At 42.0% G+C, this 72,089-nt stretch overlaps 1 protein-coding gene across 1 annotated transcript; it reads left to right on the top strand.

The window, feature by feature from the left end:
* The first annotated feature begins 11,633 nt into the window (after positions 1 to 11,633).
* Positions 11,634 to 37,124, top strand: LOC138353662 (golgin subfamily A member 1-like). Its single transcript, XM_069306846.1, has 4 exons — positions 11,634 to 12,319; positions 17,109 to 17,346; positions 31,173 to 31,200; positions 36,925 to 37,124. The coding sequence occupies exons 1-4, from the start codon at positions 11,634 to 11,636 to the stop codon at positions 37,122 to 37,124; spliced, it is 1,152 nt and encodes a 383-aa protein (XP_069162947.1).
* The last annotated feature ends 34,965 nt before the right edge of the window (positions 37,125 to 72,089 follow it).

The following is a 72,089-nucleotide window of genomic DNA, read 5'->3' as shown; positions in this document are numbered from 1 at the left end:
TCTTGTTTGCTAGTAAGAAAACCAGGGGGAAACTGGTGTGGGAAAATCTGACTCCAATAATTTGAAACTAAAAAAGTATAATTCGATAGCTGTGAAGGACCACCACTTTTTGAGAAAAAGTGGAAAATAAAGTGAGACAATGGATTAAACTAATACCAAGAACTAGTGTCCTATGGATCTTAGTGAAACAGTATTTCTTATGTAAAGGGAGTCAAATTAACTTGCACAAAATTGGGGCATGCTAAAAGATTAATGCATCCCTAGCATTAATCTGGTGCTGGTTCCTCACCAGAGTAAAGAAATTATGAAAGTAAATAAGGTTGATTATATAATAATAATTAGATGTAAATGCACCTCAACATACTACTGGATAGAATAGTACAGTATATGGTAAATCAATGGGTAGGTGTAATTGATCTCTTTGGGAGATCACTACTATAACTACAGAGTTATTACTACGGATAAACATGAAGAGCTTAGCTGTAAAACTAGAGAGGTGTAATCAGTTGCCACGCTCCACCGACGACGTGTTGCATAGGGCAAATTGTTGCACGTGAAGGTGGGGAAGCCTAGCACCTCGGTTGACGTCGACTCGGAGCTGGAAGGCAATTACATTGTAGAATTCCACTAATGGTAACTACAAGTACATCCAGAATTACGAAATATATTCCTACAGAATGTTATTATTATTGCAGAGATCTTAAGTAAATAATTATGCAATTTATATTCCAATAAAGCGAAATAAATTTAGAGATTAAACGTACGGGCCTTTGATGGTAAGCTCACAGCCTAACGACAATTAATCTAAATATAAAAATGTGCACAATATTATAGTTTAGAAATGGTTAGTTGCCGGGCGGAGTGTCCACTGATGTAGGAACGATTCCAGATCCCTCGTCCTCAGCTGCCGTGATAAGACGTTACTTGTGGGTTGGAGTAATTATTGGTTCCTGGGACACTGCTTAGATGTGCCAAGTGACGTGGCACCGCTCTGTTAGTCGTGGGAGCGAAATACAAACTGTTAGCAAGATCGAAACGTAGATCTCCGTTGCTAATGGCATCCGTGTCGCGTGGTGGCTGGGGACGTTCTGTCTTCCTCCTCTTCCCGATTGCGCATGCGCGGCTCTCGATAGACATCTCGAGCGTAAATGGATTTATATATATCGTAATTAACTAAGGAAGGAAGAGATGGTGACGAGTATTGATGTTACATTTAACTCTTCTGTGTTAAGTATAATTTCTTGCAACATTAATTGGTTTATTAAAGTCATGCAGCTAATTGAGGAAATTAAAGTGAAATCACTTACATTAAAATAATTTCCTCTAGAATATTTAATATCAACTAAATAAAGGCGTTCCAGTAAGCAGTAGTATGCTACAAAATTAAACTTATTAGTAAGTAACTATTTTTAGTAAAAGAAATGATAAACTGGACTCTGTTATAAATCCAACTAAATGTGGAAAGAATTCATGTCTCTGCCTGTCGTTCCTTGCGTCGTCACTCTGACTAGGAAGAATCTGGCAATATGTTTAATATAAATCATGATGATGATTAAATCTACAAGTTAGTAATTTTAGTAACTACTTATGGTTAATACAAAGGTTGTATAAAAACAATGGATGTATGAATCTGTTGGTTATTTCCAACAACTGGCGTTTGTGTATGGACTATCGTAAATTAAATAAGGTAACAATAGTTGATTTGTTCCCATTACCATTGTTGGATGAGTGTATAGACCAGATTGGTAATGCTCAGTTTGTGTCAAAAGTTAATCTTTCTAAGGGATACCACAAAATTCCGTTGATTGATTATGCTAGGGAAGTGACGGCTTTTATTACACCTGATGGAGCATATGAATTTAATGTCATGCCTTTTGGATTAAGAAATGCTCCTGCCACTTTCTAGAAACTAGTGATTTGTTTTGCTTAAGGACGTGCAAAATTGCAGGGATGATATAGTACTGTGTAGTAAAATTTGGACAAATCACATGTCAGGTCTTAAGAAATCATTTGAAGTGTTACAAAGTGCCAATTTAACTATTAATGTAAACAAATGTAGTTGGGCAAAGGGCACTATAATTTATCTAGAACATGAAGGGGAACAAGGTAAGATACTACCTCTGCAAGACAAAATTCAAGCTATAGTGGAATATCCAGTGTTGACAAGTAAAAAGGGGGTTCAAAGGTTCATTGGAATGTGTGCATAATATAGGCGGTATTGTAAAAATTTCTCTGCAGTTGCTGCCCCATTAACCAATTTGTTGCATAAACAAGTAAAATTTAAATGGACACAAGAATGTCAAGATTCCTTTCAGAGCTTAAAAGGAATACTATCTACGTCATCTGTACTAGATAGCCCTCAATATGACAGACCTTTTATCCTGCATATTGAAGCTTCAGACTTAAGAATAGGTGCAGTACTTATTCAAGTGGGACTTGACAATATTGAACACCCAGTGTACTTTTTTTCCAGAATATTTAGTAAAGCACAAAAGAACTATTCTGTAGTGGAAAAGGAAGCACTTGGTCTCATACTAGCTTTTAAGAAATTTGAGACTTACCTGTCAGGTAACAAAGTGGTAGTATTTAAAGATCCTAATCGACTTGTTTTCCTCAACCAGATGAAGTGCAAAAATCAAATAATACTCTAGTGATCATTATTCTTGCAGAAGTTCAATGTAGAAATTAAGCATATTCCTGGTAGGCAAAATGTGATTGCAGATGCTTTATCTAGGAGTTTTATTTTTGATGTGACATAGTGATGAGATATAATTATCATAAATTTTCTTTTACTTGTAATTACATGCTTACTTTCAGAAAAAATGCCATTAATCATCAATTAATTGCATTTTTTTCTTGGATGTGAGGGTGTGTTACGTATCCATGTCAGATATGGATTCTCACATTGAAGTCATATTATATGAAATTAAAATAGATATGTATAAATGTATCCGTATTAGTTCTTAAATATTAAGTAGGACATGGTAACATATTTGGGGAAGGAGCGATCTTGCTGGAGTTCACCTGATTCAGATCTGTCTATTACCAGTCAATTTTTGGACCAGCATAAATGTACGTATCAACTGTGTATGGCCAGTTGTCGTCTCATATTAATAATAAATACTTGAGTTACCCCTTATTAAAGCATATTGTACTTTGTTGATATTGTTTACACTTATCAGTATATATTATGCATTATTTGATGTATATTTGAGAACTATTATTTGTGTCATTAAATAAGTATTATTGTGAATTTACTCGTTTGCCATTCCCTATGGAGAAGGAGGGAGGTCTTTGTGTGAAGAGAGGGAGTGCTTCAGTTAGTAGCGTCTGGGCATCCATTTGGTAAACATCTCAAGTTAAGTACTTGTATCTAACTGTACAGTTAGGGAATGAAAGTTTATTTGTGGAGACTTATTTAATTATAGCCATCTCATGTGTATAACTTTATGTCATTAGTGTTCAGTTAAAGTAGGAGTGATTGTCATATTATATGTATATATATATATATATATATATATATATATATATATATATATATATATATATATATATATATATATATATATATATATATACATATATATATATATATATATATATATATATATATATATATATATATATATATATATATTAGTATATTTTGGTAGCAGTCTTTCCTGTAGACATATATTATTAAATATGACCGAAAAAGTAAGATTAATAATTCTAACACGAATTTTCTCAATCTTTCGTACATTTCTTTTCACAGTTGGTGGTAATTCAAAAATCAATTCTCCAAAATTCATTTTTATTTCTAGTCTGACGCGACACTTGAGCGCGTTTCGTGAAACTTATTACATTTTCAAAGACTTTAGTTTACACATACACAACTGAATAGAACTTACACATCTCCGATTTGTTTATATCTACATTTTAGTGAGGTGGATGGGGTGAGGTGGTTTTAATAGGGTATTAAATTCATCAACACAAGACAGAACACGAAACAATGGGTATTGAATGGAAGTGATTGTAGAAAGCCTATTGGTCCATATTTCTTGATGCTTCTATATTGGAGCGGAGTCTTGAGGTGGGTAGAATATAGTTGTGCATTAATTGGCTGTCGATTGCTGGTGTGGACTTCTTAATGTGTAGTGCCTCGCAAACGTCAAGCTGCCTGCTATCGCTGTATCTATCGATGATTTCTGTGTTGTTTACTAGGATTTCTCTGGCGATGGTTTGGTTGTGGGAAGAGATTATATGTTCCTTAATGGAGCCCTGTTGCTTATGCATCGTTAAACGCCTAGAAAGAGATGTTGTTGTCTTGTCTATATACTGGTTTTTTTGGAGCTTACAGTCCCCAAGAGGGCATTTGAAGGCATAGACGACGTTGGTCTCTTTTAAAGCGTTCTGCTTTGTGTCTGGAGAGTTTCTCATGAGTAGGCTGGCCGTTTTTCTGGTTTTATAGTAAATCGTCAGTTGTATCCTCTGATTTTTGTCTGTAGGGATAACGTTTCTATTAACAATATCTTTCAGGACCCTTTCCTTGTCACCTTGAAGATCACTGAAGTAGGTGACGGAGGGTCTCTGAGGGGGATTGCAGAGGGTCTCTGAGGTAGGTGACAGAGGGATCACTTAAGGAAGGTTGAGGAAAAAAACGTAACTATCATAGGTTTTATTTATATTACTTTAAACCTTACATGCTAGATGGCACCGACAGTTTTCTTAAAATAAATATGGTATTCACAGACTACTAAGCTCCCAGAGGCTGGCGTGGTCACGCGGCAGCGGTCAGGGTCTGGTACAGCAGGGGTCAGGGTCTGGCACGGCAGGGGTCAGGGTCTGGCACGGCAGGGGTCACAATCTGTCATGGAAGGGGTCACAGTCTAGTACGGAAGGAGTCACGGTCTGGCACGAAGACGTTACGCACTGGCATGGCATGATTCATGATCTGGCCTGTCATGGAGAATTTGTATAGGTATACCTGTTATAGATCAGCATAACAGTATACCTGCGAGCATAGAGTTGAGTGTGATGTGAACTTCGTCTGATTAGGTCCTAAACATCAGGAAACCCACTGACTAGCGAAAGTTTCAAAGCATTATGCTATTGATTAATACACTTGACATCTATATCAAACATATCTAGAGAGCTGTTTGATTGCCTCTTGGAAGTATGTCAGGAACATGAAAGCATCCTGAGCCGTTTGACTGGTTTATAAGAATTGCGTCATCAAGATTCATATTCAGAGAGCATGTGATATATGTATATGTTGGCATTGACATTCATATCCAGGAAACAAGTATGTCTAGAGAGCTGTTTGACTGGCTCTTCGAATGACGTCTGGAACAAGTATGTCAAGAGAGCCGTTTGATTGGCTCTGGGAATGATGTCAGGAAGAAGTATGTCAAGAGAGCTGTTTGATTGGCTCTTGGAATGACGTCAGGAACAAGTATGTGAAGAGAGCTGTTTGATTGGCTCTTGGAATGACGTCAGGAACAAGTATGTGAAGAGAGCTGTTTGATTAGCTCTTGGAATGACGTCAGGAACATGTAAGCATACTTAGCCGTTTGACTGTTTTTTAAGAAATGCGTCATCAAGATTCATATTCAGAGAGCATTTGATATATGTGTGTATGTTGCCATTGACATTCATATCCAGGAAATTATCTGAAAGGTCCTCTCATTGCGTCATGAGAGATTCATATAAATACGAGAACCATATTAGAGTATGTTCAGAGAACCCTACGAAAGGGTCTGAAGCATGACGTCATCAAGTCCAGACGATAGAACACTTTGATTGGTTCTTCTTTATGACGTCATAATGAATATTAAAATGTTGTTGATAAACGGAGTTGTGACGTCATTGTGCCAGCCAGACCTGCGAGCCAACGGGCGCTGTTGACTTGACTTCCAAATTACACTATCAGGCTGTACATTGAAGGAATATATATATATATATATATATATATATATATATATATATATATATATATATATATAAACCTAGAATGACCTAGTGCCAGAATGCACCGCTCAGCCTACTATGCAAGGCCCGATTTGCTTAATAAGCCAAGTTTTCCTGAATTAATAGATTTTCTCAAATTTTTTTCTTATGAAATGATAAAGCTACCCATTTCATTATGTATGAGGTCAATGTTTTGTTATTGGAATTAAAATTATCGTAGATATATGACCGAACCTAACCAACCCTACCTAACCTAACCTAACCTATCTCTATAGGCTAGGTTCGGTTAGGTAGCCGAAAAAGTTAGGTTAGGTTAGGTTAGGTAGGTTAGGTAGTCGAAAAACAATTATTTCATGAAAACTTGGCTTATTAGGCAAATCGGGCCTTGCATAGTAGGCTCAGAAGTGTGTTCTGGCTACTAGGTACGACATATATATATATATATATATATATATATATATATATATATATATATATATCTTGTCTTATATATATATATATATATATATATATATATATATATATATATCTTGTCTTGTCCTTACTCTATGAGAGTAAGGACAAGACAAGAACATATCGATGCCAACACAGAAGACAATGTCCAACATAATAGGCCAATTACACTGGATTAATCTTTGTGTTTAGATAGGAGCTGCCTCTTATGGGCCAATAAGCCTTCTGCAGCCTCTATGTTTCACCTCACATTTATCCCTTATGTATCCCCCCATGTTTTCACATTTGTTGTATTATCACCTGACCCAGTGCGGGTATAAAATCAACTAGTATTGTAAAATCTGTTCACTTGAGAATGAACCATGGAGGTTCGAAACGTTGTGCAAATTATATAAATAAGTGTAATACACTCTATAGTAAATCACTTCTTTTCTTCACCTTAAAAGTACGAAAATGAGTTTTGGAGAACTCCTATTTCAATCAAGCCCTGATGCTAAGAAAATAGTTAGAGGGATAGAAGCCCTAAACCAGAAAATAATAAATACAGAATATGCGGTCATATTCAATGAAACATATATATATATATATATATATATATATATATATATATATATATATATATATATATATATATATATATATATATATATAACTGAAAACTCACACCCCAGAAGTGACTCGAACCCATACTCCCAGAAGCAATGCATCTGGTATGTACAAGACGCCTTAATCCACTTGACCATCACGACCGGACATAATGAGGTGATAGCCGAGGCTATTTGAACCACCCCACCGCCGGCACTCGGATAGTTATCTTGGGCATAGCATTTTACCAAATCACCTCATTCTTTGGGGCAACACGTGAGGAACACAAATGCGAACAAGCCTGAATGGTCCCCAGGACATATGCAACTGAAAACTCACACCCCAGAAGTGACTCGAACCCATACTCCCAGAAGCAATGCATCTGGTATGTACAAGACGCCTTAATCCACTTGACCATCACGACCGGACATAATGAGGTGATAGCCGAGGCTATTTGAACCACCCCACCGCCGGCACTCGGATAGTTATCTTGGGCATAGCATTTTACCAAATCACCTCATTCTTTGGGGCAACACGTGAGGAACACAAATGCGAACAAGCCTGAATGGTCCCCAGGACATATGCAACTGAAAACTCACACCCCAGAAGTGACTCGAACCCATACTCCCAGAAGCAATGCATCTGGTATGTACAAGACGTTCAAATAGCCTCGGCTATCACCTCATTATGTCCGGTCGTGATGGTCAAGTGGATTAAGGCGTCTTGTACATACCAGATGCATTGCTTCTGGGAGTATGGGTTCGAGTCACTTCTGGGGTGTGAGTTTTCAGTTGCATATGTCCTGGGGACCATTCAGGCTTGTTCGCATTTGTGTTCCTCACGTGTTGCCCCAAAGAATGAGGTGATTTGGTAAAATGCTATGCCCAAGATAACTATCCGAGTGCCGGCGGTGGGGTGGTTCAAATAGCCTCGGCTATCACCTCATTATGTCCGGTCGTGATGGTCAAGTGGATTAAGGCGTCTTGTACATACCAGATGCATTGCTTCTGGGAGTATGGGTTCGAGTCACTTCTGGGGTGTGAGTTTTCAGTTGCATATGTCCTGGGGACCATTCAGGCTTGTTCGCATATATATATATATATATATATATATATATATATATATATATATATATATATATATATATATATATATATATATATATATATGTCGTACCTAGTAGCCAGAACTCACTTCTCAGCCTACTATTCAAGGCCCGTTTTGCCTAATAAGCCAAGTTTTCCTGAATTAATATATTTACTATAATTTTTTTCTTATGAAATGATAAAGCAACCCTTTTCTCTATGTATGAGGTCAATTTTTTTTATTGGAGTTAAAATTAACGTAGATATATGACCGAACCTAACCAACCCTACCTAACCTAACCTAACCTATATTTATAGGTAAGGTTAGGTTAGGTAGCCAAAAAAAGCTAGGTTCGGTTAGGTTAGGTAGGTTAGGTAGACGAAAAAACATTAATTCATGAAAACTTGGCTTATTAGGCAAATCGGGCCTTGAATAGTAGGCTGAGAAGTGCATTCTGGCTATTAGGTACGACATATATATATATATATATATATATATATATATATATATATATATATATATGTCGTACCTAGTAGCCAGAACTCACTTCTCAGCCTACTATTCAAGGCCCGATTTGCCTAATAAGCCAAGTTTTCCTGAATTAATATATTTACTATAATTTTTTTCTTATGAAATGATAAAGCAACCCTTTTCTCTATGTATGAGGTCAATTTTTTTTTATTGGAGTTAAAACTAACGTAGATATATGACCGAACCTAACCAACCCTACCTAACCTAACCTAACCTATATTTATAGGTAAGGTTAGGTTAGGTAGCCAAAAAAAGCTAGGTTAGGTTAGGTTAGGAAGGTTAGGTAGACGAAAAAACATTAATTCATGAAAACTTGGCTTATTAGGCAAATCGGGCCTTGAATAGTAGGCTGAGAAGTGCGTTCTGGCTATTAGGTACGACATATATATATATATATATATATATATATATATATATATATATATATATATATATATATATATATATATATATATATATATGTCTTACCTAGTAGCCAGAACGCACTTCTCAGCCTACTATGCAAGGCCCACTTTGCCTAATGAGCCAAGTTCTCATGAATTAATTGTTTTTCGACTACCTAACCTACCTAACCTAACCTAACCTAACTTTTTCGGCTACCTAACCTAACCTAACCTAACTTTTTCGGCTACCTAACCTAACCTATAAAGATAGGTTAGGTTAGGTAGGGTTGGTTAGGTTCGGTCATATATATATGTTAATTTTAACTCCAATAAAAAAAAAATGACCTCTTACATAATGAAATGGGTAGCTTTATCATTTCATAAGAAAAAAGTTATAGAAAATATATTAATTCAGGAAATCTTTGCTTATTAGGCAAATCGGGCCTTGTATAGTAGGCTGAGAAGTGCGTTCTGGCTAACTGGAAAGGAAACTGGAGAAGGTTCAGAGGTTTGCGACGAGGCTTGTCCCAGAGTTACGAGGGATGGGATATGAAGAGCGTCTGAGGGAACTGAACCTTACGACACTAGAGAAAAGAAGGGAGATAGGAGATATGATAGGGACATATAAAATACTCAGGGGAATTGACAAAGTGGAAATAGATGAAATGTTCACACGTAATAATAACAGAACGAGGGGACATGGTTGGAAACTGGAAACTCAGATGAGTCACAGAGATGTTAGGAAGTTTTCTTTTAGCTTGAGAGTAGTGGAAAAATGGAATGCGCTTGGGGAACAGGTTGTGGAAGAAAACTCTTTTCATACTTTTTAAATTAGGTATGATAGAGAAATGGGACAGGAGTCATTGCTGTAAACAACCGTTGGCTGGAAAGACGGGATCCAAAAGTTAATGCTCGATCCTGCAAGCACAAATAGGTGATTACAAGCACAAATATGTGAGTACACACACACACACACACACACACACACACACACACACACACACACACACACACACACACACACACACACACACACACACACACACACGCACACACACACAATGTCAATGGCAGGAGCGGAGTGTTGTAGCTTTGCTTTCGCTTGGATACCAGTGAAAACTTTAATAAGTTCTGTAACCATTTTCGTCGTCATTTCATTTCATACAGTGATTGAGGAAATGTTTTGGTTTACAGTGATTGATACAGAACTGGGATATCACAAAGTGTATAACCGCACATAGAAAAAATAAACACAGTGATATCACTAGAACTTTTGTGTTAAACAGAATAATCACAGCTCCAGGCCACGTGGGGAGCATATCGCCACGAGGCCGATGTTTACATATTTGTATCAAGGTGTACTTCGACTATAGTGAACAGTGATACAGTAAATTAGTGAACGGTAACACAACAAGCGAAATGGATACCGCATATTGAAACAACCAGCAGCACCGATCCACTGGCACTCAGTGAGGAGTGGGACTCCACACCACATGGAGAGACGACGAGTCCACCAAGGACCTCGACATAAGGACATCATTATAAACTCACCTGGTTGTGTGAGCGGGACGGTTTTGGCCGGTAAGTACTGCCTGCTTCTGTCTGTTAACTGATGCACAGTGAGGTCAATCATAAGAGAAATCTTGTTCAGTTTATCATATATAATTAGACTTTCAAAGTGGCTTATTCCGGTTAGAAGTGTGACACATTGGGGACCCTCGTGACACGCACACGCACAAGCAAACACATACACAAACAAGCACATACACAAGCAAACACACACACACACAGAAAAGGGATGGAGTAAATCAAAATGCGAAACATTTTTACTTATTTGAAACATCACTTCAGTCACAGGATAACCCCCCCACCCCCCCTCTTTCCCACCCCATCTTTCCCGAAACCCTCCCCCCCCCTCCCCCCCCTCCCCCCCCTCCCCCCCCTCCCCCCTGCATGGGAACCAGCTAGATAGCGGCCTTTGACACTTAGTTGACAACTGTTGGACAACTGACCATACCTCCTATCTATCACCCTCCTCCTCCTCCTCCCCCTCCTTCCCCCTAAGCATACACAAATAGTTCTCTTCTGTGCCTCTCCCCCTTTTCTCCCAATACCTCTCCCCCTAACCTCCCCATACACTTACTCCGCACGCACACGCACACACGCGCACTCACGCACGCACGTACACACGCACGCACGCTCCCAACTCACTCGACTACCAAAATACTCGCCCCCCCCCCCACTCCCACTTCCCCCCTACAACTGACCAGAAATACACACACACATACATCACCCCCCCCCCCTCCCTTTTCACACTGCCTCTGTAGCATGCCAGATCCCCCCCCCCACACCCAAACCCCTCCCACACAGCGCGACTCCCTCCCACTATTTGACCACCTGAACTAAAGTGACATCTCCGCCCCTCCAACCCCCCCCCCCAGTTTCCCAGGCGTCCCCTCCCCTACAAACACACACACACACACACACACACACAAGCGAACACGCACGCACACGCACAAACACACACATACAACAAACACACACTCATAAACACAAACACACGCACAAGAAAAAGCCAGGACGTTTTTTTTCCCTCAGCCAGGGAAAATGATGGAGGGACATCACCAAATACAGGGACAGGGGAGAATGGTGGGTACTACCTTTGAATGGCTTAACCAGACATTAGGGGGATTCGACAGAGACCTGCAGGCAATGCAAATGGGGTTCAACAGAGAACTGGAAGAAATGAAAGCGGGATTCGACAGAGACCTGCAGGACATGAAAGAGAAGTTTGGCAGAGACCTGCAGGAAATGCAAACATTAATACAGAACCAAACGAGTGAGTTAGAGGAAGCCAGAGAGGAGATAAAGAGATTCAGGGAAAATCAGAATTCAAACCAGCACAGGGTATGCAACCCCTTGGAAACAGGGGACGAAGCTGAGGGAAGGCTCCTTCCAGGGGGACTCTCTTTTGCAGAAATACTGCAGAACAGCCCAAATGCCAAGGCCGCTCTAGAGGCAGCAGCTATGAAAGCAGCTACCTCACAGGAAGCTGCAAAATGCACTGAACAAATGCTGGAAAGGAAACGAGCAATTATAGTTGTAGTAGTACAAGAACCAGAGGGATTCAATCGGGAGGAGTGGAGAAGGAGGGACCGAGCAACCATGACAGAGATCTTGGAGGGACTGGATATGGAGGAGGTAGATGGAAACATAGAGAAGGTTTTCAGGCTGGGCATCTACATGAGGGAAAGGAAACGATTGAAAAAGGTAGTGCTCACGAACGAGGCAACACAGGAGAAAATCCTATCCAGGAAGAGAAGACATGTGAAGTTAGGGGGATACCAGGACGTCTTTCTGCAAAGGGACATGACAAGGGAGGAGAGAAGGAAGGCTGCAAAAACAAGGAGGAGACGCAGAGAAAGCGGTGGGGATATGGGAGCCACAAAACTCAGCTCAGTATCTCCAGGAACCTCAGAAGGGAGTGGGAATCCCCCCACCAGCAGACCAGCATCCCCAGGGAGGATTGTAACAGAAGTCTCCCACCGACCAACCAACCCCTCAGCCATCCCCCACCAATCACCTGCACCTCCCCAGACAGTAAAGTCCCCCTTCAGACCATGCCCCCATGTTCCCTGATCCCAGACCCTCCCATGTTCCCTTCATGCCCTTTTTTTCCCCCAGCCCCTACCCAAGACCCTCCCATGTTCCCCCCATACCCTTTTTCTCTCCCAGCCCCCTACCCCAGACCCTCACTGTTCCTGCACCCCATGCCCTTCCCTGTTTCTCCAGCCTGTGCCCTTCCCAGTTTCCCCATTGCAGGTTCTCCTCCTTACCCCATCCCCCTCCCTCCCAGCCCCCCCTCCCGAGGCTCCCCTCCCCTTGCCAACCCCTGAGCTCCCTGTCAACCCATCCCAGTCTACGCTGCATACCCCAACCCGTGACCTCCCACCACATGCCCCTCCCGCTCCCCCATCACATGACCCAACTAATCCCCAACCCCGGACCCCCTCAGCCGCTTCACGACAGCCCCCCTCCCTAGCCACCCCTGTTCCAGACCCTCCCAGCCCCCTCACACCCCAGACCCCACAGGTCCCCCATCCTAGGCTCACCCATCCCAGACATATCTTGCCCTCCAACTCCAGTGGAATCAACAGAAACTGAGAATGGACAGAAAAGAGTCAACTTCAAGGTCATGTACACGAATATAGATGGGATTACAAACAAGGCCAGTGAACTTAGGGAAAGAACACAAGAAGTAAACCCAGATGTAACTGGACTCACAGAAACAAAACTCTCAGGAATCATAACGAATGCGGTGTTTCCCCAGGACTACACTGTAATAAGGAAAGAGAGGGAAGAAAGGGGAGGAGGCGGAGTGGCTCTACTGATGAGAAAGGAATGGAGTTTCAAGGAGATGGTTGTTCCAGACTGTGAAGGGTTCAGAGACTTCATCACAGGCACCATGACAATGGGAGGACCAAGAGTAGTAGTAGCAGTGATATATATAACCCACCACCAAATGAAAGATGACCCAGGCAAGAGTATGACAGAAACAACATGGCAGTTAACACTATCATTGAGAGAGCAGCCGCTGCTGCCTGTAGAAACCGATCCCATCTGCTTATCATGTGGGACTTTAATCATGGAAGGATAGACCAGGAAAACAGAGAACCACATGGAGGTGAGGAAACATGGAGAGCGAAACTGCTAGAGGTGACGACTAGAAACTTTTTAGGTCAGCATGTCAAGGGTCCCACGAGAACGAGAGGTAATGATGAACCAGCAAGACTCGACCTAGTATTCATTCTGAACGATTCAGACATAAGGGAAATCGGTCTTGAAGCCCCCGTGGGTATTAGTGATCACAGTGTACTGTTGTTTGAATATCTGGTCGAAGAAGGGTAATGTACTCAAGGAAGGGACCAGAAAACAAGAGGCCGGCATTCCGGAAGGGAAACTATGAGGAGATGAGAAAATTCCTAACTGAAATAGCTTGGGAAACAGAGCTCAGAGGAAAGACGGTTCAAGACATGATGGACTACATCACACAGAAGTGTAGGGAGGCAGCAGACAAGTACGTCCCAGTCCAAAAGGAAAAAAAATATATGGAAATGAGAAACCCATGGTTTAATCAGAGTTGCAAGCTAGCAAAGCAGCTAAGTAAAAGGACATGGAGAAACTATAGAAACAACAGAAAACTAGAGAGCAGAGAAAGATACCAGAGCGCCAGGAATGAATACGTCAGGGTGAGAAGAGAGGTAGAGAGGCAATATGAAAATGACATAGCGAGGAAGGCAAAGACTCAACCCAAACTGCTGCATAGCCACATCAGGAGGAAAACAACAGTGAAGGAACAGGTAATGAAACTGAGGATAGGGGCAGAAAGATTTACTACAAACGACAACGAAGTGTGCGAGGAACTCAATAAGAAATTCCAGGAAGTCTTCATCTCAGAGCAAGGAGAAGACCCAGAGATAAGGGAGGGAACACCAACCCAGACACCACTAGAGGAGTTTGAGATTACCAGTGGGGAGGTAAGGAAGCATCTGCTAGATTTGGACGTGACAAAGGCTATAGGCCCAGATGGAATCTCACCATGGATCCTTAAGGAAGGAGCAGAGGCTCTGTGCCTACCACTCTCCATAGTGTACAACAACTCACGGGTAACAGGCGAACTGCCAAAAATTTGGAAGACGGCCAATGTAGTCACAATATACAAGAAGGGTGATAGGCAGGAGGCACTGAACTACAGGCCAGTGTCCCTAACTTGCATTCCATGCAAGATGATGGAAAATATTGTTCGAAAAAAGCTAGTGGAACATCTGGAGCAGAAGAACTTTGTAACACAACATCAACATGGGCTCAGAGATGGTAAATCATGCCTAACAGGATTAACTGAGTTCAATGACCAGGCAACAAAAATCAGGCAAGAGAGAGAGGGCTGGGCAGACTGCATATTTCTGGACTGCCAGGAAGCTTTTGACACAGTACCACATAAGAGACTAGTGCACAAACTGGAGATGCAGGCAGGAATGAAAGGGAAGGTACTCCACTGGATAAGAGAGTACCTAAGCAACAGGACACAACGAGACACCGTGAGAGGTGAGGTCTCAGAGTGGCGGGGATTAACCAGTGGAGTCCGACTGGGATCAGTCCTTGGACCTTTACTGTTTCTGATATACGTGAATGATCTTCCAGAAGGAATTGACTCGTTCCTCACGATGTTTGCTGATGACGCGAAAACTATGAGGAGGATCAGGACAGAGGAGGATAGTATGAGGCTACAAAATGACCTAGACAAACTGAAGGAATGGTCCGACAAATGGCTACTAAAGTTCAACCCAAGTAAATGTAAGGTAATGAAACTAGGAGGAGGAACTAGGAGGCCAGTCACTGGATACCGAATGGGAGATGAAGTCCTTCACGAAACGGACAGAGAGAAAGATCTGAGAGTTGATATCATGCCAAACCTGTCTCCTGAAGCCCATATCAAAAGAATAACATCAGCGGCCTATGCGAGGCTGGCTAACATCAGAACTGCTTTCAGAAACCTGTGTAAGGAATCCTTCAGAACCTTGTATACCACATATGTAAGGCCAATCCTGGAGTATGCAGTCAAGCACAAGACGAAGATGGAAAAAGTTCAGAGGTATGCCACTAGGTTAGTCCCAGAACCAAGAGGCATGAGTAGTCTGTCACGTAGGACAGACTACGTGAACTGCACCTCACGTCGCTGGAAGACAGAAGAGCTAGGGGAGACATGATCACCACATACAAAATTCTCAGGGGAATTGACAGGGTGGACAAGGATGGATTATTTAACACGGGTGGCACACGCACAAGGGGACACAGTTGGAAGCTGAGTACCCAAATGAGCCACAGAGACATTAGAAAGAACTTTTTCAGTGTCAGAGTAGTTAGTAAATGGAATGCACTAGGAAGTGATGTGGTGGAGGCTGACTCCATACACAGTTTCATATGTAGATATGACAGAGCCCAGTTGGCTCAGGAATCTGTACATCAGTTGATTGACGGTTGAGAGGCGGGACCAAAGAGCCAGAGCTCAACCCCCGGAAACACAACTAGGTGAGTATAACTAGGTGAGTACACACACACACACAAATTACAAATAAAACAATTGAACTCAGAGAATGGGCACTAGAGGAGGAGGTGGTGTAGCCTTACTGATAAGTAAAGATTGGAGTTTTGAAGAAATGGTCAATCAGAGCTGTGAAGGTTTCAGTGACTACATATCAGGCACCATAGCAGCTGGAGGACAGAAAATTATTGTTGTAGTCAAATATAACCCCCCCCCACCACCACCGAACGACAGAAGACCCAGACAGGAATATGATAGAAACAATGTGGCCACCATCAATATAATAGAGAGAGCAGCTTCTGTGGCTAGCAGGAACGGATCCAGACTACTAATTATGGGAGACTTCCATCATGGGAAGATAGATTGGGGGAACAGAGACCCACATAGTGGACCAGACACATGGAGAGCTAAGCTGTTGGACATGGCAACAAGAAACTTTCTAAGTCAACACGTCAAAGGACCGATAAGAATGAGAGGAGAGGATGAACCAGCTTTGCTTGATCTGATATTTACCCTAAATGAGTTGGAAATAAGGGAAGTTAAGTTGGAAGCCCCCTTTGGAATGACTGATCATAGTGTATTGAGCTTTGAGTACCTGGTTGAGCTCGGAATTATCCCCCCAAAAAAGAACTGGCAATCAAAGGGTTGGCGTACCGAAAGGGAAACTATGAGGAGATGAATAAATTCCTAAGGGATATACGATTGGACACTGAACTCAGAATCAAGTCCGAACAAGACATGATGGACTATGTCACCCAAAAGTGTCAGGAGGCTGTATTCAGGTTTAACCCAGCCCAACAGGAAAAACCGAGAAGCAAAACAAGAATCTGTGGTTTAATAGGGAATGTATGAAAGCAAAGGAGCTGAACAAAAGGGTGTGGAGGAACTTCCGTAATAACAGAACACCAGAAAGTAGAGAGAGATACCAGAGAACCAGGAACGAGTATGTCAGTGTGAGATGAGCAACTGAGAAAAGGTATGAAAATGATATAGCTAATAAACCGATGACCAAACCAAAGCTACCTCACAGTCACATCAGGAGGAAGACAACAGGTGATGAACCTTAGAACGGGTGAGGACAGGTACACAGAGAATGACAAAGAGGTGTGTGAAGAGCTCAACAAAAGGTTCCAGGAGGTCTTCACAATAGAACATGGAGAGATTATGGCGCTAGGAGAGGTGGCAGCAAACCAGGCGACCTTGGAACGGTTCGAAATAACAAGAGATGAAGTCAAGAAGCACCTATTGGAGCTGGACGTAAGAAAGGCTGTTGGGCCGGATGGAATCTCGCCATGGGTATTGAAAGAGTGTGCAGGAGCGCTTTGTTTGCCACTCTCCATAGTGTGAAGTAGGTCACTGGAAACGAGAGACCTACCAGAAATATGGAAGACGGCTAACGTAGTCCCAATATACAAAAAGGGTGACAGACAAGAGGCACTGAACTACAGGCCAGTGTCCTTAACTTGTATACCATGCAAGGTGATGGAGAAGATCGTGAGAAAAAACCTATTAACACATCTGGAGAGAAGGGACTTCGTGACAAACCCATCAACATGGGTTCAGGGAGGGTAAATCTTGCCTTACAGGCTTGATAGAATCCTATGATCAGGTGACAAAGATTAAGCAAGAAAGAGAAGGATGGGCGGGCTGCATTTTTTTGGACTGTCGGAAAGCCTCTGATACAGCACCCCATAAAAGGCAGATGCATAAGCTGGAAAATCAGGCAGGGGTAACTGGTAGGGCACTCCAGTGGATAAGGGAGTACCTAAGCAATAGGAAGCAGAGAGTTACTGTGAGGGATGAGACCTCAGATTGGCATGAAGTCACCAGTGGAGTCCCACACGACTCTGTACTCGGACCTATCTTGTTTCTGATATACGTAAATGATCTCCCGGAGGGTATAGACTCATTCCTCTCAAAGTTTCCTGACGACGCCAAAATTATGAGAAGGATTAAGACAGAGGAGGACAGTTTGAGGCTTCAAGAAGACCTGGGCAAGCTTCAGGAAAGGTCGAACAAATGGTTGTTGGAGTTTAATCCAAGCAAATGTAATGTAATGAAGATAGGTGTAGGGAGCAGGAGACCAAATTCAAGGTATCATTTGGGAGATGAAATACTTCAAGAGTTAGAGAGAGAGAAGGACCTGGGGGTTGATATCACGCCAGACTAGTCCCCTGAAGCTCATATCAAGAGGATAACATCAGCGGCATATGCCAGGTTGGCTAACATAAGAACGGCCTTTAGAAACTTGTGTAAGGAATATTTCAGAACGTCATATACCACGTTTGTCAGACCAATCCTGGAGTATGTGGCTCCAGCAGGAAGTCCATATCTAGTCAAGCATAAGACTAAACTGGAAAAGGTTCAAAGGTTTACCACCAGACTAGTACCCGAGCTGAGAGGTATGAGCTACGAGGAGAGACTACGGGAATTAAACCTCACTTCGTTGGAAGACAGAAAAGTTAGGGGGGACATGATCACAAAATTCAAGATTCTCAAGGGAATCGATAGGGTAGATAAAGACAGGCTATTAAACTCAATGGGACACAAACATTAGGGGACACAGGTGGAAACTGAGTGCCCAAATGAGCCACAGAGATATTATATAAGTAAATAAATAATTTTTTATTCAAGTAAGGTACATACATACAAGGTAAGATACAAAGTTGATGGATTTATAGATAGAGCTAGTACATACAATGCCTAAAGCCACTATTACGCAAAGCGTTTCGGCATTAGAAAGAATTGTTTTAGTGTCAGAGTGGTTGACAAATGGAATGCATTAGGAAGTGATGTGGTGGAGGCTGACTCCATACACAGTTTCAAGTGTAGATATGATAGAGCCCAATAGGCTCAGGAACCTGTAACCCTGTTGATTGTCGGTTGAGATCGAGGAGCAAAGAGCCAGAGCTCAACCCCTGGAAGCACAATTAGGTGAGTAGAATTAGGTGAGTCCACACACATACACACCAACCCACTCTCGCACAAGACAGCACATATATGACTTAATGCTTAAAGTCAATATGTTGAATATGAATTAGTACATATGTGGTATATGCCCAGTTACTTATGTTCCAAGGCCCAAACTCTTCCTCACGTACCAATTTACGTCTCACAGTAGTCGCCCACTGCCGTAGACAGCAGAATAGTCGTGATTGGTTCAATTATAATGAAAATTGTAGTTTTCAGGTCCCACGTGGGTTGTGAAATTTACCTGCTATTGTCCATGCTCTTAGAATATTACAGATCAGCTACATCCTATTGAAGTTTCGTAGTTTTGCTTTGAGAAATATTAGTTGTTCTTAGTAAATTATAATAAGCAATATAAATTATTACATAGAATAATAGTGCTTCAACAATCAACATTATATACACTAGTCTGCTATAAAAATCTTTAAAGAATGTATTGTAGGATCGTCAACAGAAAACGATATTACATTGGAATGTCTATTGGGTAAACTACTGCAAACAGGATGGTATAGTGTCTACTACCTTATGTAAGATGGGTATACGGTCCACTACCACCTGTTAGGTGGGTATAGGGTCCACTACCACCTGTTAGGTGGGTAAGGGGTCCATACCACTTGTAGGATGGATCTATGCCCAATATCTACCTATAGGATAGGTATGGGGTCCACTACCCCTCACGAGATACGTATGGGATCCACAACTGCCCACAGGGTGGGTATGGGGGGCACGTCCATCCACAGGATGGGTATATGCTCCACTACCGCCCACAGAATGAGTATGGGGTCCACTACCGCCCACAGGTTGGGTATGAGGGGGGGGGGGCCACTACTACCTACAGTAAGGGTATGAGGTCACTATAACTCCCACAGGATGGGGATGGGGTCCAGTACCGCCCAAAAGATTGGTATGGGGGTGCACTACCGCCCAAAAGATTGGTATGGGGGTGCACTACCGCCCACAGGATGGGTATGGGGTCAACTACCCACCCACAGGATAAATATGGGGTCCACTACCACCAACAAGATGGGTATGGGGTCCACTACCACCCACAGGATGGGTATGGGGTCCACTAACACCCACAAGATGGGTATGGGGTCCACTACCACCCACAGGATGGGTATAGGGTCCACTACCACCCACTGGATGGGTATGAGGTCCACTACCACCCACTAGATGGGTATGGGGTCTACTAGCACCCACAAGATGGGTATGGGGTCCACTAGCACCCACAAGATGGGCATGGGGTCCACTCCCACCCACAGGACGGGTATGATGTCCAATGCTGCCAACAAGATTGGTATGGAGTCCACTACTGCAAACAGGATGAGCATGGAGTCCACAATCACCAACAGGATGAGTATACTGGGTCCACTCCCTTCCACAGGATGGGTATGGGGTCCATTATCACTCACGGGCTGGGGTATGGGGTCAACTACAGCTCAAGGATAGATATAAATTCCACTAATTCCCACAGGGTGTTGGTGTTGGGAGTGGTTGGGAGTTACAAGTAGAATGATACAAGTAGAATTTCAAGAAAAAACAAGTATATACTATATTGACTATTTTCTACCAAGTTCCCCCCCCCCCTTTTTTTTATCTTTTATTATTTTTTTCCATTCAACACAATTTATACTTTAAGCTCAATTACTATTAAGTTTTAGTCTAAGTGTTTTTTCCCCACCTCACCTTGCCCGAAACACTATGCGTACTAGTGGCTTTAGGTATTGTATGTACTACCTCTATCTTTAAATCAAACAGAATGTTTGTACTGTAACTCTGCAACTATGTATGTACATTTCCTAAATAAATTATTATTATTATTATTATTATTATAATTATTATTATTATTATTATTATTATTATTATTATTATTATTATTATTATTATTATTATTATTATTATTATTATTATTGCTATACTATACCTAAAGCCCTAATACGCACAGCGTTTTTGGCAAGATCTGGAAAAAACTTAAAAACTAAGATTTAAAACTAATTGAGATCAATAACATGAACTGAACTGGCATATGTTGACACTTAGGAGATAAGGTAAGTTACAATTCAATTTCTTTCTTTATTATGCACCCCATACCCATCCCGTGGGTGGTGGTGTAAAGAATTACAGAGGCACATAATCGGTTCAGGAACTGAACCCTCTAGTTCGTTTAGCTAAGCAAAAAACAATCTTTTCACGCTAGTTACACAATTATTAATGTTATATATACATGTACACATACTCATACATTCATGTACATATATATACATATACATATATACACATACATATTCAATCACCTACACAGATACACACATCAATAATCTTTTGTATCACAAGTGATTCAACAAGAGGCTCACTATAGTCACTACACAAGTCACTTTACATCTATGGTGAGTCACACAGTTACTAGTTTCGCTGCACACCCACCCAACTTCTTTTTTTATTATTAATATTATTTTCTACCACAAACGTGGCCACACATTTACAATGCTAACCAGCATATATACATTTTCTTCTGCCCTCCATGGACAAGGTTAGAGATGTGTTAAACATATAGTTCAAGGGTTTATTGAACACTCAACCACAGAAGGTGATTCGGTGCTTTTAAAATGCTAACCTAACCTACATACGTAAATACATAGATACACAGATTTACGTATGCCCTACATAAAGTGTTCGATGTGTCTTTTACATAGTGTCATTAATGTGCATTTACAAAGGTGAAATGTAATTCTGATCAACTTCCATATATACTTTATACACATATATATACATACACACACACACACATATATGTACATATACATATATACATATATGTATACATACATATATACACACACACATGCATTTACATACATTTGTCTCTTTTACTCTGACAGAGTGAGATGGCTGATAGAGAAATTAGTGTGCAATTAAGCACTTAATCACTTAATCACTGAAGGTGATGAAGGTGCCTTTACAAGCTCAGGTTATATAGTTACATCACATACATACATTTTATAATTGATACATTACATGGTTAATCTTGGGTACAAGTCCAATATATCATCAAGTGTTCCAGTACTCATATATTAATTACACAGTTCAGCATACCTTAGCACAGGAGGGCGAAAGTCAGTCAATATGGGACATTTTACAATATAATGTTCAAGAGAGTGCATGCAGCTTTACAGTCATGTGCTCCACACCCACCCAACTGGGCGGCAGCTTTACAGTCGTGTGCTCCACACCCACCCAACTTGGCGGCAGCTCTACAGTCATGTGCTCCACACCCACCCAACTGGGCGGCAGCTTTACAGTCGTGTGCTCCACACCCACCCAACTGGGCGGCAGCTTTACAGTCGTGTGCTCCACACCCACCCAACTGGGCGGCAGCTTTACAGTCGTGTGCTCCACACCCACCCAACTAGGCGGCAGCTTTACAGTCATGTGCTCCACACCCACCCAACTGGGCGGCAGCTTTACAGTCATGTGCTCCACACCCACCCAACTGGGCGGCAGCTTTACAGTCATGTGCTCCACACCCACCCAACTGGGCGGCAGCTTTACAGTCATGTGATCCACACCCACCCAACTGAGCGGCAGCTTTACAGTCATGTGCTCCACACCCACCCAACTTGGCGGCAGCTTTACGGTCATGTGATCCACACCCACCCAACTGGGTGGGAGCTTTACGGTCATGTGCTGCACACCCACTAAACTGGGTGGCAGCTTTACAGTCATGTGCATGCATTACCTACAGTAAGCAAATTTTGGATACTTCGCTAAGATTTCGGCCAGCACATCATTATGAATGAAGTACTTACAAATTTCTTGGACACCATTGATGGTGTTATCTCTGAATTCCGCGATTTTTTCACATTCCATTATATAATGACGCAAAGTATGCGAATAGTTCTGCTGACAGAGATTACATTTAGTCAGATCTACATCAGCAGATGTTACAAACTCCCAGAGGAGTTACCTAGCCGAGCCTAAACCTAGCAGTGGTAAACATCTAGAAGTCTGCTAACCTTATTGGATGACCCATAGACGTGCGGTTCTTCCTGCATAATAGAATGATGATAGATGGAGAAACTGGTGTGAATTTCACTTTGGCTCAAGTCTCCGAAATTCAGTTCATATTCCCGGAATATTACTGCCCTCAGGCTGCTCAGGGGCAGTCCAAGTTGGTAATCAATTCCCTCTTTACGAGCAAAAGTCTTGGCCAACTCATCAGTTCTATCGTACATTCGGAGACCAATATGGGAAGGATTCCACAGAAGACAGACCTTGACTCCATCATTGATTATTTTATTATATATGTGTCTAGCTTCAGAGATAAACACGTCACAGTTATGCCTTGGGGAGCTGAGGGCAGTCAAGGATGACAAGGAGTCACTTACAATTAGCGTGTCATTTTCGGTTTCATATACGCGCTCGAGTGCAAGGATTATGGCAACCAATTCTCTTTGAAGAGTGGAGGCCCAGTTACTTAGTCGCGCTCCACACTCATGGGAGAAGGAACCATCTCTCCCTGTCACAACAACTGCACTTCCAGCTGCACCATGGGACTGATGCAAGGATCCATCAGTGTAAATAATCTGGGAAAGGCAGCGCTCTCTGACTAAAGCATCAATTCGGCTTAAGGCATTATTCTTTGCTTCTTGTCGAAGCAAGGCTTGTTCTTTAATCAGTTTCTTGGGTGGGAAATGGGGGGACAGTAATTTGGAAAGGAGTGATCTACCATGGGGCAGGAAAGTGTTGTTGTTGTCTCTCTTGGTAGAGGTGATGAATATTATACATTCAGAGCATAATGGCAGTTTTGGTAATCCATTTGGAGGGATGCTGATCTTCAAGGAAGAAGGCTTGGAGGGCTTCAGTGCAGGGGTTAGGGTGGGTTAGCCTAAGCATCTTGATATCAATTAAAGCATTAATTTCAATGATACGATCACTTACACATGAAATATTCAGTTCCTTCCTCAAGTTCAGTAATTTAGTTGTACAGGGGCATCCGAGGATAATCCTCATGGCTTCGTTTTGCATCTTTTCCAGCCCTCCAAGCATTCTCTCAGGCACTAGAGCAAGCATGGGTGCAGCATAATCAATCAGAGACCTAATATATGAGAGATACGTCATTTTTCCAATTCTCACATTTGCGCAATAGCTTAGATGATAGCCTGCCACCGCCTTAAGAGCACGGAGCCTCTCTCTACATTGGCGACCCAGTCTGGCTACAACATTGCGGTACCGTAGAACCTCAAGACCAAGGTATTTGTATCTGGTAACATAGTCGAGCAGAGAGCCATCATCCAACTGCATTTTGCGAACAGCCCCACCCAGTCTGGGTGGGCGTCGGTTCAGGATCTTTATTTTCTCTACTGAGATGACTATGCATAGTTCCTGACATGTGTACAATACAGAGTTCAGAACATTTTGGGTGTTGGTATATCCATTAGTGTGGGTCAGTATATTATCCGCATAGTTAATGATGTGTTCGCTGGGCCTTCTAGTTACTACGTTTAAAAGTACATTGATTAACACATTGAACAGAGAAGGACTGAGGACACCTCGCTGTGGAGTGCCAAGTTCAAAATCTCTCGTTACACTCCTATGCCCTTGGAACAGTACAGATTACTTCCTGCTGGATAAATAGCCTCTTATCCACCGTAGAAGCCATCCTCCAACATTCATTTTAGCAAATTCGCTCAGAATGACGTGTCGGTTAGCAATGTCAAAGGCTGACTTAAGATCTAGGGAAGTGGTGTATGACCTATCAGTATGCAGGGTGAGGAATGTGGTAATACAGTGATGTACACTCTTTCCATGCGTAAAGCCATATATCTGGGGAGACAACATGTTACTAATTAAGTAAAGGAGACGGTTGAGACCCATCCTCTCAAGACCCTTCATTATTAGGATGGGTATCACTAGTTGCCCCACCCCCACATAAAGGGTCTTCAAAATTCCCTCTGAACCTTGGCATGAGCTGATCGGCATGCCTTTTCCAATTAATGTTCCCAAAACTCTGCACTTGCACAGTGAAATTCCTGCGGGCCAGGACTTCCCTAATTTTTCCTTCCACCCAGGGCTTTCCACTTCCAAAATTCCTTGCATATACGGCATCCCCCTCATTAAACAACAATTCCTCTCCCTGAGCCAACTGACTGGCCAAGCTAGTTACCGATTTCTCTTGATCGGGATCTGTCTTTACTGCTTTCATGTGCACTTTAAAGTGTCTATTAAACAGTAATTCAGAAGGAGATTTACCAGTAGTAGAATGAACAGTTTTTCTTTGATTATATAAAAATCTCCAAAGCCTTGTATTAATAGTACCTTCCGTAAACCGCTTTAACCCTTCTTTCAAGGATCTCACTGCTCTCTCTGCTAGACCATTTGAAGAAGGATTATAGGGGTCAGGTGTTACATGTTTAATACCATTTTTTGGAAAAAAAAATCTTCCATTTCCACAGAAACAAAATAAGGAGCATTGTCTGAGACAATTATGTCTGGCAATCCAAAATTTCAAAATGTTTTCCTTAGTAATTCACAAGTTACAGATGATGTGGTGGAATTACACACATGCACATCCAGAAATTTGGTGTATGAATCCACCATCACTAGGTAATATTTGTTATCCATAGGTCCCGCATAATCTACATGAAGTGTAGACCAGGGTTTTCCAGTGCATGGCCAAGAAAGTACTGGGGCCTGTGGATCCTGATAATTCTTAAAGCAAATATGACAATTTTTTGTTACCTCAGCAATATCCTGGTCTATTTTTGGCCACCAAACCCAACTTCTAGCTTCTGCTTTCATAGCATTTATGCCATTATGGCCTACATGCAGCTGTTCCAAAATCTTACATCTCAGTTCCCCAGGCACCACCACTATTCCTATACACTAGTACATCCTGGTGAATACTAAGGTCAGCCTTTACTGCAGCATACTCTGACAGTAATAAATTATCATTCCAACCATATTTGACATATTTCATCAACAGACTTAATTTGGGATCTCTACCAGTTGCCTTCCTAATAGTCTGGAATGAAATATCCTCAAAAGACATAGATTCCACCAGGTTAACATACAACACTGGAATACAGGAATTTAATTCTTCTGTCACAGGCAATCTACTTAATGCATCAGCTACTACATTATCCTTGCCTGGCTTAAACTCTAAATCATACTCAAACTGAGAGAGTAGTAATGCCCATCTTTGAATTCTAGCATTGGCATTAACTGGAATATGCTTACCTCTGCCAAACAATCCTAGCAGGGATTTATGGTCTGTTCTAGCAAGAAATTTCCTCCCCAGGAGAAAATACCTGTTTTTTACAGAATATACCAAAGCTAAGGTCTTTATCTAACTGAGAATAATTCTGTTCCGCAGGAGATAATTTCTTGCTAGCAAAATATACTACTTTATCCTGACCATCTACTTCCTGTAATAATACACAACCCACTCCTACTGGGGAAGCATCTACCTCCAGTTTTAACGGGAGTCTACCTGTAAAATTAGTGAGCACTGGAGAATTGATCAATTCCTGCTCAATATTCCTGAATGCATTTTCCTCTCTTGCTGCCCACTTAAATCCAGCCCCTTTTTTCAACAATTCATACAAGGGTGCTAATTTTGTTGAAAAGTTCTTCACGAACTTACAAAAATATGTAACCATCCCAACAAAAGACTGTACTTCCCCAACTGATGTTGGGACTGGGGTGTTGGAAATTTCCAACACTAATACAATACTATTGCATTATAATAAATCATTATTATTATATACTAACTACAGTAGTCACTAAATTTACTAATAGTAATGTTAACATAAACTAACCATTATATCTGCGTATTAATGCTGGAATACTTACGAAATCAAGCACCAATATTGCGTCAGATTATATCTAGTTAAACACATTTATTGCCAATGTGCTAGAGAATTGAATGTGGTTCTCTAAAATCATCAGTATTCCGTGTGATAATTATTTACGGATAACATAACTCCCAAATAATTCTAAATCGAGAGTTTTTAGTTACAATTGTTATCAAGTAATAGTTTTTCTGTCACGCGTGAATGCCATGGAGAAAACTATAATCTTCTCCATTTCTCGTTTACCACCTTAAGACGAGAAAGCAATAATATTTAAATCTCTAGAATCACAACCCAGTCCTTATTAAAGTATTTCAACCACAATTGCGCGAAATAGTATTATTCGTGATAAATAATTTCTGTGGTGAATGCGGGACGCGGGTTGGAGAGGAAGGAGACGCCATTGTCGAGGCTGGTGTTGTGGAGTGAGCAGCCAGTGTGCGTACTTGGACAGAAGAAAGTCGTGGCGTCAGAGTCTGAGACACGTGGCGTTGGGATTATCACCAAGAATTACACTGATACTCAACTTATAACGAATAATTATTCTTCCACGTACTCCATAGTGCTCGGTCAAACAATAACGCGTCGAGAATCAAGCCAAACTCTCAATCACGTGTACAACATCGTGGAAGTTTGAGACTGAGACGCGATATCGGCAGACTTCAGCATATACTGCGCTCATGCTAAATATATTTTCTTTCTTGATGCATCATTAGAGATTGTATATTTCGTGGGTAGTCTGTCGTTACATAGCGGGACGACAATAAATCCAATGTTAGTACCGCATTAATATTCATTTTCTATTTTCATAAATTTTGAGATTTAAGTAGCCTAGTTCAATGCTACGTAATATCCTTTATATTACAGCTCGTATGTGAGGAGTCAACGAGTCGTTAACTACATTCGTGTTATTCACCTCTAATGGCTTCTGTGTGGAGATCCTGAGATCACGAGGACGAAGCACGAACGATGTCATAGAAATCGTCTTAAAGCTAAGACTTTTTGTACACATTTAATTACTCCAATTTATTATACATATCCATAATATTATCATATCGAGTACTTACTATATGAATTTGGAGATTGGTGTGTTTACTTAGATGATTGCTCTTTAATTCTAACAATCATTAATATTCTCTATTTGGATTTACCTATTGATTCTATAATATTTTGGTCATAATATTCTTTACTCAACAATGAACTGGTGACGAACCACACTAGTTCCTAGACGTATACGAAGTTCTAGCAATACCCCCCCAATGTAGGTGTTTGAGGCTCTGACTTTAGTTAATTAACCATACAGTCCATTATTTATTTAAGTGATTATTCTTTCTAATATTTATCCATAAACACTGGTTCTTCTTTGTGTTTCTAATGATCACTTTTTATTAGTTTCCCTATTTTCTCAAAAGTGGGTGGTCCTTCGTTATTAAATTAAATAATTAAATAATTGAGTCAAGCCCCAGATATCCCTGTACCCTGATACTTCAGATATCCCTGAAGACTATACTTCCCCAACTGATGTTGGGGCTGGGGCATCTATTATAGCCGCTACATTTTTGTGAGAAGGAGTAAAGCCCTTACCTGAAATATGGTACCCCAGGTATTCAATGGCCTTGGTCTTCAACGTTGTTTTTCCCTTATTTATCTTCACATTGTGCTTTTGCAAAAGATTCAAAACTTGTTCTTATCTAGCATCATGCACTTCCTCATTCTCTCCACATACAATAAAGTCATCTAAAAAACTAGCCACACCTTCAATGTTAACTAACAACTGGGACATGAATCTCTGAAAAATTGCTGGAGACGAGGAGAGTCCAAAAGGAAGTCTTTTATACTTAAATAACCCCTTGTGGGTATTAATCACTAACAATTTCTGGTTCTCCTCCTCTACAGGAATTTGGAAGTACGCATCTTTCAGGTCAAACTTAGAAAAAATTGCCCCCTTGCAGACCACTGACAACAACTCATCTATCTTAGGTAAAGGGTACTTCTCACAGTGTATGCGGTTGTTCAGTTCCTTGAAGTCTGCACAGATTCTCAAGAATTTCCGATCTGCCTTCAACACTGGTACAATTGGGGCTGCCCACTCACTATGTGTAATTGGCTCTAAGATGCCTTTTGCCACATGCTTTTCCAGGGCAGATTCTACCAATTGCTTGTAATGAAACGGCACTGTTCTTGCCTTGAAAAATTTAGGTGAAGCCCCACTTTTCAGGTGAATTTTTGCCACCATGCTATTAATTGGCTTATCTGCCTCCACTGAATATTTGTCTAACATTTGCTCGGCACTTTTAATTGTTTTAAATATCGATAATTCATCTAGGCCCGCCAAGAAAATTCCCACTTTTTCCATGAGATCCTTACCACATAGGCTAAGATTATGTGAATCCACTACATAAAAATCCTGGACAATTTATTTTCCATTATAACCTACTTTTGCCGACACCTTGCCATAGACCTTAATCGGTGCATTATCATAAGCACTTAATGATTTTTTACCTGGTTTTACATTCAATTGCAAGGTATCTGCCCAATCTCTAGACAATGTTGACACTGCAGCACCAGTGTCCAGTTCCAAGGGAACTAACTTCCCATTAATTACAAAATTCACCACTTGTGACTTCACTGAACATACCTTTTCTTTCACCGAATATAGTCGGTTTTCCTCACCTGCAGCTTCTTCAGACTGGTTACCTTCCTCTACTGCCTTGACCACAGTACCACTACCTCTTCTTCCTGCATTCCCTGGTCGTCTCCTCTCCCAGGCCTTGCTGTTCCTGTTCAGATATTCCCTACATACTCTCTGCAAGTGTCCCTCCTTGTTACAAAAGTTGCATATATAGGCACGAAACTTGCACTTGCTACTTATGTGATTGTATCCACAGTGTTTACATCTGGTCTGGCCCTGTACGACCATAATTTCCTGAGTAGAAGTCTTACTTCCAAAAGCCCTTTCCAGGTTCAATATCTTCTCGAGCACTGTCCATGAAGTCATCGATTGTAGGTCCAAATTTTCTGCCACCAGGTTAGGGAAATAATTCTCCTTTTCCACTGCCATGAAAAACTGGTCCCTAACCCTGCTGTCCAACTGTGCTCCGAAGTTGCAGGGGTTAGCCAAAGCCTTCAGTTCCGCAAATAAATCCTGTACGGATTCCTGCTGCTTTTCGTCCTCTTCTGGAAATCCATCAAATTCCTCTGATATGATGGTTTCACCACATACTGACGTTTAAGCAGAGCAATCAGGTATACATAGGTCTTCGTATGACTTAGCTCCGGTGCACACAAATTTCCGAGAACACTATATGCTTCAGAACCCAGTGAAACTAAGAGTACCGCTTTCTTGTTGGCGTCCTCCTTAATCTACCGGCACTGAAAGTTTGCTTCCAGCAGGCTGAGCCACAGGTCCAATGAGATCTTGGCAGTGTTTAACGGCTCCATTGACATGGGCGGCGTAGCCATGGCCACGGTGGTAGCTCACTCCACTGTTATATACGAAGCGTCCACTCGTCCACACGACGTACCCTGCTCACTCTTGATCCTCACACCACGTCTCGTACCCAGGCTCTCTGCCGGAGATGTATAATCCTCGTCGCCACTGTTATGGTTGTGGTAAGAGAAACAATCTTCGTCCACATGGTTTTATTCTCCGCCAGTAACAACAACAAAACAATTATCAGGTACATGAAATATTATTAACAAGATCATAAACAAAAGAGCATCTGCTCCAAACATGCTACCTCCAACATCTGTAGTACTCAATCCCAACAACTGTGTCCCCCAACATTTTATATTTGAAACTAACCTCCACAGGAGGTAAGGTTCGTAACAATGACCCCCATGGCAGTGACCATTTCCCCATCCTTGTTACCTTTCACCCTCCCCTCTCCTTCCCTAGGTGGGAGTTTGCCAAGGCAGATTGGAACCTCTTTACCCTCCGAACTACTCCCTATCCGACCTCTCCATTGTGCCTCTCCCTCGCGCCCTCCTTCTCTTTCATGATACTGTCTTTGACGCTGCCCTCCACTCTTTTCCTCGCTCTACCTCTCGGGGCACGCGGAAGTGCGTTCCCTGGTGGAATGCAGACTGTGCTCGGGCTGTCCGCTGTAAGCATGCAGCCTGGAAGAGACACCGTCGCCGGCAGATTCTTTGCTTTTGTTTCGGACAGCAAGTGCGGTGTTCCGTAGGATCATTTGCGTGGCTAAACGTGAGTTTTGGAAGTCTGATGTTTCCACCATTACGTTCGAAATTCTTTTGCTGCAGATCTGGAAGCGTATCCGCAAGATAGCTGGTAAGTTCGCTCCCGATGTCTCACCAGTTTCTAACCTCCGTGATACTCTTGTGGCGGACCCGGTGCAGGATGCGGCCGAACTGGGTTCCAATTTTTCGTCTGTTAGCTCTGGCTCTCATCTTCCTTAGTCTTTCCTTCTTCGTACGCCTGTTCTTGAATCTCATCCCTTAGATTTCCGTACCCATCTCAGCCTTCCCCTATAAAAATCCCTTCTCTTTCTTTGAACTTCAGTCTGTCCTGGCCCTCTGCGGTTCTATGGCAGTGGGCTCTGATGACATTCATTATGAGATGTTCCGCCATTTCCCTCCGTGCACGTCTCAGTATTTGCTGAGTCTGTATAACCTGACTCAAGCATAACCTGAGTCTGTATAACCTGACTCGAGCATAATCTGAGTCTGTATAACCTGACTCGAGTCTGTATAACCAGCATCGAGCCAGTCCCTGAGGACTAGCTCAATGCTGTTGTTCTCCCTGTTCGGAAACCAGGGTCTCTCGGAACATCCCCTAAGGACTTCCGCCCTATTGCCCTCACGAGTTGTGTCTGCAAACTCTTTGAACGTATGGTTAACGTTCGTTTGATGTGGCTCTTAGAACACTATCACCTCCTCTTCCCTTCTCTATTTGGTTTTCGCAAATGCCACAGCACAACAGATGTCGTGGTGAACTTAGAGGTCTATATTCGTACTGCTTTTGCTGCGAGGACCTCCTTTGTTGCCGTCCTTTTTGATCTGGAAAAGGCTAACGACACCGCCTGGAGATATCATATTCTGCCCCATCTTCGTTCTCTTGGCTTTCGTGGTAATCTCCCTCTCTTCCTCCAAAGCTTACTCTCTCATCGTTCCTTTCGAGTGAGTCTTGGTGCCACTCTTTCTGCCTCTTTTCGGCAATTCGAGGGTGTGCCCTGAGGTAGTGTTCTGAGAACTACTTTTTTCTGGTTATCCTCAATGGTCTTCTTTCCTCTCTTTCCTCTGACGTCTTCTCTGCTCTCTATGTCGACGATCTTACCCTTTGTTGTCGGGGTGATGATTTGCTTCTCCTTCAACGGCGGCTTCAACTTGCGATTGTTACTGTGTCGTCTTGGGCCACCGATTATGGCTTCAAGTTCTCCATGTCTAAGACTTGTGCTATATCTTTTACTCGGAAGCGTGTCGTTCTTTGACACTCTTTGTCGTTTTATGGTAATCCCCTTGTGTACAGGTATTCTGCTAGGCTTTTGGGGGTTAATCTTTGACACTCGTTTGTCTTGGTCGGCCCATATCTCTTACCTCCGAGTTGATTGCTCTAAGGCCCATAACCTCCTTAAGGTTTTTTCCCATGTTTTTTGAGGAGCGGATAGGTGCACGCTCCTCTCTTTACATTCCTCTCTTCTACTGTCAAAACTCGATTACGGTTGCCCTGCTTACTCATCTGCATCTCCTCCTACTCTTCACCATCTTGATGCCTTGCACCATACTAGGATGCGCCTCAGCTCTGGTGCCTTTCGTTTGACTCCCGCCCTCAGCTTGTATGTAGACACTGGCTTCCTATCTCTTTAGGACTACCGTAATCTCTTCTGTCTTCGCTATCTTGCGCGGTCGTTACAGCATCCTTACTCTCGCCTCTGTCGGCTTTGACATTTATCCCTCCTGTCGTTCCCGTTCCTCTTCACCACCTTCCTCTTTCTGTCCCGTTACCTCGCGTACAGGATTCTCTTTCGATTCGTATTACCGATGTTTCTCCTCGAATTGTTCCATCATTTCCCTCGTGGAGGGTCCACTTTCCAAGATTTTGTGCATCCCTGACCTGTATCACTAATGCTTTTACCCCTCCTATGGTTCTGAAACGCCTTTTCCTTGAACACTTTTCTTCTTCAATGTTGAACACTCAACATTGGCGGTTTCTTATTTCCAGTAAATTTAAGTCGGTTGAGTTTTGCTGGGTTACCAGCCATGTTGGTGTCTCTTTAAATGAGCATGCGAACGCTGCCGCTAGAGAAGCTGTCCACTCTTGTCCCTTCTCTTGTAAAGGTATTCCTTATTCCGACTTTTACCCAGTTATTCATTCCTCCATCCTTACCCGTTGGCACGATTGTTGGTCTTCTGTTACTGGTAACAAATTGCATACTCTTAAGAGTAGTGTGTTTGGCCTTCCTCCTACCACTGTAACCGACGATGGGAAACGGCTCTGGCGAGGTTGCCTTTTGGTCATACATGTGTAACTCATGGTCACTTAATGGAGCGCCACCCTGCTCCTTATTGTCCAAATTGTATTGTCCTTCCTACGGTCGTGCATATCCTTGTTGAATTTCCTGACTTCCAGGACGAGCGTGTTTCTTGCTTTCCGATCGTCCATCGTGGTCGCTTGTCCCTCAATAGAATTCTTGTTGAATCAAATACTTTTGATATCGATCGCCAACTGCGTTTCTGTTCTCGTATTGGCATCCTTAGTGATATTTAGCACCCCTCTGATTATTCAGCACATATGATGGCACTATATAGCCTTCCCAGTTTGGTGCCTTCTTTTGATAATTACTTACTTGCATACTGTTCTAGCAACATGTTAGCATAAGCTATTGGGGAGTGATTAGCGAGTTTAGGGGTGCTAGGTTTTGAGAACTTTCTAATTTTGGCCCACATTTGGGCTGAGGATGTTGCATGCTTGATGCCCTGTAAGAATTGTTCCCAATATTGACTACGTAGTCGTTCTTTCAGTTCCCAAAATGCGCGGTTAGCTTGAAGAAATGTATTGAGTGAGTCAGTTGTTTTGTAAGCTCTATAATGCTCAGTAACATGTAGTGTGTTTTAAGTCTTAACTCTAAGACTGGAAACGGGTTTGCCCTCTCTTCAAGAAAGAATTTCACAAAGAACAGCCACAATTATCAGTAAGATAATTATTTCTCCTGGTCCAGTCCCAGTACGGCAGGCCTTGGTGGTTGGACTTGGCCAAAACAATGGAAACTCTTTGGCTGCCAGAGCAGGAAATGTCCTAAACACTACATTTAAAAAGCATGATTCTTGATAGAGAAGGTGATCAACCACACCCAAACTACACTTCTTCCCCACCGTGGAAAGAGCCTACCTTGAAAATAGTAATAGAAAGTCTCCCAATGAAAAAGGCTGCCTATGATCCAACAATTCTAAGGCTCATAATAGAAAAGCAAATGTACAGCATTGCAGTAGCAGGAGCCACCCACATCTTCACAGACGGACAGGTTAACACAGAATATGAGAGTGCTGGCGCTGCTCTTTGCACGGCCAGCGTACAGGCATATTGGAGACTAGGAGGACTAGTGTCATCAACCCAAACTGAGCTGTTTGCCTTACAACAGGCATTCGCATATGTGATTGCACAAAACACTCAAAATGCAATCATTTACCCAGACTCAAAAGCTGCACTTCAAATATTAAGACAAAAACAGTGGAAAGATGACGTAGAAATAATTACCACCATTTTGTATCTTGGAGCAGTCGCTAAAGGCAAAGGACTCAACATAACCTTAAAGTGGATCCCATCCCATGTTGGAATCCCATTAAATGAAAAACCGATGAAATTGCTAAATTGGCAACTCGTCATCCAGTGATACATAAAACAATTCAACCCAGCCTAGAGAACATAAAAAACATCCTCACCATAAAACTCTCATACCTCAACAAAGCCTATCTCCACCAGAGAGTAGCTGAAGGTTCGCCCTCTGCAATATATCATCAGCCAACCAATTAGAAAGGTTAAATATCCCAAAAGGAATCCACAGGGAAATAGCAGTTAGGTTATATAGACTACGTCTAGGTTACAGATGCAACTGGGAGATTGGTGAACCCCAACAGAGAGTGTGCATCTTCTGCCAAACTGTCACAGAAAAGTCATTGCTTCACTATCTTCTGGAATGTGAAGCAACCAACGACCTTAGAAGAGCTTTAAGAGTCCACGATTCTTGCAATAACCACCTTGAAGCCATCAACACAGCCACTCTCCTGGTCAAAAAAAGTGTCTAGCAGCTGGACACCCTCATAAATACTGTCAAGCAGTATCCTCCCCTGCGATAGCAGCTTACGATTAATTGCGACCTCAAAACACTAAAAGAATTACTGTACAAGAAATTTAACCACTTACGAGCTATTCATGCCCGTGCCACCTCTTGGGTGGCTTAATCTTTATCAACCAATCAATCTTCAATCATCACAATCGACTTGAGAATGGTTCCAGGACGGACCGAAACGTCGTCGTCCCTTCACTTCTAGTGTGTGGTTTGGTCAACATGAACAGCATTGTCTAAGAGACCATAACCTATTACATAATCAAGCCGTCCACCTGAGAGATGAGTGACATGAGATGGGTTTAGATAAAAAACAGTCATATTGTTTTTCCCGGTGTATTTTACGAACATCGAACCATTTCTGTTAGTTTTATCATCCCCTAACTTGTTGTGTCTTGCATTAAAGTCACCCATTATGATGGTTTCAAGTTGCAACTGACTGAAGGAAAAAATGTCTCAATCATTCTGTCACATCTCACATAGTTGTTGCAGAGGTAAAAGGAGCCAGTCTATGTGGAAATCTGAAACTTCTGATAATAGGTTTCTTCACTCTTATGGTTTTTAATATGTTTACAAACCAGATCACTTTTAACATATATTAGTATGCCTACATCATGAGGTGTTAGAAGTATATGGTTCTTGCAAAGAGACTACATCAACATAATTATTACCTACATACATAACACTATCACGAAGTCTCTTGCACAGTACCTAATTTCATCCTCATAGTTTCCTACCTTGTGCTTCAAACTCACACTGTATCTTGTACTACCCACTTCCCCAATATTAGTACTTAAGACACACACATATCTTTACCAGTGTAATCACCTCTGTCAACTTATATTGTAGTAATTTGTTAATAAAAAACCTTGCCACAATGCACCGTTTCATCTTACCTGATATGTTAGATTAAGGACCTGCCAGAAACGCTATGCGTGTCAGTGGCTTTGTATGAATGTAAAAATACCACGCTTATGTAATCTCACCAACCCATTGTACCTTCTTGTAAATAAATTATTATTATTATTATTATTATTATTATTATTATTGTTGTTGTTGTTGTTGTTGTTGTTGTTGTTGTTGTTGTTGTTGTTGTTGTTGTTGTTGTTGTTGTTGTTGTTGTTGTTGTTGTTGTTGTTGTTGTTGTTATTATTATTATTATTATTATTATTATTATTATTATTATTATTATTATTATTGTTATTACTATTATTATTATTATTATTATTATTATTATTATTATTACTATTATTATTATAGTATATGGAACTCACTCCATAACGAATTAAAATGCTGTCCAACCTACGCCTTATTCAAAAGTAAAACTAAAAGGTACTTTATTTTTATCCGCATAGTTTCCTCCCTATGCTTGGAGCCGGTCGGCCGAGCGGACAGCACGCTAGACTTGTGATCCTGTGGTCCTGGGTTCGATCCCAGGCGCCGGCGAGAAACAATGGGCAGAGTTTCTTTCACCCTATGCCCCTGTTACCTAGCAGTAAAATAGGTACCTGGGTGTTAGTCAGCTGTCACGGGCTGCTTCCTGGGGGTGGAGGCCTGGTCGAGGACCGGGCCGCGGGGACACTAAAAAAAGCCCCAAATCATCTCAAGATAACCTAGTGCTTCGAACTCGCACTGTATCTTATGCTACCCACTCTCCCAAAATATGTACCTAAACCATTTAACTTCACCATTATAACCACTGCTATCATCAGATGGACCCATCCGTCAACTGGAAGTGGGGGATAAGGAACTGGATCAAAATGAGACAGATCGCAACCTCAGCCCCACTATCACCTCGCCCTTGGGTCGCTCCACTGTTCAAGCAGCAGCTGCCCTTCATGAACCGGTTGTAGAAATACCGGCAGCAGCCACAACAGGAGACAGAGCGGCTGCAAGAACAGCTCCAACATGAGAAAAAATCCACCAGTGATATTGCGATGATGATCACGTGTGAGGAAACTTGTAAGCTGAGTCTCTCCAAACATGTGTTCTCTTGCCAGTCAGGGGAAACTTTGAGTGATCTTGAAACCTTGTGTACTGGAGCCCTTCCACGCAGGTTAACTGCCAAAGCTGTGCTAAGGTATATTCAAAACGACTCAATAGATGAAAATGACAGACAAAGTGTACTAGACAATTGGAGGCAAATGTGTTACATTGGTAATATGCTAAGAAATGTTCCTGGACTTATATTGTATTGAAATAGATAATTTATATTAAGTGGACTAATAATATTAATCTATATAATGCTTACTTTAAATGCACAAATAGCTAAGCTCTCCATCCTTTGCTGGAACATTGCATCCCTCAAAAAAAGTTCTCTAGTTTACATCACAAAGTAACAACTGAACACATCGATATTGTATGTCTCCAGGAGTGCAGTGTTCCTGCAAGATCTTCACCCCAGAAATTGCCCTCATTTGTTTCTTACAACCTCAGATCCAGTAACTTTTGCATTCTATACATCAAACAATCCCTACCCCATCAACTTCTGCCAGAAAAACAAACTGAGGGTCAACAATATCATGGAGAGAGGATCTATGTGGGGCAACTCTTTCCTCAACGTATGTAATCTATATGCTCCAGCAGGAAAGTTAAATTATATTGATCTTTCAGCCTGCGCTCAAGCAGAGCCCACCATCATTCTTGGTGACTACAATGCTAGACACAAGGACAATGATGGCTCTCGCTTCAGTAACGGGAATGGGAATCAACTGCTGTCGCTACTAAATAGTCACGAAGATGTGCAGATTGTGGGCGACCTTGAACCCACGAATATTTGTGGAGTCATTCTAGACCTCTGTGTTGGTTTCAACGTCTCTCACGTCTGGTGCACATCATCTAATGTAATAGATTTGTTTTCAGATCATCACCCTAGATTTATGTATCGGAAATACCATCCTGCCCGGTGGAACTTTCAAACGCAAACGGCTCAGTGTTCCTCCTGCTCGACGTGAAGACTTTGTTGCTCATGTGTCAGAGTGGTACTGCACTTATGATCCCTCCACAGTCCAGACATTTAAAGACGGTCTAGTACAGAGCATTCAGATGTTCGCTGACCCTTTAGGTCGGCCACCTATACCATCTAATAGTCGGAACGATATGAAAAGTAATAAACACTATGCCTATTACAATGACCCCAAACTGCGTACGTTGAAACGCACTGCCAGACGAGTTGGACTTGCATATAGGGAAACACATACACCAGGAATGCTCAACATCTTTCAGGAAGCCCTAGCCAAGGCGAGGGAGCGCATTACAGAGCTCAGGCAAGATAACTGGGAAACTTTTGTTAACAGTCTCAAGTCTCAACTCTCACACCCCCCGCCCCCTTAGTCAACCATGGTAGGATATTAAAAGAATTAAAGGCGATAAGATCGGCCAAGTATCACACCGTCACCCTCCCCTCCATGGTGTCGCCTTCTCGTGGTGAGGGGGCTCACATACACCTCCCTGGGACCGGTGTGGTTTGCCTGCGCCCCCTCTCCTGTCCCTCTTTGGGTGTTGTACATGTTGAAAGGCACCATGTAGGGTTTTTGTGAGTCATCGGACCGCCCGCTGGAGGTGTCGCACGTGAGAGGGTGTCGCACGTGAGAGGCTGTCCTAAGTGGATGGTTGAGTGTCCAGGCTGGGGCGAAAGGGGGAATGAGGTCTTTGCACCAGTGTGGGAGAATTGATGAAGCTGTAGGATTCCCTTGTTAACCCTCTAAGCTGCTCTGGGCTATTTGGCCTTCAACACCCTCAGGCGCAAACAAAAAAAAACCATTTTATGGGGTTCTATAAAAATCCTACTGTGTTCCCTGACCACGAAAAAAATATAAATAAATTTAATTGCACTTACCAATTACGTAAATGAGCCAACAAGATGAGCAATGATGTCACAACAATTATGTAAGGAATTATCAAAAGAAGGCACCAAACTGGGAAGGCTATGTAGCACCATCAAATGTGCGGAATAATCAGAGGGCGCTAAATATCACCAGGGATGCCAATACCAGAACAGAAACGCATAAGGGTGAACGATATCAAAAGTATCCGATTCACCAAGAATTCTATCGATGGACAAGCAACTGCGGGGAACGGTCGGAAAACAAGACACATGCTCATCCTAGAAGTCAGGACATTCAAGAAGAATATGCACGACCGTAAGAAGGACAATACAATTTGGACAATAAGGAGCAAGGCAGCGCTCCATTAGACGACCGTGAGTTAAGCGAGTATGGCCAATATGCAACCTCGCCAGAGCCATTTCCCATCGCCTGTTACGGTGGTAGGAGGACTACTATGAGGAAACAAAACTCTTAAGAGTACGCACATTATTATCAGTAACAGAAGACCAACAATCTTGCCAATGGGTTAGGATGGAGGAATGAATAACTGGGTTAAAGTCGGAAAAAAGAATACCTTTACAAGAGATGGGACAAGAACGGACAACTTCCCTAGTGGTAGCATCCGCACACTCATTTAAAGAAACACAAATATGGCTGAGAACCCACCAAAACTCAACTGACTAAAATTTACTGGAAATAAGAAACCAGCCAATGCTGAATCTCGACAACCACCGGTTGGACCAGATTAAAGGACCCGAGAGCCATGAGGGCACTACGAGAGTCAACGACAACTACAAAGGAAGATTGATAGCGAGAAAGCAGGAGACGAAGAGCATAGAGAATAGCATAAAGTTCCGCCGAGAAAATGCTAGTCTCCGTAGGTAGGCGACACATATAAGTACTGTCAGGACACATAAGAGACATAAAAGTAGCCTACACTGTCTGCAGACCTAGACTCATCAGCGAAAATGGAAACGGAGCGAGAGTTCGAAGGAAAATGCTCAAGGAAAAGGCATCTCAGAACCGTAGGAGTAGGAAAAGCTTTAGTGATGCGGGTTAAATATGTTCAAAACTGCGAAATGAGAACTCTCCAAGGGGGCAAGGAAGGAACAACATGAGGAGAAATATTAGAAATACGAACTGAAAGAGAATCCTGTAAGCGAGATAACCGGACAGAAAGAGGGAGGTGGTGAAGAGGAATAGGAACCACAGGAGGGGTAAAAGTTTAAGCACGACAGCGGCGAGAGGAAGGATGTTGCAAGGACTGTGCAAGATAGCAAAGACAATAGCGATCACGGTGGTCCTGGAGAGATAGGAAGAAAACATAAAAGCTGAGGACGGGAGTCGAACGAAAAGAACCAGAGCTGAGGCGCAAACCAGCATGGTGCAAAGCATCAAGACGACGACGAGTAGAAGGAGAAGCAGACGAGTTAGCAGGGGCAACTATAATCGAGTTTAGACATGACGAGAGAGGAATGTAAAACAAGGAGAATGCGCCTATCTGCTCCCCAAGAAGTATGGGACAATACCTGAAGGGCCTTAGAGCATTCAACTCGGAGGTGAGAGATATGGGCCGACCAAGACAAACGAGTGTCAAAAATCAACCCCAAAAGCTTAGCGGAATCCTTGTACACAATGGGGGTGAACATAAAGCGACAAAGAAGGACGAAGAACGACATGCTTCCGAGTAAAAGTCATAGCACAAGTCTTAGATGTAGAGAATCTGAAGCCATGATCAGTGGCCCATGACGACACGGCATCAATCACAAGTTGAATCCACCGTTGAAGGAGAGGCGAATCATCACCCCGACAGCAAAGGGTAAGATCGTCGACATAGAGAGCGAAGAAGATGCCAGAAGGAAGAGAGGAAAGAAGACCATTGAGGGCAACTAGAAAAAGAGTAGTGTTCAGAACATTACCTTGAGGCACACTTTCATGTTGCTGAAAAGAGGCAGAGAGAGTGGTACTAACTCTTTCACTTGAAAGGAACGACGAGAGAGGAAGCTTTGGAGAAAGAGAGGGAGATTACCACTAAGGCCAAAAGAATGAAGTTGGGACAGAATATGATATCGCCAAGTGGTGTCGTAGACCTTTTCTAGGTCAAAAAGGAGGGCAACAACGGAGGTCTTCGTAGCAAAAGTAGTACGAATATAGACCTCCAGGTTCACCAGGACATCTGTTGTGCTGCGGCACTTGCGAAAACCAAATTGAGAAGGGAAGAGGTGAACCAAATCAGATGAACGTTTACCATACGTTCAAAGAGTTTGCAGACACAACTAGTGAGGGCAATAGGGCGAAAATCCTTAGGGCATGTCCCTTGAGACCCTGGTTTTCGAAAGGGAGGACAAAGGCGTCGAGCCAGTCCTCAGGAACTGACGACGACTCCCAGACCCGATTATACAGACTCAGTAAATACTGAGACGTATACGAAGGGAGATGGCGAAGCATCTCATAACGAATGCCATCGGAGCTCGCCGCCGTAGAACTGCAGAGAGCCACGGCAGACCGAAGTTCAGAGAGAGAGAATGGATCGTTATAGGGAAGTCGGAGACGAGTGCAGAAATCTATAGGACGAAATTCAAGGACAGGTTTACGAAGAATGAAAGATTGAGGAAGATGAGACCCAGAGCTAACAGAAGAAAAGTGGGAACCCAGTACGATCGCGAGCTGCAAGGGGTCTGCCACAAGAGTACCATGGAAGTGAAGGACCGGCGAGACATCAGGAACAAACTTACCCGCTATCTTGCGGACACGCTTCCAGATTTGCGGCAGAGGAGTTTCGGACGTAATGGTGGAAACATAAGATGCCCAACACTCACGCTTAGGTGTACGAATGGCTCTACGGGCCACTGCACTCGCCTTCCGAAACAAATGAAAAGAATCGGCCGTCTGCCGGCCTCGGTAACTCTTCCAGGCTGCACGCTTACAGCAGACAACCGGAGTCCAGTCCGCATTCCACCAGGGAACGCACTTCCGTGGTCCCCGAGAGGAAACGCGAGGAATAGAGCGGAGGGCAACGTCGAAGATGGTGTCATGAAAAAGGAGGAGGGAGCGAGGGAGAGGCAGAAGGGAGAGGTCAGAGAGAGCAGCACTGAGAGTAAATAGGTTTCAGTCTGCCTTAGCAAACTGCCACCTAGGGAAAGAGAGGGGAGCGTGAAAAGAGAAAAAGGTAAGAAGGATGGGGAAATGGTCACTGCCATAAAGGTCATCAAGAACTCACTACATGAAATCCAAGTAAAGAGACGACGAGCAGAGAGAAAGATCATGACAGGAAAGGGTGCGAGTCCGAGAGTCCAAATGAGTGGGCTCATCAAACTTCAGAAGAGACAGGGAGGAAGAGAGTATGAACGGTTCAAGAAGGCGACCCCGGGTGTTTGTCAGAACATAACCCCAAAGGGTATGACGACAATTGAAATCACCCAGCAGGAGCACAGGCTCCGGCAAGGAGTCCAGTAGGTGTTTAAGATCGGGAAGAGAAAGCGGGACACTCGGGACGAAGATAAAGAGAACAAACCGTGTGGATTCGGGCAGCAGAACATTGGAGAGGAGACGGAAAAAGTAAGGGGACGAAGGGAACATCAGAGCGAATCAAGAGAGCAGAAGAGTTAGGAGCCCCAGCAACAGACGGGAGGGGGGGGGAGAGAGAGAAAGGAATAGCCACGGAAGAGACCAGGACGAGCACCAAGCATCGGCTCCTGGAGACAGACATAAAGGGGCGAAAACTGCGAAATCAGAAGTTGGAGTTCAAGGAAATTGGCGTAATATCCACGAATGTTCCACTGAAGAATGGACATCGACAAGAAGAGAAAGGAGAGCAAAAGAGAACAACGAAGAAAAACGAAGAAACAAAGGTGAAAAAGGAACACAGCACGTTAAAGAAGCGCAGGATCAGGGTCAGCAAAGTCAGGGTTAGGGGGCATGGGTAAACTGAGTAAAAAAGGAGGGAAGGTAGCTGGAGGACCGACCAGGGGCGGACGAGCAGGGTTTGGAGGAGGGCAGGACATCCGAGGATCAACGACAGCAGCAGGAGGGGCAGAAACCAGGGAGTGCACTTCAACAAGGGCAGCAACCGAGAGGGAAGCGGGGGCCAAAGAAACCTCCATAGCAGGAACAGGAGGCGCGACCACCGAAACGGTAGATGATGATGCGAGAGAGTCAGAGGTAGGGGGCGACAAAGAAAGAAAGCGAAGCCTTCTTACCTACCGAGGAGGAGAAAGGAGAGGAGCCAGGGTTTTGCTTCTGCCTCAAAGAGACAGGCGTCCCAGCAACAATGTACCGGGCAACAGATTCAAGCATCTCAACAGGAGAAGCAGAACGAGAGCAAACATGGTGGCTGTTGGGAGAGTGGGAGAGCGATGGACATCAGCCTGCACTGACAAGCGGCGTGGAGAGCTTATAGACGTAGGAGAAGAATAGGAAGGAGGATCGGAGGGAGACGAGTGTTACGTACTCCTAGCTGGATACGTATATAAATTTAAAATAACTTGTTTTGTTCCATTATATCATTGCCTGTATATGTACACATATTGTGTTTTTATAAATTATCGTGTGGTGTGGCAGCATCAGTGGGGACAGGAGCGTGGTGGCTCTTCACATGTCTAATACCTGTTAGATTCGGGAAGTTAGAATTGCTGGACCTGTTCAGTTTGGGAGTTCCAGATGTCACTTTTATTTAGTATATATAATTGTTTATTTACTTTAATTATTAAGCAGGTGGAATTGTACTTATATATTTTACAAGTAACTATTATATTTAATTTGCATTCTTATGTGTTTAGAGAACAAGTGGTTGTTCAATTAGTTTTAAATATTTAAAAGTCTGTATTTTCCATTCCTCATCCTGGATGAGGCAGACGGGAGAGAATTATGGGTACAGACGGGGGCGCGAGTAGTCAGTAGCTTCAAGGGACCAGGAGGAATAACATGTGGGAGATAAGTCTGTTTACTTGTTGTTGTGTCATGTAGTAGATCTTTATTCTGGGAGAGACAATATTTTGATGTTTGCTTTAATAGTGACCCACTGTTCATATATATAATATTGAGATGTATATGGAATATATATATATTAAAATGCATACGTATATTTCTTCAGTCCTAAGGGAGATATACTTTTAATTCTGTGCCTGTTATCATTCATGGGGTTACACTGGTGCCCCGCTTTAAACAACAGCAGTTGTAGTAACCCTAGACTTAAAGCTTGGCTGTTGTAGGGTCCCGAGCCGTAACGAACGATAGGTAACAAGAGTTTTGGGGGCCTGTGCCTGGAAATATTGTTCCCACTTAAACTTAACTGTGCTGATCTAACCTTGCCTTCCTAGGTACCAGTGTGTTAAGTGTCTGTGTGTTTCTTAAGAACTATTCCATGTGCCAAGCAAGCCTTCCTGTGTGTCAAGTAACAACATTTCACGATTTTGAGGTAAGTCATCCTATATATTTTGTTTGTGCAGTGAGGCCAAGCGAATTTTCAGTGTGGTGACAATTTTACAGTGAAGTGTAGTGCAGTGCCATTGTTTTCATTATTGTTGTGAATCAAGTGCCAAGTGTTAGTAACGATGGAGGAGCAAGTTGTATCGTTGTTGGCTCATCCAGACTTTGAAGGGATTAAGAGCCTAAAAAAGACTGAGTTAATACAAATGGCAAATCAGTTGGATTTGACCGCCAACAATAGAATGGTTAAAGCCCAAATTGTGAAAGTCATTGTGACGCATTTTGTTGAGAATGGAGAGTTAGATGAAGAAATTCTGGAGGAGTTAAGAGAGGAGTCGAGTGATCAGATGACGTTAAAGCGTCTTGAGTTAGAAGCTCGCCAATTAGAGCTTGAAGCTCAAAAGGAACAGAAAATATTAGAGGCTGAAGCTCGTCAAAGAGAGATTGAAGCTCAAAAGCAACAGCAAATATTAGAGGCTGAAGCTCAGCAGAGGGAGCTTGAGACTAGGCGTTTAGAACTTGAGGCACAAAATAGAAGATGTTTAATTGAGTTGCAACTAGAAGCAACAAAGAAGCAACAATTAGAGATTCAACAACAAATGGCTGAAACTAACTTAAGGCTTGAAACACAGCGTATGGCGGCTGGGCATGGAAATACTAGTAATGTTTCAATAAATAGTGATAATAATCCCATAAGGATGAATAAGTATATAGAGTTACCCAAGTTTAATGAGGAGGATCCTGAGGTTTTCTTTGCACATTTTTATAAGATTGCCATCAGTATGAACTGGCCAAGGGATCAATGGGTAGCCATTATGCAGTCTCAATTTAAGGGTGCGTAGTCAGGAGGTTTTTACATCCCTACCTGACGCTCATAGCTTTGATTATGAATTTGTAAAGAAAAGCATCTTAAATGCATATCAATTAAATCCAGAGGCACACAGGCAAAAGTTTCGGAACCTAAGGAGGGTAAGTGATCAGACAATAGCAGATTTTACTCGTCAGAAGACGAATTATTGCAACAGATGGTTAAAGTCACTTTCAATAACTGAGTTTGATGCTCTAAAGAATCTTCTTATAATGGAAGAAGTATTGTCATGTCTCCCAGACAAGTTGTCTACTTTTATGGCAGAACAAAAGAATGTAACAGACATTTATGAGCTGTCAAAGCTCGCGGATGAGCATGAGTTGTTGACTGAGGCCCAGTTTACGGCCACTTCACCTAAGTCTAGTCGTAGAGTAAATTATAATGCTCACTGAACTCCTTATCAGAATCCATCCAGTCCTAGTGCTCCAGTTACTCCCATGAGCTCTTCTCTTACAAAACCTAACCCTGCTACTTCATTGTCAGGAATGTCAAATAATAATAAGGTTATTTCTAAACCTACAGTTGGTTCCACAGGTGTGTCCACTGTAAGGTCCTGTTCCCATTGTAAGAGAAAAGGCCATGGAATTAATTCCTGTTTTATATTGCACCCTGAGTTACGACCAACTGGTCTCATTTATTGTAGAGGTGTGCAAAATAAATTTACTAAAAAACATGAAACTGTAAACCCCAATTGGGTGAAACAGTATTCACCATATATGTCTTCAGGTGAAGTTTTATGTATTAATGGGAAGTGGAAGCCAGTGGTTATTCTTCGTGATACAGGTGATTCCCAAACCATAATTTCATCCAGTATTCTTTCTGACGTTGAAAAGAGAGAATGGAAAGTTTGTTGTTCTTCAGAGTGTTGCAGGATGTAAGACTGTACCTGTAATAGACATTAATTTCAGATCCACCATTACACCAAGTTTATGCACTGTGGGTGTTAGTACCCAGTTGCCCATCCCAGGTGTGGATGTTATATTGGGTAATGATGTGGCCATAAATCATGTTGTGGGTGAGATTGATCCCCGTTTGTGTAAACAGCCAGTTGCAGACCATGTTTATTCTGCCTGTGCTGAAATTAGTTCTATGAATGAACAACCTGTTGAAGATGGTTTTGTCCATTCTACCTGTGCTGATGTCAGTACTATTATAAATCCAGTTGTCAGTTCTAATGTTGTTACTCAAGCATTTGTTCCAGTAACCAGAACCCCTTCAGTGGAGAAGTGGGATGTGGTTGTTCCAGATTCCTGTGTGGCCGACCTAGTTGTTGAGAGTAAGCCTGATACTATGACTCTGCTTTATTCCAATAAATTGGGAAAGGATGTCCATGTACCATTGTCTTGCCCGCTCACTACGAACGTTGTGCCAGGAGTTGAGAGAAACTTAAAAGCCACGACTCTATTGTATTCCAGCCAAGTGAATGGTTTAGGACAAGATGTCGGGTTGGCAGAAGTATTCCCGCTGACTCCAAGTTTAGAATCAGTTGTCGAGAGTCAGTCTGTTGTAGAGGCCCCGCCTCACCCTAGTCAAGGTGATAGTATAGGGGAGGAGGTCAAACTACCTGTTACTTGCCCGCTCGTTTCAGATTCCCTTAATTTATGTGCATTGAGTAGAACTGACCCTAAGATTTCAGAGAGAAGTAAGGAGACAGTCTGTACTGTAGATCCAGTTCTGGAGAGTGTGGGAAAGCAGCCAGAGGATCAGCTTCTGTTGAGTAGATGGAGACCCATTGAGCCTCCCTCTTCAGTTGTCTGTGAGGATGTGACCCAGCTAGGTAGTGTTATTATTGATTGTGAGCAGACAGTACTCCGAGCAGCTCCAGAAGTCATGGGAGGAAATTTTGGTAAAATCATTGAGAGTGGTAAAGTGTCATTTGGATCTAAGTTGCGGAGTTTTGTGGGTTGTGATTCTTATTCCATGAGGAGTAAGTATTTCTCATTGTGTACATTGAGTCAGAGTGTGTGTAGGATGTTGAAATCTACTTTTATTCTGCAGGAGCCATTTTCTTGTGAAGTAATGGACTGTGGGACATCTTTGTCCAGCCTTGTGGTTGAGCAGAGAGAGTTTACTCAAGTAGGTTGTGCATCCAGTTCTGAGGAAGTGGTGAGTTATACTAGAGCAGTGTCTCTATATTCAGATCCAGTTCATTTTGATGCACGAGTGATAAAAGTGTATGTTCCACTCAAGTGTGGTGTTGACTTTCAGAGTCATATTGGAGTTGACTTTCAGAGTCATATTGGAGGTGAAGGATTAAATCATACTGGGGAGCAGATGTTTGAGGCTCCAGGTGTGTATTTCAAGTTGGGGGATAAGGTTATCCTACCTAGTGTTAATCATTGTGAAGGGTTTCAGATTGTCCTTGGGCGTTTCTCAGGTAATCTGCTGTGCATATTCAAGATGTTAAGACCCTTAAAGCTCTTGGTTGATTGGTTGTCATCAGACGTAAATCACTTGGGAAGTGATGGTGAGGGTTGTCAAGTTTTTGGCATGTTTTATTTAGTCTTTTGGAAGACTAGAAGGTTGATGAAAGTGTGTGTTGTGTTCAAGTTCACCATCAGGGGGTGTGAACTTGTCTTGAGAGTTATGATTGAGATATGGTGCCTAGGCATATGCCTGTTTTCTTTCACTGATCGTTATGACAGAGTTATGAGGAAATTGATTTCTGTGTTCCTTATGGATCATCGGAGTCAGTTCGATCAGGTAGTCTTTGCACTTATCTTGGGATGTATTTCTTGGTTTGAAGGTCAACGGTTTGCTAAGTTGTTGTGTTGTGTTTCCGAAGGTTCTATGAATGGGAAAGTTTTTTACATAATTGTGAGGTTTAATGCTAATTTCTCTAATTTTAGTATCCATTGGGCGAGAGTATGTGTTCCACAGAGGATCAAGAGTGATGAAGAGCAGATGTCTGTGTCAGAGCATACCCAGGAGAAGTCCCAAATCTACTCAACCTCCAGTCAGCTTCAATTAAGCACTTTAGCTCCAGAAAAAGGGAGTAATAGGAAATGGAGTCTGTCTTGGAAAACTTCACCATGTGGAAAAGGGATCACATGGAAATACGGGACTGATCTTAGAGAAATAGTAGAAACAGATAGAAAGATAAATTGCCGTGATAACCGTGTGAATGCAGCTACCTTTATTGACAATTCTATTCATGATAATGTTGTTGATAGGTGTGTGAAATATGATCTGAAACAAAGTGAAATAAATAAGATAGTACCCTGGAGAGATAAATTTGCTTACTCCAGTGACACATATGTAGAACATAGTCATAAGACTGAAATTTCTGAGTTTCCTGTAAGACTATATTTGGAGTGTTTTCATTTTTGTCCAGAAATGTGTTCTTATTACTTTTACATGTTTGATGTCATTAATACCATAAATCTCAAGTGTCATACATTTTACTTTGAAAAAATGCCATTGGTCTTCAATCCATTGCATTTTTTTTCTTGGAGGTAGAAGTGTTACGTACTCCTAGCTGGATACGTATATAAATTTAAAATAACTTGTTTTGTTCCATTATATCATTGCCTGTATATGTACACATATTGTGTTTTTGTAAAGTATCGTGTGGTGTGGCAGCATCAGTGGGGACAGGAGCGCAGTGGCTCTTCACACGTCTAATACCTGTTAGATTCGGGAAGTTAGAATTGCTGGACCTGTTCAGTTTGGGAGTTCCAGATGTCACTTTTATTTAGTATATATAATTGTTTATTTACTGTAATTAAGCAGGTGGCATTGTACTTATATATTTTACAAGTAACTACTATATTTAATTTGCATTCTTATGTGTTTTGAGAACAAGTGGTTGTTCAATTAGTTTTAAATATTAAAAAGTCTGTATTTTCCATCCCTCATCCTGGATGAGGCAGACGGGAGAGAATTATGGGTACAGACGGGGGCGCGAGTAGTCAGTAGCTTCAAGGGACCAGAAGGAATAACATGTGGGAGATAAGTCTGTTTACTTGTTGTTGTGTCATGTAGTAGATCTTTATTCTGGGAGAGACAATATTTTGCTGTTTGCTTTAATAGTGACCCACTGTTCATATATATAATATTGAGATGTATATGGAATATATATATATTAAAATGCATACGTATATTTCTTCAGTCCTAAGGGAGATATACTTTTAATTCTGTGCCTGTTATCATTCATGGGGTTACACTGGTGCCCCGCTTTAAACAGCAGCAGTTGTAGTAACCCTAGACTTAAAGCTTGGCTGTTGTAGGGTCCCGAGCCGTAACGAACGATAGGTAACAACGAGGAAGAAGACATAGGAGACATGACAGATTGAGCAGAAAGAAGGGGAACCACAGACAACCATGAGGGGGACCCTTCGGGACAGAACTGACAGGAACAGAGGAGGAGGCGGTGGGCGTGTCTGGGTCTAAAGCCTGGAAACGGTTGTGAGACTGAGGAAGGTGGTAAGGACGAGGAGAGGAAGAGTGCAACACGCGAGCATAAGAGACGTTAACGTAAGGTGGGAGACTATGCACTTGGTACCTCGCCTCAGGAAAAGACAAACGTTCCTGGTGCTTCAAGTTAAGGACGGCTGTCTCAAGCTTGTAATGTATACACGCGCGAGAGAAGGTAGAGTGGGCCTCACTGCAATTGAGGCAGCGAGCCTGGGGATAAGTGCACTTCAACTTAGAGTGATCTTCGCCCCCATACATGGGACAGAGAGAGACAGTACCGGAGCATTGGCGGGCACCATGCCCAAACCACCAGCACGTATTAGAGAATCAAGGAGAGGGAATGTACTCCTGGAAGGAGCACCTGGCACCAGCAAGAATGACAGAGGGCAGAAGGGTTCTACCATCAAAGGTAACCTTCACAACCCGAATGAGCTGACGGCGACGACCACGAGGGGGAAGAGTAAACGTGTCTACCTGGAGGACAAAATGGCCCTGGGCTTCGAGAATATGCCGAATATCTTCGTGGCAGGCCTGTAGATTCCTAACACCGGCCGCAACATGGGGTGGCAGGAGAACAGTGCCAACACTGGCATTCAAGTGAGCGTTCTTGGGAACCCGAACAGGGGTCTCGCCAAGGCAGGATAAAGCGGCCAAGCAGGTGGCTGCATCCTGAAAAGGAACAGCAATGACACGTGTACCGAGACGGGTGGGGTTGAAAATAACAGAAGCATCTACGGAATCAACAAGGTGCATATAGAGGGAGAAATCGTCAGGAGGTGAAGAATCCAGGGAGGGGAGATTAAAGTATTTGGCCCCACAAAGCGGGACCAAACAATGCCTAGTATGCATCGGTACGGGAAGGGATCGTGCGAGTGCTGCCGTGGCGTGGACGGCGTTGAGAACCCCAAGAGAGAGAGAGGGGTTAAATGGTGCAGTAGTCACAATGAGAGACTGAACTGAACCAGGGGACGAGGTGGTCACCACTGGGAGCGTGTGGCTCGACCCAACCACAGAGGAGGGAAGGGAGCCGAGGGGAGTAGTCAGGAGGGTCAAAGAAGGAGCAAGGTCGGGGCCCAATGCAGTGGGGACTACAGAGCTCGGTCTTCCAACACAGTCCGACTCCGGGGCTTTGTCGCCCACCCCACGAGCCTGAGAACGTATAAGAGGAACAGATTGCAACATAGAGACAAGATGTAAGATGAGTCATCGACATGAAGACAAGAGGGAAGACTTTTATTCACGAATGTGCCCCCACACCCACCACGGAGCCACAATTAGACGCAGGACACCCAACAAGAGACATGTTGCCTATCTTGCCGGGGCCCCCTAGGGGTGAGTCGTGAGTATACACCCCACAATGCCACCTTAAGAACCGTCAGTCCGTCGAGATCGGGTTCAGTGACAAAAGGAGGATTGACAATAAAAAGGTTTCCTCGCTCGAGATGTTGGGTGCTACAGTTCTACGGGTGCAAGAGTATGCCTCCTCAAACACCCGAGCGTCATTCTCCCTCTACGTTTCTGCCCAGAACGTTTTGCGTAATAGTGGCTTTAGGCATTGTATGTACTAGCTCTATCTATAAATCCATCAACGTTTTGTATCTCACCTTGTATGTATGTACTTTACCTGAATATATATTTGTATTTGTAAAATAAAAGAAGGCCAAAAGAATGATCAAAACAGGCATAAGGTCAGCGGGAAACGACAATTAGAAAGAAGAAGGGGGGGGGGAGAAAATCGAAACGAAAAGAAAAGGAAAACTTGTCCAGCAAAATTAGTGAGGACAGCAGCAGGAGTATAAGGCTACAAAAGGCCAGAGGACTGTCCCATGGCCCTCTAAGCCCCCCCTCATGGCAACCACGGGCCGGAGAGGGAGGGGGATGTCACACCAAACATGCTAGCTCATGCGATGTGCGTCCCAGAGGGCGTCGCAGCTGTCTTCAAGCAGCCAGAGTTGCCACGAATTTATGTTCGTGGCACTATTTACAGTGTCTAGGCGTATTTTATCACAATTTTTTAAACTAACTGTGTTGCATATAATGTTACTTAATGTTGAATTATAATACAACTTGCATCCATTCAGTATACACTTGCATATTAGTGTCACAATTATGCACACACAATTGTTTTCTATTACACCATATATAATATGTATTCAGATTTTTCATCAATATATACACGCACTCACTCAGTATGTACAGGTTTTTGAACCATTATTGGACAGTTAGAAGTCCTGGAGACATTGGTAGTAGTTGAAGCAGTTGACAGCACACTAAAGGACGGCACATGCTTCACACCATGTTTGCACTTGTTTACGTTTCTGTGGTCCGTTTGTGTGGTTTTACAAACTATGCAATCACGTTGGCCTGTTGCACGGTTTCCAGCTGTTGGACAATATTTCAAGTCTGTGTATTTGAAAGGCCTCCGTGTAGGTGAGCCTGGTGCAATACTGGGTTCTGAATGGGTTTTTGAAAGCCAGGAATGTCTGCCAAACTTTGTTAGTAAGCAGGCGATGAGTCACAATAACGTGGCTGAAGTAGTTTGACCAGACCACACACTAGAAGGTGAAGGGATGACAACGTTTCGGTCCGTCCTGGACCATTCTCGAGTCGATTGTGACTTGAGAATGGTCCAGGACTGACCGAAACGTCGTCGTCCCTTCACCTTCTAGTGTGTGGTCTGGTCAAATTTGTTAGTAACTGTGTCACAACTATAAAACTAAATGTACGGAAAGTTTGTTTACGACTTGTTTTCACCAGATACATATTGAAACTGTTTAACATGGTTACGCCAATAAGATGGAAAAACATGTTTTCGTTCACTTCAATGTTTTCCGTACACACTCGACAGCGCCCACCATCATGTCCCATTTATCAACCAAATGCATGTTGATATTATTGTCCAGAACACAGTCTGGTTTATATATAAGTTGTTTCGTTGTTCATTTCACCTTGCCACTGTGCAGCATTGTACCATTGTGAACGGTTGTCAACATGTTCACTTCTCTCTTGTTCTTCCACCGCACTGAGAGTATTTGATCACTTTTTCTTAGCTGGCAGACACAAACTTCAATATTATTGTCAAGCACTGGCATTTTCCTTCTTCTTTCCTAAACTGTGCCAAACACTCCAGTTCTATTTTCAAGCAAGAACCTAATTAGCAAAGGACTTGTATAATAGTTATCTGTGTATAAAATGTGGCCTTGTTCAGCCATGGTGCCATCAGTGTCTTCACCACACTATCTGAGAAACTATGTTGGTCATTACCAGGAATGTCTACATTACTAGCAGTATACAGAATCATGTGTAACACTAGTCCTGTTTCACAGTCACAGAGAACAAAGAATTTCAATCCAAATTTGTTGTGTTTGGAGGGAATGTACTGCTTCAAGCCAACACGTCATTTGAGAAGCACAAGGGATTCGTCAATCACCAGCTTCTGTGCTGGTACGTTGAAATCTCTGAACTTTCCAATCAGTTTATTCACAACGCGCCTCACTCTCCAATGTCTATCATCCTGTGTCTGGTCTTCATTATTTGAAAAATGAAGACACCTGAGAAGTATCTGAAACCTATCTCGAGACATATATTTCCCGAACAAAGGTGGCATCATCCAACTATTCCAAAGGTGATGGAACAGTATGGTCTTTGCTGCAATAATCTGAGATGACGTGTTTTATTTACTCAATGTTACAAATACATAGTGTAAAAAATACTTACATTTCACTTACTGTAGTGTTTTTTCAACTCTGAAATCGTGAAAATTCAGTTAACTCATGTTCAAGCCGTGTGAATGTTCGTTTAACCCCTCTCTCTCTGGGGGTTCTCAACGCCATCCCCGCCACGGCCGCACCCGCACCATCCCTTCCCATACCCAACCCGTTCTCGCAAATTCGTAAAGTCAATATTGACTTATTAACTACGTGCATAGGTGATATACTAAACATAATAGATACCCTTAAAAAGATTCATAGAAAACACCAACCTTACTTAACCTTGTTAGTATCTTAAGATAAGCATCTTATTGCTTCGTAATTACAATTATTACTTAACCTATACCTATTATAGGTTAGGTAATTATTGTAATTACGAAGCAATAAGATGCTTATCTTAACATACTAAGTGGGTTAGGTAAGGTCGGTGTTTTCTATGAATCTTTTTAAGGGTATCTATTATGTTAAGTATGTCACCTATGCACATATTTAATAAGTCAATATTGACTTATTAAATTTGCGAGAACGGGTTGTACGATCAGATATCTTGCGTCTGGTCCATGGATCTCACTCACACTACAGTTTCTACAAAACCTAAAAGACCTTGAAAAAGAACTACTACTGGCCAGGTATGATTCGTAATATCAAACGCTTTATAAAAGTTCCACAAGTCTCAGACTACAGGTAAGCCGAACGCTCCTCTATTGAAGGCACCACTGATACAGGTACCAGTGTCTTCTGAGCCGTTCAGCCATACCATCAACAACTATGACGAGCCTCTGTCCCAGACAAGCTCGGATAACATTTCTATATGTACTATCCCGTATTCTACTATCAGGTATTCAACAGCAGTTTCCGTCCAGAACAGTACGACTGCTAACGTTGTGAAGCACCTCGGGAAGCAGTGCCCGCAGTACGGACATCTCCAAGAAAGTCAGAGCAAGTTTGACAACATCTTCTCCAACGACCTGAGTAAGACAACCAACATCACCAAGGTATTGTCTAGTCCTTCTTGTTGTACTTGGCCTGACTACAATGGTTCTAAAATCTCGATCTATTCCAACACCAGGAAAGATCCTTCTCTCTATGAACCAAATCCAAATAAACGTGCTCCTCCAGACAACTTTACCAGCCCTCAGCTAAAATATTGTAAGACAAACTTATCTTAGATTGCATTTGAAAGGCGTAAATCCTTGTCTTGTACTAACTCCACTCTCGCCCTGCCAGGTATTAGAAAACCTTCAGTCTTCCACCCTGGTGATAGGAACACCATCATACCGCCGCGAGATGGGATTGTGCACTCCAGCTACAACTGTCATAGAGGAAACACTCAACATCCGTCCCAACGTGCAACACAACGAACCATCAAATCTACTAGGTTACAACTTCCTCTCCTTGGACTTCAACATTCTTTGGTCCATGCAGCAGGTCCAGTTCAACCTCAGTCTAGTACTCCGCTGGGTCCTGCAGCACAACCTCAACATCCTCTTGGACTTCAACATTCTTCGGTCCCTACATCAGGATCAGTTCTCCAAACTTCGATGAGTCCTGCATCACCATGTGAACATCATGTATCACAATCTCCTTCGGTTCCTACTGCTAGCCCAGTTCTCCCATCAGCGTTTGCTACACTGAGCCTTGCATAAGATGAACCATCTCACCATCTCCTTGGATTACCACTCTCGCTGATCCATTCAGGGGCTGACGGCGACGACCACGAGGGGGGTCGAGTGAACGTGTCCACTTGGAGGATAGAATGGCCTTGGGCTTCGAGGATATGTTTATTATCCTCGTGGCAGTCCTTTAGGTCCCAAACACCAGTTGCAACATGGTGCAGGAGAACAGTGCCAACACTGGCATTTAACCGAGCGTCTTTGGAGACCCGAACAGAGATCTCCCCAATGCGGCTAACGGGTAGCTGCTGTTACCTATCGTTCGTTACGGCTCGTGACCCTAACAACAGCATGGACCTTAATTATCTAGGGCTACTACAAACTGCTGTTCTCAAGAGCGGGTCACCAGTGTAACCCCCTGATAAGTACAAAGCACAGAATTAAAAGTATATCTCCCTTAGGACTGAAGAAACATACGTATGCATTTTAATATATATATATTCCATATACATCTCAATAATATATATATGAACAGAGGGTCACTATTAAAGCAAACATCAAAATATTGTCTCTCCCAGAATAAAGATCTACTACATGACACAACAACAAGTAAACAGACTTATCTCCCACATGTTATTCCTTCTGGTCCCTTGAAGCTACTGACTACTCGCGCCCCCGTCTGTACCCATAATTCTCTCCCGTTTGCCTCATCCAGGATGAGGAATGGAAAATACAGACTTTTTAATATTTAAAACTAATTGAACAACCACTTGTTCTCAAAACACATATGAATGCAAATTAAATATAATAGTTACTTTCAAAATATATAAGTTACAATGCCACCTGCTTAATTACAGTAAATAAACAATTATATAAACTTAGTAAAAGTGACATCTGGAACTCCCATAACTGAACAGGTCCAGCAATTCTAATTTCCCGAATCTAATAGTTATTAGACGTGTGAAGAGCAACCGCGCTCCTGTCCCCACTGACACTGCCACACCACACGACAATTTACAAAAACACAATATATGTACATATATGATGAAATGGAATAGAATAAGTTTATTTAAATTTATATACGTATTCAGCTAGGAGTACGCAACAGCTGCATCCTGAGAAGGAGCAGCGACGGCACGTGTACCGAGACGGGTGGGGTTAAAAGTAACAGAGGCATCTACCGAATCAACAAGGTGTTTATGGAGGGAGAAATCGTCAGGAGTAGTAGACTACAGATGGTGGAGATCAAAGTATTTAGCCCATGTAACAGGACCAAACAAGGCGTGGTACATATTGGGAACCCGTTCTCGCAAATTTAATAAGTCAATATTGACTTATTAAATATGTGCATAGGTGACATACTTAACATAATAGATACCCTTAAAAAGATTCATAGAAAACACCGACCTTACCTAACCCACTTAGTATGTTAAGATAAGCATCTTATTGCTTCGTAATTACAATAATTACCTAACCTATAATAGGTATAGGTTAAGTAATAATTGTAATTATGAAGCAATAAGATGCTTATCTTAAGATACTAACAAGGTTAGGTAAGGTTGGTGTTATCTATGAATCTTTTTAAGGGTATCTATTATGTTTAGTATATCACCTATGCACGTAGTTAATAAGTCAATATTGACTTTACGAATTTGCGAGAACGGGTTGGTAACCCAACCTGATCCTTGCAACCACTGTGTCGCACAGTCTGGTGGATATTTTGTGCTGCCCATAGATATAGGTTTCCGATCTGAACAAATCATAGCTATTAATACTAGTACATTCAGGTCGTTGGGAGTCAGTAATTTGTTTCCTATCATACCTGATTGTTTGAACCAATACAGTTTTGACAGTAGAGATGGGGGATACCTAGATCTAACTCAACTTCATCTTTGTTGCACGCTAATTTGGCTGCAATATCTGTCTCATTATGATGGGTTATATTTATGTGTGAAGGTATCCATATAAAAGAGATTCGAGACCCCTTTACTCTGTGCAGCAATTAGATCAATTATAATTGGTAGTATGAGGTTCTTGCTGTCGATCTTCCAGGAGAGGTTTTCGATTGCTTGAAGACTTTGAATCACAAAATATTATTCCTCCTCCAATGTTTTTTAATGTACTGGTAGCCAGTTGTAATGCTGCTAGTTCTGCTTGTGTGGAGGTCAGCCAGTTGTTTAACCTGACACTGACAGTCTTTGGGCAAATATTATTTCTATAAAACCTACATGCTGCTGCAGTCCGTCCAGTAGAAGATTGGACTGAGCTGTCGGTGTAGACACAGTGCTCGTGAGATCTTAAATTCTCGATGGAGGAGGCAATTGTTTCGAGTGTGACAGCTTTGAGAAAAGCAAGATTCTCATTATCTTTCTTGGTGACAGGTGTGTATGATACTTGAATGGTGGGGTACAGATAAAGAGGAATATCAGAGACAGGTAGATTGCACTGAAAAGGAATGTTGAGTTTAATGAGATTGTAGGCATTTTTTCTCAGTCATTTATCATAAAAGGAGTGAGTTGGTATGTCGGCACCAGTCAATAGGGTGTTAATAGCACTAAATAATTTGTCTCTGAGCAATGCAGGAGATGTAGGGTCTCTCATGACTTAAGGCAAAAGGTAGTGTTCACTTGCATGATTCTCTTTAGTATGGTTGGAAGCTTCAGTTCTTCCCTCATGTTGATGATTCTTGTATACATGTGAATAATATATCTGGAAACTAAATGTATACATTCTCCAACATGGTCCACATAATATTACCTATCTTGAGGTTATCTTGAGTTGATTTCGGGGCTTAGTGTCCCCACGGCCCGGTCCTCGACCAGGCCTCCACCCCCAGGAAGCAGCCCCTAGCAGCTGTCTAACTCCAAGGTACCTATTTACTGGTAGGTAACAGGGGCATCAGGATGAAAGAAACATTTTGCCCATTTGTCTCCGCCTCCACTGGGGATCGAACCCGGAACCTCAGAACTACGAATCCGAAGCGCTGTCCATCCAGCTGTGAGGTGCTACCTATACAACATTTATGTAGCATTACATACAATAAGCATACAAGGATTTTTTCAAACTCCATGACATTAGGCTACTGCTACAACTAGACATCTAATATATATCCACATATACATGGCATACAACTTTGATACAGAATCAATATAGACTTGGAAATGTATGTCACACATTGACAATACATAAAATAAGAATAATATATGTTAACATAAGATTATATCATAAACACAATATTCGTGATACGAGGCTATCAGCCAAGATATCACTGTATAGTTTGAGCACACCCATACACCAGCCTCAGTATGATCATACTGGTGTATGCGTGGTCATAACATCCCTCCATCGCAAGAAATGAGTACAATGTGAGACACAGTGTACACATTCTTAGACATGGACAGCAAAAAACACATCATGAATAATACATAAATATTCACAATAATCTTCATTAGCTGCACAAATATAAGGTGCAAGCACAATTACAGCGTCAACTACTACAATATATAAACATATAATAAGAATATAACATCATCAAGTTTTAAATCAATTACAAGTAACTCAGTACTTACAAGTAATTATAATCATTATCTCATCAAGTAAATCAGGAAATTTAGGGTCGTTCTTCACATAGGTTTTCTCAGGGAAAACATAAGGCATCAGGCAGAACATTTAGCTTGCTAGGAATATGATGAATATGGAGATTGAATTCCTGCAGATACAAGGACCACCTCAAAAATATTTTATTATGAATTTTCATTCTGTCAATAAATATTAAAGGATTATGGTCAGTATATACATCAACCTTATTTCCATGTAAATATACCTCAAACTTCTTGCATGCCAACACATGAGCATAAGCCTCCGTCTCAACAATAGAGTAATTTCTCTCTGCACTAGAGAACTTTCTCGAAAAATAGTATACAGGCTGCTCAACATTATCACATCCACTCTGGAGTAGGACAGCACCTGCACCCAAATCAGAAGCATCTATATACATGATAAAAGGCTTAGTAAAATTAGGACTCGCGAGGACTGGGGATGAAGATAAGATATTTTTTAAACCATCAAAGTCGTCTTGACACTGGATAATCCACTTAAATCTAACTCTCTGCTGCAACAAATCCGTCAGAGGTGAAGCTACCATAGAAAAGTTCTTACAGTACCTATGATAATAGGCACACATCCCTAAAAATCGCTGAACCTGTTTTTTGTTAGTCAAGATAGGATAATTAACAATGGCATTAATTTTATCAGATAGAGGCATCACCCTACCCTGACCAATCTCGTGCCCTAGATAAACAATTGTACCTCTAGCAAAGTTACACTTTTTAGGGTTAACATTAAGATTGGCCTCTTGCAACTTAGCAAACAACAAATTTAAACTCTGCAAATGATCTTGCCAAGAATCACTAAATAAAACAATGTCATCTAAATAAGCACAGCAATTTGGAATATCCTGCAACAACAAATTCATTAATCTCTGGAAGGTTGCTGGGGCATTTTTAAGACCAAAAGGCATAACGTAATACTGAAAACAACCATCAGGTGTTACAAAAGCTGAAAACTCACTAGCTCGACTTGTTAAAGGCACTTGATGATAACCTTTAGACAAATCGAGTTTAGATGTAAATTGACAGTGACCAATCTGGTCAATACAATCCTCAAGCAATAGCAATGGGAAAGTGTCTACTTCAGTTACCTTATTTAACCGCCTGTAATCAGTACACAAGCGCCAACTCCCATCTGGTTTAGGAACTAACAAACATGGTGAACACCAGGAACTCTGACTGGGTGTAACTAGACAATTTTCCAGGAGGAACTCCACTTCCCTTATGATAATATCTCTCTTTTCTGGAGATACTCTATACGGATGCATACGAATAGGCGTGGTGTCTGTGAGCTGAATATCATGGCTGAAAACAGAGGTCTGGGTAGGAACTTCTCCAAACAGATTAGAATACTGGTGTAGTTACATTCTCAACTCTCCCTGTTTAACCTCATCCAAATGTCCCATCATCTCCTCAAAGCTAGAATTACAAAGGGTAGGATTAGACAAGTCATCAGATATATGGTTCTCAGGGGTGACTGTGTCCTGTACCACACATGACACTGGCCTGGAGCCTTGAAATGCTTTTAACCTTCTTAATGTGCACTACCAAAACCTTGGAAGGGTCCTGCAGACTTTTAATTTTATAAGTTAACTCAGAACGTCTGCAACCAACTTCAAACAGACCTTCAAAATGATGAGCTAAAGCATGTTCTTAACTCTGGACTTTAAAACAAGAACAAGATCACCTGGCTGAAAACATCTCAACTTCACCCAGAACTTCTTGTCATGGTGTTGTTTCATCTTCAACTGAGACTTCTTCAGGTGCTCGCTTGCCACGTCTTGGTACTTCTTCAACTTCGACTGGATCTCACTCAACAGACGACTTACATCAGGGAGAGAGACGTTTCCCAACAACCTTTCACTCAGCAACTGGATTGGGCCTCTCACTTGGTGTCCGAAAACTAATTGGAAAGGAGAACAACCTAAGGAATGTTGTAAACCATTTCGAGCTGCAAACAAGATAAAAGGTAAGTCCTCATCCGAATTATGTCTAGAGTCTTCACCAACAGTTCGTATCATCTGCTTCATAGTTTGGTGAAATCTCTCCAAGGCACCTTGACTTTGTGGATGATAAGCACTGGACACGCGATGTTCTATTTGGTACTTCTCACAAAATCGTTTGAACTCTGCAGACCGAAAATTGCTACCGTTGTCAGTCTGGATAACTCGAGGTAGTCCAAACAAAGTACAGAATTTTGTCACATGATGGATAACTGTCTTTGCTCTAATGTTTCTCACAGGATAAGCTTCAAGAAACTTGGATGTGGCACACATTAAAGTTATTAAAAATACATGACCTGACTTTGTCCTATTCAAAGGGCCTACACAATCAATAATGATGTGGGAAAAAGGTTCACTTGGAACTACAATTGGATACAGGGGAGCTTTAGGTACACTGATTAGGTTTACCTGCTATTTGGCAGGTTACACACTGTCTACAATATTTACCAATTTGTTTTTTAAGACTGGGCCAATAAAAATATTTTGATACCTGGTATAACATTCGACTAATCCCTTGGTGACTGCCTTACCTTGGTGATTTGATGAACCTTACTGCCCGCAGTAAGGTTCATCAAATTGCAAGGCACTGTGCTAACGATCATTGGCTCCGACTCTGTTCCAGCATCCAGATCACGGCCACTGTCGGCAACATAAGCGGCATGTATAAAGGGATTAAAAAGGCAACAGGCCTTATACAAAGCAGGACGGCTCCTCTGAAGTCAGCCACTGGAGAGATCATTAAAGACCGTGATCAACAGATGAATCGCTGGGTGGAACATTACTCGGAACTCTTCTCCGGAGCGAACTTTGTCAGCGTAGAGGCCTTGGATGAAATCGAGTGCCTGCCCATCATGAAAGAATTTGACCTTGAACCGATTGTGGAAGAAGTTGAGAAAGCGCTGCATTCACTTTCCTAGCGGAAAGCCCCAGGAGACGATGGGATTCCGATAGAAGTTCTCTAGTCCACTTCAAGAACACTTAAAACTGAGGTTCATGAACTTCTGTGTGAGTACTAGAGAGATGGCACGGTGCTACATGACATGAGAGATGGAACATCATCAACTCTCTACAAAAATAAAGGTGACAGAAGTGATATCAACAACTATCGCTGCATCTCCCTCCACAGCGTCATTGGCAAACTCTTCGCCAGGGTCGTCTTGGTTCGGTTTCAGATTCTTGCTGAAAGAGTATACCCAGAGTCGCAATGCGGTTTCCGAGCAAGGAGGTCGACCACTGACATGGTGTTCTCCCTAAGACAGAAGTAAGTAATTATGAAAGAAGGCACCAAGCCAGGAAAGCTATGTAGCACCATCAAATGTGCAGAATAATCAGAGGGTGCTAAATATCTCCAGGGATGCCAGAAAGAAAACAGAAACGCATAAGACGAACAATATCAAAAGTATCCGATTCACCAAGAATTCTATTGAGGGAAAAGTGACCACGGGGGACAGTCGGAAAGCAAGACACACGCTCGTCCTAGAAGTCAGGACATTCAACAAAGATATGCACAACTGTAAGAGGGACAATGCAATTAGGACAATAAAAAGCAGGGTGGCGCTCCATTAAGTGTCCGTGAGATAAGCACATATGGCCAATACGCAGCCTTGCCAGAGCTGTTTCCAATCGCCGGTTTTGGTGGTAGGAGGAAGGCGATAGAGACACACTACCCTTAAGAGTACGCAGCTTGTTACCAGTAACAGAAGACCAACAACTCTGCCAACGGGCAAGGATGGAGGAATGAATATCTGGGTAAAAGTCGGAATAAGGAATACCTTTACTGGAGATGGGACAAGTGCGGATAGCTTCCTTAGCGGCAGCGTCCACATGCTTATTTAAAGAGACACCAATATGGCTGGGAACCCAGCAAAACTGATCTTTCTTAAATCTACTGGAAATAAGAAACAGCCAATGTTGAATCTCGACGACCACCGGATGGACTGGATTAAAGAACTCCAGAGCCATGAGGGTGCTGCGAGAGTCAACTACAACCACAAAGGAGGATTGACAGCGAGAAAGCAGGAGGGGAGATAGCTTCAAGAAAAGTGTAGGGAGAAGAGAAAAGCCCTGTACATTGCCTTCATTGACCTTACAAAGACCTACGACCTCGTGAGCAGGGACGGACTCTTCTTGGCCATCTTGGCTCTTCTTGGTCATCTTGGCCAAAATTGGCTGTCCACCCATCCTACTCAGCATGATACAATCGTTCCACAAGGACATGAAGAACACAGTCGTGTACGACGGCTCAACTTCTGAACCATTCAACATCAACAGTGGTGTTAAACAGGGGTGTGTTCTTGCTCCAACCCTGTCCAACTCTTGCTCGGCATGTTCTTCGCGATCCTCGTCAAGCACGCCTTTGGATCAACCACAGAGGGCATCTATCTCCGTACAAGATCTGATGGAAGCTCTTCAATCTAACTAGACTCCGAGCAAAGACGAAAGTACAGATGCGAATCCTCAGGGAGTGCCTCTTCGCCGACGACGCAGCGATCACTACACACACAGCAGAAGGCCTGCAGCAGTTACTCAACCGCCTGTTCCGCATTCGGCCTGACAATCAGCCTGAAGAAGACACAGGTGATGGGACAAGACGTCAATGAGCTACCCGGTATAAACATCGCAGGCTATGTGCAGGAGGCGGACTACGAGTTTGTGTACCTCAAATCAAATCAAATCAAATGTTTATTTAGGTAAGGTACATACATACAAGAGATTTTACAAAGAGTGATGGATTTATAGATAGGGCTAGTACATACAATGCCTAAAGCCACTATTACGCAAAGCGTTTCGGGCATGAAAAACTTAAATGACTAAAGTTTAATACTAATTGAGCATAAAGAGTAAAATGAAAACATGGAATGAAAACATAGCTGAAAAAGCAGCACAAATACAATTCAGTCGACAAACAGCGCTCTTTAAAAAAACATACATGGGTTGACAATAGAGGGGTAAGGTAGGTTACAGGGAATTTATTAGGTATAGCTTCGTTTTTATCTTAAACTGGTTGAGAGAGGTACAGTCTTTAACATGGTTGGGAAGGTCATTCCACATTCTGGGTCCCTTGATTTGTAGAGCATTTCTAGTTTGATTAAGTCGTACTCTAGGAATATCAAAACTGTATTTATTTCTAGTGTGGTGCTCATGGGTTCTGTTACAACCTTCTATGAAGCTTTCGTGGTCAGGATTGGCATTACAGTTTAGCGTTTCATATATGTATAATACACATGAGAGAATGTGCAGTGACTTAATGTCTAACATATTCAGAGATTTGAGTAGGTGTACCGAGTGATGTCTGGGGCTAGAGTTGGATATTGTCCTAATAGCAGCTTTGTGTTGAGTAATTAGAGGATGTAAATGATTTTGGGTAGTAGAATCCCAAGCACAAATACCACAGTTGAGATATGGATAGATGAAGGAGTAATAGAGAGTCACCAGGGCAGGGCGGGGTACATAATATCTGATCTTAGAAAGAATGCCAACAGTTTTTGAAACTTTTTTTGATATATTTAGAATGTGTCCCTGGAAATTCAGCTTGTGGTCAATGAGAATGCCAAGGAATTTGCCATCTAATTTGTTACAAATTTGGGTATTGTTTATTTTGAGATTTATTTGATTAGAGGATTTATTGCCAAACAGAATATAGAAAGTTTTGTCAATGTTAAGGGTGAGTTTGTTAGCAGTTAGCCAAAGATGGACCTGGTCTCCTCAATCTCAGACACCCTTTATCTGGACACTGAGCTCAACAGGCGTATCAGGAAGGCCGCAACAACACCGGCCAGGCTCACAAAGCGCGTTCGGGAAAATGTCAAACTAACAGTGCCTACCAGAGCACAAGTCTGCATGGCATGTGTGGTGAGTACACTTCTCTACGGCTCGGAATCCTGGACCCAGTGCTCTCGCCAGGAGAGACGGCTCAATACCTTCCACATGCGGAACCTGAGACGCATCCTTGACATCACGTTGAGAGACCAAATCACCAATAACACAGTACTCGAGAGACAGGACTCCCTTCAATGTTCACTATCCTGAAGCTGAGACGCATGCGATGGCTGGGACATGTCACACGCATGGAAGATGGCCGCATACCAAAGGACCTCTTATATGGAGAACTAGCATCAGGAAAAAGGCCCTGCATCCTCAAGCAGATGAACATCAACATCAACACTTGGGAAGCAGCAGCTGTGGACAGATCTGCCTGGAAATGTAAAGTGCAGAAGGGAGTCCAGAAATTTGAGGGTGAACTGAAGAGGCAGGTGGAGTATAATAAACTGCAGAAGAGGTCTCGACCACTGTCAGACGCACCCGCTTCGGCGTTTATCTGTGCTCGCTGCGGGTCGGGACTTCCATTCTCGAGTTGGACTTCACAGCCACAACAGACTTTGAATCAACCTAGGAACCCCAGGGCACAATTCCATAACCCCACAGGATTGACGGATGCCTACTACTACTGCCACACCTTGAATTGTAATACTTATTTATTTATTTATTTATTTATTTATTTATTTATTTATTTATATACAAGAAGGTACATTGGGTTTGTGAGAATACATAGCATGGTACAGTAATTGCATTCTTGTAAAGCCACTAGTACGCGCTGCGTTTCGGGCAGGTCCTTAATCTAACAGATAATTTTAAGTAGGTAAATTCCATCAGAATTAATAAAATAATAACAAATACATTGCAAGAAAAAAAAATGAGGTGAGAGAGATTAGTAAGTATATTAAAGCACATTGGTATATTAAAGCTCTGATTGATTACATTGACAGCTTGATTGGTAATTTAAACAAGATTAATAGACACCATACAGCAGATTGACAGTACATATAAGAAGACAGCAATGATCGCAATGATAAAGATGTTCAGATTGGGTACATAAAGATTGGGAGATTGGGTAGCAATAGATACAGTGCAGTTTTAAAGCAAAAGGTAAAAAACTATGAAGATGAAATTAGGTACTTTTTAGTATTGTTTTTGAATGATGCAAAAGTTGGACAGCTTTTCAATTCAATAGGGAGTGAGTTCAATAGACTGGGCCCCTTTATTTGCATAGAGTGTTTACACAAATTAAGTTTGACTCTGGGGATATCAAAGAGATATTTATTTCTGGTGTGGTGATAATGGGTCCTATTACATCTGTCCAGGAAGAGTTTCAGACAAGGATTTGCATTTAAGAACAGGGTTTTGTAAATGTAGTTGACACAGGAGAATTTGTGGAGTGAGATTATGTTTAGCATGTTTAGGGAGTTAAACAAGGGGGCTCAGTGTTGTCTGAAAGCAGAATTTGTTATTATTCTGATAGCAGATTTTTGCTGGGTAATGATGGACTTGAGGTGGTTTGCTGTAGTTGAAGATCATGCACAGATACCATTATTAAGATAGGGATAGATTAGTGCATAATATAGAGAGATGAGAGCAGAGTTAGGTACATAATATCTGATTTTGGAGAGTATACCAACTGTTTTAGAGACTTTCTTAGTTATGTGTTGTATGTGGGTACTGAAGTTGAGTCTCTTGTCTAGGAATAGGCCAAGAAACTTTCCATCATTTTTATTGCTAATGTTTACATTGTCTATCTGAAGCTGAATTGCATTTGTAGATTTACTTCCAAATAGGATGTAGTAGGTCTTTTCTATGTTAAGTGTTAGTTTGTTGGTTGACATCCATAAGTGGACTTTTTTTAGTTCATTATTAACAACATTATTTAGTGTATGTGGGTTGTTGAGTAGATGAGGGTAGTATCATCAGCAAACAAAATAGGTTTCAGAATGTTAGAGACGTTAGGCAGATCATTGATGTAAATAAGAAATAAGAGAGGTCCCAAAATGCTGCCCTGTGGCACTACAACGGTTATTGGTAGAGTGGGAGAGGTTATATTATTGATGGCTACACATTGGTGTCTATCACTAAAATAGGATTGGATATAGTCCAGTATATGGCCTCGAATTCCATAATGATGGAGTTTATGTAAGAGGTAATTGTGATTAACAGTATCAAAGGCCTTTCTCAGGTCAATGAAGAGTCCAATCGGAAACTCATTTTTGTCAAGGGCTGAGTAAATTATATCAAGGAGACTAATAATTGCATCGTTGGTACTCTTTTGGGAGCGGAAGCCAAACTGACAGGGGCTAAGAATGTCAAATTTTACGAGGTAGGAGTAAAGCTGTTTGTAGATAATTTTTTCAAATATTTTTGATAGTATGGGTAGGTTTGATATTGGTCTATAATTGTTTATGTCTGCCGGATTACCTCCTTTATGAACTGGTGTTACTCTTGCTTTTTTAAGGATGTCAGGGAAGGTATGACACTCAAGGGATTTGTTGAACAGCAGAGTTATAGGTGGGGCAAGGGCGTGGGAGGCGCTCTTGTATATAATGGATGGTATTTCACTGATGTTCCCAGCTTTGGTTTTTAGTGAGTGTATGATGGACACAACATCTGTCGGGCTGACTGGTGAGAGGAGAAGAGAGTTTGGATAGCTGCCTGAGAGATATGTGTTGATATGTGACTGAGTCTGTGGGATTTTACTGTCAAGGTTAGCACCAACCGATGAAAAGAAGCTATTAAATTCATTCGCTATTTCTAAATCAGATGACAGTGTAAGGCCATCCTTAGAGAGTGTTATCTGGTTGTGGGAGTGTTGTTTAGTTCCTAGGATATTAGAGATGGTTTTCCATGTGCTTTTCATGTTGCCTTTTGCTTCTTTGAATCTAGTCTCATAATATGAAAGTTTAGCTTTTCTTATGATACTGGTAAGCACTGATGAGTACCTCTTAATTACTTCCTTTGTAACTAGGCCAAACCTAAATTTCTTTTCATATTCGTGTTTTTTGTTGATTGATTTGGTTATGCCACTTGTCTTACTGCCACTTACTTACTACACTTACTTACTGCCACACCTTGTTTTGTAACACTGTTACTCCAATTATTGTAATCATACTGTCATACGTTGTCACTTATGATAATATATTTTGTTTATATAACCATTTTATCTGCAACATTTATATAATGAACATCATAATTCCAGAGCCCGGCTCTGTGGTGCAGCGGTCAGCACGTCCGTCTCTAAAGTGGCAACCTCAGGTTTTTTGTCTCCAGGTAAATTTGCACCCAGATAAATTTACTGATTATTATTTTACAATATCTTCAATTAAGTATTTGTAAATGTGAATATGTATATTTAGATAATTATAGTATATATGAAAAACTACAGTGTCATGATCATTTGTTATCTATTTATTTTACTTTGAAATAACAAACATTGAAGCATTTGTTCTATTAAACAAAAAATAATAATTAGAATTGTAGAACTGATATTGGTACGTTACGTTGGTGACAATTACAGTATGTGGGACGTTACGTGTCTTAATGCCAATACATTAGGTGGGTCGGTCCCATGGGTTCCTAATACTGGAAATGGAACATTTCGTTGGTTGTTCAATTACAAACAAGTTTCAAAGGTTTCAAAAGTTTCAAAGGTAAGTTTCAAAACTTACTGCTACGTCATGTATTGTAACAACGCTATGCCTTCCCGCCATACACACACCGAAACTACAACATTGGTACAACGTTTAATCAAGGTTTAACACCTAACCAGTTATAACAACCAGCTCTAGAATATATATAAATAAATATACACAAGGACTCCAGCCTATGGCTGCAACAACATAAACATCAGTATAAATATTCCTTGACACAAAAATATCCAATCACTCACCTCCCACAGCGTCACGCACGCTAATGACACTCAAACACTCTATCAGCCCTCTATATAAGTAGTCACTAAGAACCGCTTCTCTACACCTAGAGGTCCACTACCCTGAACATCATCAGTTCCTCCTAGAATTGTCTACCAGGGTCTTCTACAGCTCATCCGGCAGCTACACCATGAAGTCTTTCTTAACAGCAATGGTGCTTCACCACTGGAATCACAGAAGCACGTGAAACTTCACTTCACTGCTCTTCCTCCCACAGTTTGAGGTCCAACTCCTCACTATGGGGCTACTCTTTTTCAGAGTGCACTGCTCCTTCAACTGCCTTGGAGTTCTATCCACTAACTCCCTCTATTGGCTCGAAGTTCTCAGCAACTCCTTCCCCCAGACAAAGCTACAACCCATTGCCAAGCCAATAAAGATGTTCCTCAACAAACATATAACTAAAATAAACTACACATAATAAATGTCTCCACTCGACACCTCACTGCTTCCCACAGGCTGTGAGGGGACTCCCCTTTGTTTGGGCTGGTCCATCCTCCGCCTGGCCGGGGTCCTCGCTCTTGAGGCAGCCGGCGGCTGGCCCTGTCAGTTGCCCTCAAGAGCTCGCGAGGAAGGATGCGCCGCTCGTCCCTCCAGCTGGCTTCCTTATCCTTATTTCCTTATTTAGGACTTCTGCCTTAACAAAATATGCCTAATATATCAATAGACACTTGCTACGGTCCCTGGGCACACGACCAACTATATGCAATCACTGTTAACTGGTTAAAATGGTTTAGCATTACAAAATTGCCATTGGTGATATTTAGCGCTCTCTGATTATTTCGCACTTTGATGGTGCTACATAGCCTTCCCGGTTTGGTGCCTTCTTTTGATAATTACCTAACAAAATTGCCCTTTAAACTTCTCTACAGGGCTTCTCTCCCTACTGACTAGTCGTCCCCAGGCTTCATACAATAACGCCTGGCTAATTCTCCTCTTGATGGAGCACGTAAATAGAGATTCTTCTTCTGTTACCAAGAGCTTAAAGACACTGCATCCTGCTTCCACGACTTACACTACTCAAGTAAGGTCAAGACCCCTGACATGGGCCTCATGCCTTCCTCACAAACTTTCGACATCTCATGTAAAGTCATTTATGTACACATTCATGAACTGCCCATGCTTTTAATTGTTCGTCCACATTAGCCAAGTTTTTAATATATACATTCACCAGCCTATATTTCTTTCACCTCTCAGTTAGGTCAGGTCTGACAGAATAACTCTCAGGGGTAGACTCGTTTCTCAGGCAGCCTGGGATCATAACAGTATGTACTATGATATATCCATTTCCTTGCTGATAAGTGTAATAGCCTCTTGTCTCTTTGCACTGATCGTACTTAGTACTTGATATACTTGTATTGTGAGAACATATACAAATACGCAGGTTTGTGTGATTAGGTTGTGTATATTATACTTTCTTTATATTAAAGTATAATGATGTATTAGAGCTTGACTTGGAAAGTTCTCGAATTCTCCATTAATCCTCCTCCCCCCCTCCCCCATCCGCCTTGCGTACGGGTCAAGTCAATACTACCAAGTCTCTTAAATATGAACTCTTTGTTTGATTTTTTTATATATAAATATATTATCTTTTGTGTATGATCCTCGGATCCGATACTCTCTTGGGAAATGTATTTTCTAATACTAAATTAGTTATGTATATCCAAGGATTTATTGCTTGTAAATGTCATGTTCTGTGATTGTGATATAAGAAGAAGTGACAGGTATTTTGCGGTGGTGGATAAAGTGCGACTCGATGCTCTCCTGCCCGCCGCTGGCTCACTGCTCGGTGACGATTCAGAACGAGCGGCCGCTCTGCGTCTTGGTCTGCATTTGTACGGTCTAATGACCTTGTAACATAAAATGTCACTTTATTGATGTGTACTGAATCAGACTACCGATGTGCACCATTTTTGACAGGTGGCAGGTGATATTTCTTGTATGAATTATGTGGTGAGTATCAGAGGACATTAAGTGACTGTTGCTGTATCTGTGTTGATTGATTCCTCACCCATCACTGATAATTGTGACACCACCATTCTGCCACACTTTGTATTTCAACACTTTCCGCATCATAATGAATTGTAACACTTACTGCCACACATCCTGTATTGTAACATTGCTACACCTTTTATGCTAATACTTTCTGCCACATCTTGTATTTTAACACTGCCACACCTTGTATTGCAACACTTACTGTTACGCCATGTATAGTAACACCATCAAACCTTTCATTGCAACACATAGTCCCACGCCTTGTATTGTAATATAAGACGTATTACAATACATTGTAATCAGCCTTGTATTGGAATACACGTCTTTACATTGTAACACTTACTGCCATACCCCGTAACGTAACACTTACTGTCATACCCCGTAACGTAACACTTAATGCCACATCTTGCATTGTAACACTATCACATCTTGCATTGCAACACATAGCCCCACTCCTTTTATTTTATTACTGCCACACTTTGCACTGTAACGCTTTCTGCCACCCATTTTAATGTAAAACTGACTGCCACACCTTGTATTGTAACAATGCCACATGTTTTACTGTAATACTTACTACCTCACTATTTATTGTAACACTAACTGCCCTACCCTAACATGAAACACCTGCTGCCACACCTTATATTTTAACACTGCCACACCTTATATTTTAACACTGCCACACCTTATATTTTAACACTGCCACACCTTATATTTTAACACTGCCACACCTTATATTTTAACACTGCCACACCTTATATTTTAACACTGCCACACCTTATATTTTAACACTGCCACACCTTATATTTTAACACTGCCACACCTTATATTTTAACACTGCCACACCTTATATTTTAACACTGCCACACCTTATATTTTAACACTGCCACACCTTATATTTTAACACTGCCACACCTTATATTTTAACACTGCCACACCTTATATTTTAACACTGCCACACCTTATATTTTAACACTGCCACACCTTATATTTTAACACTGCCACACCTTATATTTTAACACTGCCACACCTTATATTTTAACACTGCCACACCTTATATTTTAACACTGCCACACCTTATATTTTAACACTGCCACACCTTGTATTGTAACAATGCCACACCTTATATTGTTACACAGCCACACCTTATATTGTTACACTGCCACATGTTGTATTGTTACACTGCCACACCTTATATTGTTACACTGCCACATGTTGTAATGTTACACTGCCACATGTTGTAATGTTACACTGCCACATGTTGTAATGTTACACTGCCACATGTTGTATTGTTACACTGCCACACCTTATATTGTTACACTGCCACATGGTTTAATGTTACACTGCCACTCCTTGTATTGTTACACTGCTACACCTTGTATTGAAATACTTACTACTACACCGTGTATTGTAACACAATCACATCTTGCATTTCAAGACATATTCCCGCATTTTGCATTGTAACACCAACTGCCACATCCTGTAATGTAACTCTTACTGCCACACCCTGTAATGTAACTCTTACTGCCACACCCTGTAATGTAACTCTTACTGCCACACCGTGTAATGTAACTCTTACTGCCACACCGTGTAATGTAACTCTTACTGCCACACCCTGTAATGTAACTCTTACTGCCACATCCTGTAATGTAACTCTTACTG

This window comes from Procambarus clarkii, chromosome 59 (assembly GCF_040958095.1).
Source record: "Procambarus clarkii isolate CNS0578487 chromosome 59, FALCON_Pclarkii_2.0, whole genome shotgun sequence".
NCBI classification, from domain to species: Eukaryota; Metazoa; Arthropoda; class Malacostraca; order Decapoda; family Cambaridae; genus Procambarus; species Procambarus clarkii.
This window is presented reverse-complemented; position numbering and strand designations above follow the sequence as displayed.

Coding starts and splice junctions, on each gene's coding strand:
- LOC138353662 (XM_069306846.1), top strand. CDS start 11,634: ATGGTGGGTACTACCTTTGAATGGCTTAACCAGACATTAGGGGGATTC. Junction 12,320..17,108: donor AGGAAGAGAAGACATGTGAA/GTTAGGGGGATA, acceptor ACCAAACCAAAG/CTACCTCACAGTCACATCAG. Junction 31,201..36,924: donor GCGTATCCGCAAGATAGCTG/GTAAGTTCGCTC, acceptor TGCTATCATCAG/ATGGACCCATCCGTCAACTG.